The sequence below is a fragment of the Manihot esculenta genome, chromosome 6, assembly GCF_001659605.2.
Source record: "Manihot esculenta cultivar AM560-2 chromosome 6, M.esculenta_v8, whole genome shotgun sequence".
NCBI classification, from domain to species: domain Eukaryota; kingdom Viridiplantae; phylum Streptophyta; class Magnoliopsida; order Malpighiales; family Euphorbiaceae; genus Manihot; species Manihot esculenta.
Genome location: NC_035166.2, coordinates 29,648,059 through 29,720,147, shown reverse-complemented (window position 1 = coordinate 29,720,147; position 72,089 = coordinate 29,648,059). Strand labels below are relative to the sequence as shown.

The 72,089-nt window shown below is 36.9% G+C and overlaps 4 protein-coding genes across 5 annotated transcripts in view; 3 read left to right on the top strand and 1 right to left on the bottom strand.

Annotated features, from left to right (window-relative positions):
- Nucleotides 1-7,900: 7,900 nt before the first annotated feature.
- On the bottom strand, nt 7,901-21,175 carry LOC110617981. The gene is made up of 4 exons (XM_043957809.1): nt 19,883-21,175; nt 10,060-10,277; nt 9,647-9,714; nt 7,901-9,475 (listed from the first exon to the last, which is right to left on the bottom strand). Exons 2-4 carry the CDS (start codon nt 10,208-10,210, stop codon nt 7,901-7,903), a joined length of 1,794 nt encoding a protein of 597 aa, XP_043813744.1. The 5' UTR covers nt 10,211-10,277; nt 19,883-21,175.
- A 21,886-nt stretch (nt 21,176-43,061) lies between these two features.
- LOC110617318 (molybdenum cofactor sulfurase) lies at nt 43,062-53,529 on the top strand. Of its 2 annotated transcripts, none has more exons than XM_021760038.2 (22): nt 43,062-43,471; nt 43,597-43,695; nt 43,922-43,980; nt 44,188-44,348; nt 44,659-44,792; nt 45,179-45,305; nt 45,615-45,717; nt 45,807-45,852; nt 46,169-46,207; nt 46,283-46,439; nt 47,340-47,442; nt 47,955-48,071; nt 48,996-49,073; nt 49,181-49,282; nt 49,572-49,671; nt 50,362-50,469; nt 50,788-50,852; nt 50,998-51,149; nt 51,652-51,878; nt 52,641-52,777; nt 52,924-53,034; nt 53,113-53,529. In XM_021760038.2, exons 1-22 carry the CDS (start codon nt 43,354-43,356, stop codon nt 53,221-53,223), a joined length of 2,454 nt encoding a protein of 817 aa, XP_021615730.1. In that variant the 5' UTR covers nt 43,062-43,353; the 3' UTR covers nt 53,224-53,529. The 2 variants fall into 2 exon arrangements, with proteins under 2 accessions (XP_021615730.1, XP_021615731.1); XM_021760039.2 differs by having other exon boundaries at nt 43,063-43,471; nt 51,655-51,878.
- Nucleotides 53,530-58,387: 4,858 nt separating this feature from the next.
- On the top strand, nt 58,388-60,488 carry LOC110616972 (transcription factor JUNGBRUNNEN 1). Its single transcript, XM_021759519.2, has 3 exons — nt 58,388-58,740; nt 59,491-59,798; nt 59,932-60,488. The coding sequence occupies exons 1-3, from the start codon at nt 58,542-58,544 to the stop codon at nt 60,319-60,321; spliced, it is 897 nt and encodes a 298-aa protein (XP_021615211.1). The 5' UTR covers nt 58,388-58,541; the 3' UTR covers nt 60,322-60,488.
- Nucleotides 60,489-68,209: 7,721 nt separating this feature from the next.
- LOC110618170 (cytokinin dehydrogenase 3) overlaps nt 68,210-72,089 on the top strand; it is a 4,239-nt gene continuing 359 nt past the window's right edge. The window contains exons 1-5 of the mRNA XM_021761253.2: nt 68,210-69,021; nt 69,983-70,110; nt 71,343-71,618; nt 71,699-71,946; nt 72,063-72,089. The exon at nt 72,063-72,089 is cut by the window's right edge and continues 359 nt beyond it. Of these exons, the coding sequence (XP_021616945.1) occupies nt 68,421-69,021; nt 69,983-70,110; nt 71,343-71,618; nt 71,699-71,946; nt 72,063-72,089 (1,280 nt within the window). The 5' untranslated portion in view covers nt 68,210-68,420. The remainder of the gene's footprint in view (nt 69,022-69,982; nt 70,111-71,342; nt 71,619-71,698; nt 71,947-72,062) is intronic.

Here is a 72,089-nt window from a genome sequence, read left to right as displayed (position 1 = left end):
CCAAAAATGAGTTACAGCTATGGTATGGTTCTGATGTAAATCTCTTCTTTGTGTCTTTAGGTCATATAAAAGATGTCATCTGAGTCACAGAGAGCAATAGATGAAGAGGTAGATAGTCATGCTCCCTCTGAGGCAGCTGCACCTGCTGCTGCTCCTCCACCTGCTGCTGCTGGCGGACCAGGGCAGGATGCATTGTTTCAGCAAATAGCTGAGTTGATTAGGAGGGTTACACAAAATGTACCAGAGGTACCACCACCACCACCTGTTGTAGCCCAGGCACAACCTAGGCCTCCAATAGAAAAACTCAGAAAATATGGTGCCACAGAGTTTAGAGGTAAAAAGGAAGATGATCCTTCAGCTGCAGAATTCTGGTTAGAAAGTACAGAAAGGGTCTTACAGCAGCTACAGTGTTCACCAGCAGAGAGCTTGATGTGTGCAGTATCATTGCTGAAAGATGAAGCTTATAGATGGTGGACAACTTTGACACAGATGGTTAGACTAGAGCGGCAGACTTGGGAATTCTTTTTAGCAGAGTTTAAGAAGAAATATATTGGGGCCTTATATATAGAGGAGAGAAGAAGGGAATTTTTATACCTCAGACAAGGCAGGCTTACAGTAACTGAGTATGAACGAGAATTTGTTCGACTTAGTAAGTATGCCACAGAGATAGTTCCTACAGAGGAAGAGAGATGTAAACGCTTTGAGCAAGGATTGCATGCTGATATAAGGATGTACCTCACAGTTATGCATATTAGGGAACTCTCAGTTTTAGTAGAGACAGCCCACAGTCTGGAGCGAATTAAAGAAGAAGAGCAAAGTAGAAGGCAGAAAGGGCAGCAGAAGAGGAGCCAGAGCCAATATCAGGGACAATCCTCTGCATCTCAGACAAGTAGTAAGAGACAGAGGGAATTTCAGCAGACAGGGCAGAGAGGGCCACCTAGGCAGATTCAAAGACCTGGGCAAAGTTCAGTAGTGAGGTCTGGACAGCAGACAACCTCCGTATCCAGTACAGGAGGACCAGGTAGAGGGTTGCCACCTGTATGTGAGCATTGTGGCAGGCGACATGGCGGAGTATGCAGGAGATTAACTGGGGCTTGCTACTTATGTGGAAGCTCAGACCACTTTATGAGAGATTGTCCTAGAGGCCAGTCAGTGCAGCCTATGCAGACAGAGAGATCTATGCCGACAGGGTCGAGAGGCAGAGGTAGAGGTAGAGGTGAATCTAGCAGTGCTCAGAGTCACAGAGTATCAGAGACAGTAGATAGACCAGACACTAGAGCACCTGCCAGGGCATATGCCATTCGTGCAAAGGAAGACCAGGACAAACCAGATGTTATTGCTGGTAAATTTTCTATCTTTGGCAAACATATTTATGCATTAATTGATCCTGGTTCCACACATTCATACATCAGCATACCCATTAATAATGAGATGGGAATTGAAGTAGAACCTTTAGAGCATGACATAGCAGTGACCAATCCCTTAGGACATCTTGTGATTGTGAATAGAGTTTACAGAGATTGTCCTATATGTGTGCAAGGTCATACCTTTTTAGGTGACCTGATAGAGTTACCTTTTAGAGAGTTTGATGTGATTCTAGGTATGGATTGGTTGTCTAGACATCATGTCATAGTTGACTGTAAGTTAAAGCGGGTTACACTCAAAACATTAGAGGGTTCTGAGGTTATAGTTGTGGGTGAGAGGTCAGATTACCTCTCTAATGTCATATCTGCCACTACAGCTAGGAGGTTGATTAGAAAAGGCTGTACAGCTTATCTAGCTAGTGTGATTGAAACTAAGAAGGAAGGTCCTAGTGTGTCAAATCTACCCACAGTATGTCATTTTCCAGATGTATTTCCTGAAGAGTTGCCAGGGTTACCTCCAGAAAGGGAAGTGGATTTTGCTATAGAAGTTGTGCCAGGCACCGCACCTATTTCAATTGCTCCTTACAGAATGGCTCCTACAGAATTGAAAGAGTTGAAAATACAGTTGCAAGAGTTACTTGATAAGGGCTTTATTCGACCTAGTGTTTCACCATGGGGTGCACCAGTGTTGTTTGTGAAAAAGAAAGATGGATCTCTTCGATTGTGTATTGATTACAGACAGTTGAATAAGGTAACTATAAAGAATAAATATCCACTGCCCAGAATAGATGATTTGTTTGATCAGTTGAAAGGGGCCAGCATTTTCTCTAAGATAGATTTGAGATCGGGCTACCATCAGTTGAGAGTTAAAGGGACAGATGTGCCTAAAACTGCATTCAGAACACGATATGGACATTATGAGTTTCTGGTTATGCCATTTGGGTTAACAAATGCACCTGCATCATTCATGGATTTGATGAACCGTATCTTTCATCCATTTTTAGACCAGTTTGTTGTAGTATTCATTGATGATATTCTGGTATACTCTAGAACTAGAGAAGACCATGACAGACATTTGAGGATAGTATTACAGACTCTGAGGGAAAAGCAACTTTATGCTAAGTTCAGTAAATGTGATTTTTGGCTCAATGAAATAACATTTTTGGGACATGTTGTATCAGCAGAGGGAATCAGGGTAGATCCACAGAAGATTAAAGCTGTACTGGAATGGAAGCCACCAAAGAATGTTGCAGAGATCAGGAGTTTCTTGGGTCTAGCTGGGTACTACAGACGGTTTGTGAAAGGGTTTTCACTTATAGCAGCTCCATTGACTAAATTACTACATAAGAATGTTAAGTATGTTTGGGATGATAAATGTCAGGCAAGCTTTGACAGATTGAAGACTATGCTCACTGAAGCACCTATACTTACACAACATGTTTCTGGCAAGGAATTTGTGATATACAGTGATGCTTCTCACAATGGACTTGGATGTGTTTTGATGCAAGAAGGTAAAGTGATTGCCTATGCTTCTAGACAACTGAAGCCACATGAGAAGAACTATCCTACTCATGATCTAGAGTTGGCGGCCATAGTGTTTGCACTAAAGATATGGAGACATTATTTATATGGTGAGAAATGTTACATCTATACAGATCATAAAAGTCTGAAATACTTGCCCACACAGAAAGAGCTAAACCTGAGACAGAGAAGATGGCTGGAGTTACTGAAGGATTATGATTGCATTATAGATTATCACCCAGGCAAAGCTAATTTGGTAGCAGATGCACTTAGCAGGAAATCGTTATTTGCATTAAGAGCGATGAATGCGCGGTTGACTATAGCGGATGATGGAGCTATCATAGCAGAATTGAAGGTTAGACCCAACTTACTGCAACAAATTAAAGAAGCACAGAAAGAAGATACAGAGATAGCTTTATGGGCTAGACAAGTACAAGAGGGGAAGAAGCAGAAGCATGTAATAAGTGATGATGGTTACTTGTACTATGGTAACAGAGTATGTGTACCTAACATTGGAGAGCTGAAACAGAGTATTCTTATAGAGGCACACAATAGTCCATATGTTATGCATCCAGGTAGCACTAAGATGTATCAAGATCTGAGGGTGCATTATTGGTGGCCGGGTATGAAAAGAGATATAGCTGAATTTGTAACAAAATGTTTGACATGTCAACGGGTAAAAGCAGAACATCAAGTCCCATCAGGGTTGTTGCAGCCTATCGCTATACCAGAATGGAAATGGGATAGAATTACCATGGATTTTGTAACAGGATTGCCACTCACACCAAGGAAGAAAGATGCCATCTGGGTAATAGTTGACAAGTTAACTAAATCAGCGCATTTCTTGCCAATCAGAATGGATTACACATTGGAGAAGTATGCAGAATTGTACATTAATGAAATTGTGAGACTGCATGGTGTTCCTATCTCTATCATATCAGACAGAGATCCAAGATTCACATCCAGATTTTGGGAAAAACTACATGAAGCTCTAGGGACAAGATTGAATTTTAGTACAGCTTTTCATCCTCAGACAGATGGCCAGTCAGAGAGAGTAATTCAAGTTTTGGAAGATATGCTCAGAAGTTGTGTAATTGAATTTGAAGGAAGCTGGGAAAGATATCTTCCACTAGTAGAATTTGCTTACAACAACAGTTATCAGGCTAGTATTAAAATGGCTCCTTATGAAGCATTATATGGCAGAAAATGTAGAACCCCATTGTGCTGGACAGAACTCAGTGAAGCTAAACTTGTAGGTCCAGAGTTGATAAGACAGACTGAGGAGAAAGTGAAGATTATCAAAGAAAGATTGAAAGCTGCAACAGATAGGCAAAAATCATATGCAGATTTGAAAAGAAAAGATATAGAATTTGCTATTGGGGATAAAGTGTTTTTGAAAGTTTCTCCATGGAAGAAAGTGCTAAGATTTGGCAAGAAAGGTAAGCTAAGCCCTCGGTTTATTGGTCCATATGATGTAATTGAGCGTGTGGGTCCAGTAGCCTACAGGCTAGCTTTACCTCCAGAGTTAGACAGAATACATAATGTCTTCCATGTATCCATGCTAAGAAGATACAGATCTGACCCATCACATGTTATTCCAGCTGAAACCATTGATGTACAATCTGACCTGACTTATGAAGAAGAACCAGTGAAAATTTTAGCAAGGGAAATAAAAGAGTTAAGGAATAAGAAGATTCCCTTAGTGAAAGTGTTGTGGAGAAATCACAAGGCAGAAGAAGCTACATGGGAGAGTGAAGAGGTGATGAAGCAACAATATCCACAGCTATTCAAAGCAGGTAAAATTTCGAGGACGAAATTTCTTAAGAGGGGAAGAGTTGTAACATCCTCAAACCCATAGCTAGAGCAGTGACATCACTAGGTATGGGTTAGGCTATTTCACTACTAAAGTAAGTGGCATTAGGGGAGGTGCTAGCTTACCCCGAGCTACTTAGGGGAGGTACTAGCATAACTCTAATCTGCTAATAACTGAATTATAGAAAACTCAAATATAGAAACGGACATATTCAGAAATAAAGTAGACAGTGTGATTAGCGAGTCGGGAACGAGTCACTTTTGGGAGGTGCTTAGGGTTTTCTGACGTGCTTGCTTGAGGTGTTTGTTTTAAATCCGTCATGCTTGCTTAAGTGGAAAGGACTTCTAAAGGCTAAAAGCATATTTTAGTAGGTCAATCTATGATTATTGAAAGTTTAAAAACTAAATTGAAATATGGTAAAAAGTTTAGTGGGTTAAAGTATAAATATGGAAAGTTAAAATATAAAAGTCAAATTTTACTTTCCATGTGTCACCTAGCTATTGGATGAAGAAATGACCAAGCAATTTGAAAAAGGGATTGTCATCTTCTCCATTTCACTTTGCCGTAGCTCACACCATAGGAAACCAAAGAATTTCTTTTCTTTCTCCCACCAAAGCCAAGCCAAAACCTCACCAAATCAACTTCTTTCTTTAACCAAAATTCATCCTAAGATCAAGATCTAAAGGAAGAGCCATATATTGAAGGGATTGAAGAAGAAAAGTTTAGGGTTCCATATACACCAAGCTTGAAAATCAAAGGTAAGTTTAGAAATGAGTAGGAAATAGCATCATCTCATTTCTTCATGCATGGATTTGAATTATAAAGCTTTAATTTATAGTTTATTCAATCCTTTCCTAAGACATAAATTGACCTAGGTGAAGGAACATCAAAGGGAAAGGAGATAGCTAGAGATTAGAAGAGGAAAAGAAAGGAGGAATTCAAGAAAGGTTTGGTGTTTGTATGATTTTCTGTTTTCCTTGGATTCTGCCATGAATAAGTGAAATTAGGGGTTGATTTTACTTGCTGGAAATGTTGCTTTGACTGTATAAATATGTTATATGAATGTTAAAATGATGTTTGAAAGGCTTAGAGTAAAGAAATTTAACATGAGAGCTAAAAGTGCAAATCTGCCAGAATAGGTTCTAACAGGACAGTCAGTGTTGGAAGCCTTATAACTTATTGTGTATTTATTGAAATTAGTCCTAAGATATACCAAATGAAAGATAAGACAAAGAGCTAAAACTTTCATGAATTGACCAAATTCTGAATCTGTAGGTAAGATGATGAAAATTTGAAGTGAACCTAAACTGGATACAGAGTTAGTGCATCCGGAACAGTGTGTATTGATTATACTATAACTAATTATGTACTCAGTGAAATTTGTTAATACCAGTGCCAAATGAATCCTAAGAAGTATACCTAAAACTTTATAGAAGACACTTAAGCTTGAATTTGTATAGAAATGTATGAATCTGATAATTTTTGTGATACTATAAACAGGTACTAATACTGGACTGATTAAGACCTGATTGAGCAGCTGGTAAAGAAAAATTCATAACTTAAGTTAGGATGATCAGAATTGCATGAATCATACCTTGTTGGAAAGATAAGACATAAATGTACATTTCTTATGAAGAAAATGAAGTTAAATTATAACTCTAAACTACTTGAAAAGTTGATGCAATATATGGCAGAATGTAGTTTTCTACATTAAAATGCTAAGTCAATAAAGTTTTACACTATTTGCCATGAGTTTTCCATATTGTAAATCTTGGCATCTGATATATGTAACTTGGAAAATGAATTCAAATAGCTTCAAATGGCATGTATTTTACATTGATACATTGAATTAATAGTACTTGGCCCTGGTAAACGTAATAGGAGTCGAGGTTAGTATAAGGGTATGGCATGCCATATAAACATACAGAGTTCGCAGTACTGCTACCGATACATGATTTTTATTTGAGGTTACATATCAGGTACCTCATAAGCACGGTCACAGAGCCCTGCTCTCACAGTTCTGGCCTCTGAGCCTACCGTTCGGCACTCTGTGCCTACCGTTATAACTCCTTATTTACCTAGACGATCCTACTATGTGTTTATAAGGGCTAAGATCTTAATTAAGATTGATACTTGATTTTGTGAACTTATTAGTGAGTGTTAATATGTTTGCATCTCTTACATGCACTAAGCTGTGGTAATTTATTATAAATAGAAAATGTGCAATAACGGAAAAAGATGTTTTTATTCCGATTATCTGTATACGTGAACTTGTTTGCTCTATTTTGTTATTTGTTTGCTATCACCCACTGAGCATTAGCTCAGCGTGTTGGTTTTTACCTCACGCAGGTTGTAGATAAAATAGGGCAACAGAAGTTATCAGAGATCTACATCAGATATCAAGGCCATCATCATAGCTGGTTGTTTTGAGTCTCGGAGTCATAGTACAGTTTTATTTTGGCATGTACATATTAAATAGAGTGAGTTGTGAAGGTTATGTAAATCAAAGAATAGTAAGATATCAAGTGACAGTTGTTAGTGTTATTATAAGTGTGATGTTCATATGTATTACAGGTTAAAGTGCTAATGAAACAGAGAAAACTCTGCCGAAAATTTTGGTTTAAAAATCTCACGCTTATTTTAATCTTGATGAAAGTTACATGCATTACCTAAAAACTTGGTATTTACAGATAAAAGAAATTGTTTAGTCCTGATATATCTAAAAAGGTATAGTTTGTGACATTCCTTGCTCTATCTACTCTTTGATAGGGTAAGGGGTGTTACAGGGAAACTGCTGCTTACCCCAAGAATAGAATGGCTAACATTTACGTGGAGGCCAAGAAGCATCTCTCTGATATGCTTACCAGTGGCACAGGGGTTCAGAATTTTTCGAGTGGACAGGTTCCAAAATCTCTTGGGAGGATTCTCTTCTTTCCTGAGTACAACTTTTCTCCTACTGGCAGTCCTGGAAGAGAGTGGGGGCAAGGCCTTATTACTGCACAAATGAGGTTTTCTAACAATAACGACTTTCAGAAACATGAAAGTAATGGTGGCCATCGTGGTCGAATGACACTAAACTCAGAAACTGACTTGTGTGTTTCTAATGACCCTGCTTATAGTCAAGCAGTAACATCTGCAAATCCAAATTCAAGTTCTCCTTGTGAACTTGCCCAGGATAATGAAGTTGATAAAATCTTGTGCACTATTGGAGATACTGACATGTTTTTGGGTTTGCAGATGTTACTGCTTGACTATAAGCAGGGTCATTAGAAACACACAAGTCAGTTTCTGAGTTCAGTGTCATTCGACCACGATGGCCACCATTACTTTCATGTTTCTGAAACTCGTTATTGCTAGAAAACCTCATATGTGCAGTAACAAGGCCTTGCCCCCACTCTCTTCCAGGACTGCCAGTAGGAGAAAAGTTGTACTCAGGAAAGGAGAGAATCCTCCCAAGAGATTTTGGAACCTGTCCACTCGAAAAATTCTGAACCCCTGTGCCACTGGTAAGCATATCAGAGAGATGCTTCTTGGCCTCCACGTAAATGTTAGCCATTCTATTCTTGGGGTAAGCAGCAGTTTCCTGCTCCAAATCTATTTCACATTCTTTCAACATGTCAGTCTTCTCTTCCTTTCTGACAGCAGATGGAGGCCTGGCAATCTTTTCATTAAAGAAGTGGTCCTTACCAAGAGAATTTCTTCCATTATTCTCTCTATATTTTTTGTCACTATCACCCCTTGCTCGATACTTGTTAGCAAATCTCTTTGAAGCACCATAAGGAGCGATCTCTTGCTGTTCTTTGCCTATAGCTTGTTTTAATCTTCTTTTAATTTCAGTGAGAAAAAAGCAGGAACCAACTCCATTTGTCCCTTTGTTTCTTATGATACTCTGAGATTCAGGTGATGACCCAAGGGTTTTTTCCGTTCCAGTTTTTTCCACACCTATAGGTTCAGGTTTTAAAATAACAATCTTATCTAAAGCTTGAGAAGCCATAATTTCCTTTGATGGGTTCTTTTCTAGAGATTTGGCCTTCCTCCTGAAAAAATTGAGCCGTTTACCAGGGATAATCTCATTAGACTGTTTGAAGTCATCAATCACATGTTCTGACAAGTTTGATCTTACAAGTGGCTTGGAGACGTCATCTTTCTCTACATGAGCTCTCCACAAGTTCTCAAGATATTTCACCATTGCGGACTTTTGACCGTGTAAGAGTTTCAGAGATAATTCCTCATTAGAACATAGAATCCTGAGTGCATCCTTGAGCTCTTCAGAAGGATGGATTTCTCCATCTCCGGAGACATGTTTTGCATTGATGAGCCTCTGACTTATAAAAAGTTTGATTGCCTCACGCAATTTCTCTTCAAGATCAGGATTCTTCTGGTTTAGTTGGCTGTGAACTTCATCATGCTCATCATGCTCATCATGCTTTACGCAACTAATGTGATGGATCTGGCGGCAGAACTCTTCCACCATATCATCCACATCAAGAATATCAGTAGATTGCTTTTCTAAATTCTGAAGGCAAGGCTTTTCAGGTTCCAACTTCTCAGAATCATCCAGATCTTCTATGTATATCTCACAACTTTTTGAGCGACTTCTGTTTGTTCTTTTGCAGTTTTTCCTTTTATTGCCTCCATATTCTGAATTAGACTGTTTTGGTTCCGCACTGTCCATCTGCTTCTTTAAGTCTTCATCACAAAACATCTCTTCTTCAATTAGTTTCTTCACACTAGGTTTACCATCATCAACTGCTACTGTTATGCTCTCTTCACCCCCCTGATATTTTTGCAAAGAAGTAAATATTAAGTAATCTACAAAGAGAGAGCAGCCTACAAAATTTCACAGGCTTTCACTACAATTATACATCCCTTCATCAAAAGGAAAATTATCACAAGAAAAATTGTGCAAGAGAGATTCAGTTGTGGATGCAAAAGTTGACAAACTTACAATAATTCCTTGATGATTTTCATCAAGATTGGTCAGCAAGGCAGACTTATTCATTGCATTCACAGCAGCTGCAGAAGAACAACACAGTTCAACAGTTATGGAAAAGTTTTGCAAACTTAAAGTGAATAATAAAAATTCATCTGTTAGAAATTCTCAGGATATAGCTAACATGTTAACTATAACACTGTGGTTCAATAATAAGTACAAAATCATTAACAGGTTATCAATGCTTCCTGAATTTGCTTCATTCTAAGGAAGATTGGCCAGATAAAAATCATAGAAAGTGTGTTGCATGTTGCATGTGCCATCCCTTCTTGCCCAAAGATTCTACACTGCATGTGTGTGTGTCCACCTATATGCTGACAAATGTCAAATAATTGTTTAGATTATGGATGTAGAAGAGAGTTTCTCACCAACAGCACGCCTGGGCCCATGTCTCCTATCTGAAAGCAGGGTTTGAGTTGATCGACCATGGCAGAAGTCAAACATACTAACTAAACCCCACATACACCCAGATTGGTCTCTTTCCTGTCGCACAGGGCGTCTCTGAGATTTCTTTGCCATGATGAATGTTTGATACTTGCTATGCTTTGCTCATCCAACTTTCTGCGCTACTGGGGCCCACTTGAATCTGATAAACAAGGGCAATAAGTAAAGCAATAGCAATTGGAAAGACGACAATCACATATGCTTTAAATCAGAACTCCACACATATGGGCTAAGGAATGCTGAAAGTTTTTGTAATCAATAGAAGTCCTAAAGGAAAAAAATAATCATGGCATGATTACTTGCAGTACAAGAGGGAACTTGCACATCTAATAATAACACGTAATAAAATTAGATGTCAATGATCTCCCTCAACTCTCCTACATCTACAGTCCACGTGGTAATACAAATTAGTGGTCCTCCTAACATATTTAATGATCTCATCAGTATCATATCACAAAATAGGAGAAAAATTGGAAAAAATACGTAAATGTCTTGAAACAATATATTATCCAACTTCCAGTCCTCAATGACAAAAAAGAAGAATAACTTTTTCTCTAGCCATATCTCTCCATTGAAGATAATCAAACAAAGAGAATTAAATCCACAAGAACAAGTTTTCTATCCAGTCAGTTAAAAAAAACAATTCAATATCCATTCTTAAAAAAAAAAAATTAAAGAAAAGTTGAAGAAGGATAAGAGTGTGGGGAGAACATCAAGAGGTTCTGATTTCGGACTCTTCAACATTTAGCTGAATTCTCATTATTCAAACAAGAGAGTGATTCTGTGAACAGCTAGAATGAAATTCAATCAGACATATGTAATGTCAATTGTAGAAATATAATATTTTGTTGTTATATTTCATAATAAAGATTACAACCTATTTATGTATAGGAAAATCAAGTCTATGATTATACAATCCCTAATATTAAGCAACTAACCCATCTATCAATATTTACTTCTTATGTTAATATATTTACTTCCTATAATCTGTAACACTCTCCCTCAAGTTGAAATATAAATGTTAATCATACCCAACTTGTTACATATATAATCAACTCGTCCCATACAACTTAGTATATTTGTAAACCCAACTTCTTCCAATAATTGATGTACCCACAAAACTTCACAAACCGTTTTTGCCACGACTCCACATTCAGATTCAGCACTAGAACGGGAGACCACATTTTCTCAACTTGGTAAAACGCCTTACATATAGAAATTTCAAATATTCCATTAATTCTTTAACAAAATCATAATGATTAATAAGACTAATCACCTTACTGTGAATAGAATTTCGAATCCGTAAACAGTACTCGTGACTCGTGAACAGTACCCAATGAACAGTTCTTATGAGTAACTCAAATGAACAGAGTCCTAGGTCTCCAAATGTTACCCTTTATGAGTAATCCAAATGAACAGAACCTTAAGTCTCCAAATGTTTCCCTTTTATGGGTAACCCAAATAAATAGAGCCCTAAGTCTCCAAATATTACCCTTTTATAGGTAACCCAAATAAATAAATAGAGCACTAAGTCTCCAAAAGTTACTCTTTATGAGTAACCCAAATGAATGGTATCAAAAAAAGTCTCCACCCAACACCCAAACGAACCACAAATCTGACAAAGGAGCTGCAAGGTGACTTTGGCATCCTCTTTAGGTGAACGGTCAGAGACAAATATTATCCTAGATGGATAACACAAAAGAACAGGAGTCCTAAATTTTTAAAAATTTAAAACTTGACGAGAGAAAATCTCTACGAACCTGGCTCTGGCTATGATACCATGTAGAAATATAATATTTTGTTGTTATATTTCATAATAAAGATTACAAGCTATTTATATATAAAAGACAGTATCAAAACAGGAAGGAAAATAGGAAAATCAAATCTATACTTATACAATCCCTAAGATTAAACAACTAACTCATCTATCAATATTTACTTCCTATATTAATATATTTACTTCCTATATTAATATATTTACTTCCTATAATCTATAACATCAATCAACAAATTTTTATTCTGTATGCTCACAATCAAACTGAGAATAGTCAATTGATGGAGATTTAACTCAAATCACTAATGCCTCTCAAAGGAAGATCCAGTACCAGTGGCTCTAGAGTCTCAACTAGGGGTGAGCAGTATTCGGTTCAAACCGAAAAAATCGATCGAACCGAATTAATTTGAAAATTCGATTCGATTTTTTATTTATTTCAGTTCAGTTCGGTTTTTAATTTTAAAAATTTCAGTTTTTTTAGTTCGATTCGGTTTTGATCAGAAAAAATCGAAAAAATCAAACCGAACCGATTAGTGATAATAATATATTTTTTTCAATAATATTGAGAAACTAAATCATATTAATATTAAAATATTTTAATTAAATTTTAAAATATTAAAAATAAAGTTTAAAAAATAAAAAATTTATTAAAAATCAAAACCGATCAAACCGAATCGAATCAAACCGAATCAGACCGGTTCGGTTCGATTCAGTTTCTGACTAAAATCAATTCGGTTCGGTTTTTATAAATATTAAAATTTCGATTTATTCAGTTCGATTCAGTTTGATTTTGAACCGAACCGATCGAATGCTTTGTGTAAATTCCATAAAAGGAATAGGTAAATGGTTATGTGATTTTATCTGTATAATAATTCAGAATGGAGATTTTTTTTTTTCAGTAAATATGGGAGCAAGAGCCAAGAGTTGGAGATATTCTTCAAGGAGTTGATTTGCACACTAATTACTATGAAAGAGCTTGAGATGTCCGTACAAATATTAGCATGGTATTATACATTAATTAATTTATACCCATTTGCTAAAAATAATTAATACTCTATTTTATCTTTATGGAGGATATTTCTTTAAAGAAAATGACATATTTATTACTATAAATCAGCAGCAAGAATTGTAATAATACAATTGGCATTGAGTAAAATCTCACACATAAAAACCTGAATTGAATTGAATTGAACAGCTCTAACAAGATGACGAGTCGTAAAATTCACAGTGCTCCTAATCAATTCAATTCGCACATTCTGTAAAATTGACAACACATACTGATAATCTCTGCAAACATCTAAAACATTGAACTTTCAAAATTTAAAAAGTTTAACTGGTCAATTATGATTAGTGTACCTATGAAAATTATCTCATTTGAAATTTTGATTTATTTAATAAATTTAATAATTTAATTCATTTAATTTTAATTAAAATTTTTATTAAATTATTCAAATTCTTTACACATCTTATAGATGATACTTGATTCAATTTATTTTTAATTAAACATCATATTAAATTTCTAAAAAAATATCATATTAAATTAATTTTATTGAGAATTTTTAAATAACTAGTGTATCGATGTATATCTATGAAAATTACCTCATTCGAAAATTTGATTTATTTAATAAATTTAATAATTTAATTCATTTAATTCTAATTAAAATTTTTATTGAATTATTCAAATTCGTTACACATCTTATTATTAGTAAATATATTCGAAATTATAATTGATATCATTTAAAGCTTAATTTTAAATTTTTTATTTTACATGTAAATATGTGTAAAAAAGTATAAATAATATTATATAATTATATTTAATTATTTATTTATATAAATAACTCTAGATTATGGGTATTCAAATATACAAAATTCAAATTTGACATTGGTATTTTTCATAAGATATGAACCATCACAATTCCATTATTCAATATTTAATCTCCTTTTTCTTTATGTTTTTTTTCAAATTTTTTCAATAATTTTCGTATTTGAATTGTCTTATAATAAATATAGATATATGTATATATTCAAACATGTTCTTATTAGTTATAATTAATTTTGTCTCTTTATTAGGACAGTAGTATAGTACAAGCTGAAGATATTCTTTTTTAGGTTTCTTTAAAGATATAATTTCTTAATTAAATAACAAAAAATCAATAAAAAAAAAGCCTAGGCCTTAAGCCTATTGAAAACCCAATCAAACTGAAAATAGAAAGCTCTTACACAAAAACAATAAACTTATAGTCTAAAAGTAAATAGCATTCGATTTAAATTTAAAAGATTGATGAATCGAATTAATTTAAAAAATTTTATTTAATTTTTATTTTTAAAAATTTTAATTATTTTATTTTATTTTAATTTTTATTATAAAAAATTAATAAAATTAAATCGATTAGTGAATAATAGTATTTTATTTTTTATAATATAAAAAGTTTAGACAATAATTAAAATTGAGAATACTAAAAATAAAAATAAAACGTAAAAAATAAAAAATTTATTAAAAAAATTTAATCAATTAAACCGAACCAAATAAAATAAAACCAGTTTGATTCAAATTAATTTCTATTTAAAATTAGTTCGATTTTGATAATCGTGGCCTCTTCCACCTAGGGTGAGGCCGGGTCCTGAATAAGATTACAGGCTCATAAACTATTAGGCCATTTTCAAGCAAATTGACCCAATATTACAAGCCCTAATTCGGTGACGTGGAGCAGGGCACACCAGCCATGAGCGCAGATCCAACAGGAGATAATCTAGTCTGGTGATGTGACGTGGGGCAAAATAGTCGGCTCAATCACTTTGCAGCTCTACTAGCATGCGCGTCGAGAGAATTAAATAGCGTGAAATGACACTTTGATTCGTCCGTATGTACGGTCTGAGTGATAAAGACAGATGACATTATAATAAAAAGGCTATTATACATCAAGACAAAAGAAAGAGGGATAAAAGGGAAAAAAATGTGATCTTCCTTAACTAAACTTAGAAATACTTAGAAATACATTGTAAAATCCTATTATTTGAATTTCAGAACATCATATTTGATATTTATAAATAGTAAAATTTTAATTTTAATTTATTCAATTCGATTTTAAACTAAATCGATCAAATAATTACTTTAATTTAAAAAAAAAAAAGCCAAAACAAGAATGCTGTTGTCCGAAGAAAACACTGGAGCTCATAGCAGGACACCTGAAAATCCAATATGTGGCATACTAAAGCACATCGTCCTTAATTTAAAAATATTGAGATAAAAAGGATTATAATTTAGATTGTCGAAATCAACGATGGGAGTCTTTTAACTTTCATGAAAAATTAAAGAAACATCAAGCACACAAGAAAAAACTAATCAAATAAGTCAAACACAATATATCCTACAATCACATGCATGCTAGTAGTTCAAACTTAATAGACAATAAGAGCACCATTTACAAACCCTAAAGCACATACCAAAATCAAAATAAAAACAAAAAGACTCATCAATGAAGAAAGATTTATCCACATCCTCAATAAAGAAAAAGGCCTTCCTCTGTCTAATAGGAAGAGTAAAAAATTAGGCAGATTTAAATATTTTTTAGTATTTAAAATATTTTAAAAAATAATTAATGAAAAAATAAATAATTTTACATTTTAAAATTTTAGTAAAACATCTCTCTCTCTATATATATAACTTTATAAAAAAATATCTATATATAAATTTGTATATTTTATTCTTTAAATTAAAAGTAAACAATAAAAAATAAATTATTTTGTTAACAAAATATTTTCTGTATTATAATTGCATTCATTGATCCAAATAACAAAAGTATACATATAAATTACATTTTAAAAAAATTTATTAAAATTATATCTTTATTTTTATATCATATCATAATTGATATTTAATTTTTTATGCTTCAAAAAAATTAGTATGTTTTTCATGCTTTTGTTTATCTATTTATTTATTTTTATTAATTTAACCATTAATAAATATTTACAAGGCTCCTATGCAGGAAATTGGATCTAAAATTGTGCGACCGGGCAAGGCAATGAAATTTAAAGAAGAGTTCCATTCGGAACCAGTGAAGTTAGAACTTGAGAGAAAAGTAAATATGGATACCTCTCAATAGATTAGAGATTCTTCAGAACAAGCACAGTAGTAGCTATCGATGGAGCTGACCACAGGTTGATTTTGACATGATTTTGGGCTGGAATGCCGATTCATGAGTTTTATAATTCAAACTGGTTTTAGTTTGAAATGGTTTTGATTTCTTGTTCCAAAAAATGATTTTTATTCAAAACGATTACAATTCACAAAAATTATGATTTTAAAATTGTTATGATTCAAAACAATTTCCATTGAAGTTTGAATTCCGCTTTGTTTCAATTTCTTTTTCTAAAAAAATACTAATATTTAATTTTATATATAAATTTATAAAATTTAAATTTATAACACATACATTTATAAAATTTAAATTTATAACACATACATTTATTTGATTTTTATAATAAAAAATTATAAAAAATTAAATCAATCAATATAATTATTTTTTTAAAAATATATTAAAATTAAATTGATTTTGAAGTAATTTCGCTTCGGCTTTCAAATTAGATCATGGTGAGGTCTAGAGGAAGACTTCAATTTCTTGAAGTACATTTTCCTTTTGTCTTACTATTGTTTTCTTTTTTATTTTTGGATATTGGAATTATTTTTTATAGGCTATAGCAATGACTTTTGACCCCTAATTTTTTTGTCCTTTTAAGGAGACGGCCAAGTATGATTTATAGAAAATAAATAATACTAACTCGCCGGTTTGCTGTCTCTTTGACCGTTGTCCTCTTGCGTTGGAGCAGGCATCAAGCCCACACTCACTCCTTACCCACCAACGCAAAATGGCGGACGTAAAGATCCAGCTATTGACAAAATTTCCGACGAGTTTTAACTTGGTGCACATGTTATTAATATGCAACACCCAGTTCAGTTGCTTTATCTGAAATATCTAAGAGTTTCAGACTCAGATGGAGATTTTACAATAGCAAATGCTAGAAAATTTTTAATAAAAGAAGAAAAGGATTGCAAGGCTATGAAGAAAAAAAAGTTTTCATGTGTGATTAATGGGCTCCATCTCCATGGTGGTAGCTTAAGATAAGCTCCAAAATATTTGATTAAAGAACAAGCAGTAATTAATCTACTCATACAAGAAAGAAAGGAGAGAAGGAGAGGGAGAGAGAGGGAAAGAGAGTGAGACAGAGCCGCTAAGCAGGCACATCACATGTATCCCATGAATTCCCTGCATTAATTATTCATAAATCAGATCACAAAGTAATGGCTTGGTAATTGCACTCGTGCAAAATCACCCCTATGATACATCCAAATAGCCACAAACTCACAGAAACCCAACTTCATAAATAAAGAAGAGGCAAAATAAACAAAAGTTGGACTGGAGCATGAATGAAATCAGGGCAAACAAGAAATAACACAGCATTCTTAACTGACACAATGCACACCAATCACCATAATCTACAAATTCTACAATGATAACACTTCTGTTTTCAACTGAGCGTAAGGCCCTGATCTGGTCATGGTTGAAGAAATTGCCATGGAGAGCAAGTAGTCTTTGTTGATAGCAACAAACACTTGCCTGATTGGCTCCCTCTGATTCCTGTCCATGAAGTGTGCAACCTTCATTAGAGGACTTGTGCCTAGTAGAGTTCCCAAGCTCTCATGGTTTTATGTCAGAACTGTTGGATATATGCACGATCTCAATGGCAAAGTTAGAAATAAAAATCTCTGTCAAGTCTGTCCTGGACATCCCAAAAGGTCAAAGAAGCTGCCTTCTGCTGAAATGTAACTGCTCCGGCGACACAAGCAATGGCTTGGTTAGTTTCCTTCCCACCCAGTAACAATGGAAGTCAATTATTGGTATGAACAAACAGAAGTAAAATGTCATTCACAACTTGATGCTACTCTGATCCTTCAATTCATCTGCATTTGAAAAATATCCACCTTCTGAAATCCCACTTATACAGCCTAACATAATTATTCCATCAGATCTTTGAAAATGGCTTCCCCAATCTCAATGATGATAGTTTCACTATCATATCGAAGGTCCATCCATGTTCCAGTTTTAGCCATATCTTTCTCGACTATCAGCTCTATTGTACAGGGCAGTGGCAATGGGAGGAGATACCGATACACTCCTTCCCATATCTCGTGAATAGTATTTTTCATGTCTGGAGCAGGCCGGACAGTAGGTTTTGCGAATGATAACCCAAGGGAGCAACCAAAATTCTTCCCATATACCTCCATGAGAACCTCATCAACACAATCAAAGAGAAGTTTCTTGTCATAGCAAAATTGGTTCGGAAAGAACTCTACCTCATCAAATATTGATGGGTCAAAAAGTGGGTCAGAAGGATTGGACATGATATAAGATTCATCCCAGTTCTCTCCAGAGGCTTGCACTACTGCTTTCACATACTCGAATATTGATTCCTTGTATGCTATATGAGCTTTGAAATGAGTTCCTATATCCACAGAGGAAGGGGCATGCTCTTCAAACTGACTTCTTTGGGGTTGAATTGGCAGGGGAGCTGAAGCCAAATGAACTGATATTAGCTCAAACATCATTTGATATTGAAGTACCAAATAAATATTTTGTCACCAAAATTTTGTATGAGTTCCTACCAGGTTGGAGTCTGGTGCTTGCTGGGCTGACATCCTCCTCTGTGAAAAGTGGCTCAAGTACAGATACAGGACTTGGCCGCTCTGATACTTCTACAACACTTTCTAGATTGTTATCGTTCTTGGTGATTGGAGAGGTGGATGGGGATGTTAATGCAGAAGGTGGAAGTTGGTTTTCTTCATTTAAATCCTGGACAAGGAACAATAAAGATTTTAGGCTTAAAATGTTACAGATGAAGGAGGAAGAATTAGTAGGTAGCCAAGGACACAGAAATCAGCAAGAAAATTTACATGTTTTGAGCAGCGAGAAAATGTTTTTCCATCACAAGCTTCAGATACGTCACCATTTTGGTCATCTCCAGTCCTAGAAGAGTTGATTGGTTCAGAAAGAGTATCCGAGATATTGCAGTCTTCTTGTACTCCAATTTCAGCTGATTTTACAATATCCACATCACCTGCATAATTTATGGACGATGAAATATTAAGGAAAAATGCAGGAGGAAATAATTTATCCACCCATATATTGCCATAGGCAAGTGAGAAGGTAATACCTCCTGAAGTATCTCCAATAGTGCACAATATTTTATCAACTTCATTATCCTGGGCAAGTTCACAAGGAGAAAATTTGGAAAAAAGACTTAAATGTCTTGAAACAGTAAATTATCCAACTTCCACTCCTCAATGACAAAAAAGAAGAATAACTTTTTCTCTAGCCATATCTTTCCATTGAAGATAATCAAACCAAGAGAATTAAATCCATAAGAACAAGTTTTCTAGCCAGTCATTTAAAAAGAACAATTCAATATCCATTCTTTAAAAAAAAAATTCAAGAAAAGTTGAAGAGGGATAAGTGTGTGGGGAGAACATCAAGAGGTTCTGATTTCGGACTCTTCAGCATTTAGCTGAATTCTCATTATTCAAACAAGAAAGTGATTCTGTGAACAGCTAGAATGAAATGCAATCAGACATATCTAATGTCAATCAACAAGTTTTTATTCTGTATGCTCACAATCAAACTGAGAATAGTTAATTGACGGAGATTTAACTCAAATCACTAGTGCCTCTCAAAGGAAGATCCAGTACCAGTGGCTCCAGAGTCCCAACAGTAATTTGACAACTTCTGTTCAGTAATATCACATATTCCTTCGTTTTCTTATCATCCAAAAATTTCAGATACAAGAACACATGAACTATCAAATAATTTAAGTCCAGAAATATGCGTAAAAAAAGGAGAGAAAATAGTCCTAACTAGCTTATAGAATGGCACATAGATTTTGACGATAAAGAAGTAGAATGGAATGAGCAAAAGAAATACCTCAAATTCGATGAGGCCAAGAAGGACAACAGTGCAACTGTGTGTACTGGACCAAAGGAAAGTGGACAAAAATTCCAATTGCAACAATTGAAGCTTCTTCAGACGCTTCAATCTCAAGATAGCCCAAGCTTTCTATGGATTGCAAGTTATTGAAAAGCTTCTTTTTTTCTTCCACAAGCCTTAACTAGCGCCTGAAGTTCCTCACTTCCTCAAGCTTTAGATATTTTGATCTTTCATTTAACGGAAGTAACTGTAACGTTTCAAGCCCACGAGTGGGTCGCAGATGAAGAATTCAGCTTCAAAATGTCACCGATCAGCAAAATTAATCAATAGAAACTTGGCATAAAAGCTTGCTTTCTTTTACACCGTAATACCCAATATCGAAGCAGGGACTAATCGACGTTTCCAGCAGAAGGCATTATCATCTGAAAACTTGGTTTCGATGTTAATATCTGCAACTTCTAATTACAAACTTAACTTTTTCTGCAATTGGCAGTCAACACCGATGAACCGGCCTTTTTCTTCAATACCCAAATCAAATTTGCAACAGGTTCTTAGAGGAATGCATCAATCATCAAAGAAGTATAAGGGAAAAACGTGTAAAATCTGCCAGCAACAGTACAGATTGCGAAACAGAGAACGCAAATTGTCTCCCCTTCACGGATAAAAAAAAACGTAAAGCTGGCAGAAGAAAAAAAAAAAACCAGATCAATATTCAACGAGTTCTAGTATACGAGAAGGTAAAAACAAGGGATTTTGTTTTCTAAAGAGGTTAGGTGAGTGGGCATCTTTTGACAAGCAAAAAAGAACGAGGAATAGAAGACTGAAATGCTTATCTAGGCATCTAGCACCGACCCAATATTTTTTATTTTCAGGCGAAATTCTTCTTCGCGTGGGCAGGCATTAAAGACAGAAAAAAGCGGGGGAAGAGAGGCTGTGACAAGAGTGAAAGTGATAGTTGATAGCTTTACAAAGTTTTTGCTGGCAAGGCGAGGAGAAAGAGAAAGAGAAAGAGAAATAGAGAGTAGCGGCAGAAGAAGAATACGTGACAGTTGGGTTTGGGATTGAGATTGATTATGGGCCCATTTGCAAGGAGATAGAGAGAGAGAGCTTTGCATTGAAATTGAAGAAAAGGTTTTGCTGCTCTGCAGCTCCACGTTCTCTCCCTCTCTCTGTGTCTTTCGGATAGAGAACACGCACAGAATTTGCTTCTGGATTTTACTCTCCCTCCTTTTCAAGAGAGAGGGAAGGAGGGAGAAGTGATGGTTATGGACTCTGACTGTAAGCATAGTAACGATGAATACGATCAATGACAGGGGTAAAGTTGTAAATAGACAAATCTAGGGGCACATATGTAATTTGAAATTCGGAAGCGAATCAACCATTTTTAACGGTTTATTCCTTTTAGCGAAACAGTAATAATATTATGGAAAAGAAACATTTATAAATTATATATCTTTTTACAAAATAAAATAAATTATATATCTAATTATTTATTTTTTTTGAAATGTATATCTAATTATTTATATAAGTTAAATTATCTTATTTTATTTTGTAGGGAATATATTGAATAATTTGTTTTATTTATTAAAATATTAAACAAATTGCTAAATTAACTGAGATGAGTTTATTTTTATTAAAATAAATTATACAATTTCTTATGTTTTAAATATTTTTGAAAGAATTAATCTAACACATGCTGATTTTAATATTATTTTGTATTATTTGTTTGTTTTGTTTTGGAAGATTAGGGTAAATGAGATTATGGTAGGGATAATTAAAGATATGATAATATTATTATTATTAGTGGCTTGCTTATGACTAAAGCACTTTTCGTGAAATGCTATTATGGTAGTAATGATGGATGGTTCCAATTTGAATTCGAATATGAATTTTACCTTAAATTAAATTGGGTTCCTATTGTAAATTTAATTTTTTTATATAAAGTTTACTTTTTTTTCTAATTTAATATAAAAGATTCAATTTAAAATATAATATAAAGTGAAATAAACTTAGAATTTTTTTTGGTATTTATAATTAATAATTTATTTTTTTAAGAATCCACTTGTTTCCCATCTAAATGTGAAAAATGTTTTTAAAATTTTATTTTTCATAAAATAGTTATAGTGTTAATAACGTTATTTAGATCTAAAAGTGACAATTTTTTATTTTGAAAGAGAAAATAAATTCATTAAAAATGTCATTTTTTATAATAAAATACTTCTTATTGATAATTTTCTTAAGTGTTCAATGTAACAAAATTTTTTCAAAAATTAAACAGAATCTACAGATATTATACCTGTGAGATTGAAAAGTTATTATAATTAAAATATATTAAAATAAATTGGTCAATGAAATTTTAATTAATATATTTAAAATGATATATATTAATTAAAACATTTGATGTAGTCGTAAGGTTAAGACACATATTGATTTTAAAAATTAGTGTTCAATTTTTAATAAATATTATCACATTTCAAAACTTATAAATAGAAATAGAGCAACCATTAGCTTTAAATTATACCATTCCAAAGTTAGAGTAACTAGCTTCAGGGAAGGTACTAGTTTAACCTCGAGCTAATTAGGGGAGGTGCTAGCTTATCTATAGCCATTTGACACACAATTGGTTTATAGATAGAGCACTAAAAGTTGTGTTTAGAGGTCCAACTTACATTTCATATAGAGTTATAAATGCAAAGATAGAGTTAAAATAAGAATGACCATTAATAGTATTTTAATATCTTTAAGCTGTAATAACTGAATCATAGAAAGCTCAAATGAGAAAACAGACATATCTTAAAATAAAGCATCTAATGTGATAAGCAGGTCGGAATCAAGTTAATATCGGGAGATGCTTAAGGGTTTCCCGACGTGCTAGCTTGAGGTGCTTACTAAAACCGACGTGCTTGCTTAAATGAAATGAACTTATAAAGGTTAAAAATGTAAGTTTAGTAGGTCAATTTATGAATATTGAAAGTTTAAAAACTCAATTGAAACATGTGGAAAAGTTTAGTAGGTTAAAGTATGAATATGGAAAGTTTAAAAGTAAAATTCCAAGTTTAGCCTCCACCTTTTTCTACATTTACACCTAACCCACCATATGACACCTAGCCATACATGACTAAGCATGAAAGAAGAGATTTGTCTTCCATTTGTCCCATCTGTGCCGTAGCTACACCAAAAAGAAAGGATAAAATGAATTTCCTTCATTTCTTCCATTTCCATCAAATTTCTTCATAAAGACCAAGCCTTCATCCATACAAAATCTGTTCCTAAGTGTAATAACCAGCAAGGAAACCATAGAGCAGGAGGGAAGAAGGAGAGAGGTTTAGGTGCTTAAGTGGTAAGTGATAGGAATTGAAACCTAGGCTAGGTAAACATATACTACCATGTTTTCAATTAATTATATGTTGTTAAATGAATTAAAGCTCCTGTTTCTCTTATTCTTTGTAAAGAACAAGCTCAAAAGGAGGAAGGTACATCAAAGGGGAAAGGCAAGGAAAGAGAGTAACTAAGGTGTACCTAAAGCTTTTGAAAAGATTGTGCAAAAGGTTTGGTGATTGTATGAACTTCTATTTTTCCTTTGATTTTCTTATGAATATGTAACATTAGGGATTGATTTTGTTTGCTGGAAATGATCTTTTGATTGTATGGATATGTAATATGAATGTTGAAATGATGATTGGAAGGCTTAAAGCACATAGATACAACATGGGAGCCAAAAACATAAAACTGGCAGAATAGGTTCCAACAGGACAGTCTGTGTTGGAAACCTCATAACTTATTGTGTAGTCATTGAAATTAAGCCTAACATATACCAAATGAAAGCTAAGACAGAAAGCTAAAACTTTCATGAAGTAACCAAATTCTGAATCTGTAGCTAATTATATGGAAATTGCTAGTGAACCTAAGCTGGTCACAGGAAATTATGCATCCGAAATAGTATCTATCATTTAAACCATAACCAATGATTTACTTAATGAAATTAATTAAGACCAGTGCCAAATGAACCCTGAAAAGTATACCTAAAACTTTGTACAAGAAAGTTAAGCTTGAATCTGTATGCAAATGTATGCATATGATAGGTTTTGTTAGATTAAAAACAGATACCAAAACTGTACTGGTTAAAACCTGATTGAGCAGTTTACAAAGAAAAATTCATAACTTAAGTTAGGAAGGTTAGAATTAGATGTAATATATCTTGTTAGAAAGCTAAGACATAGATACACAAAGTTTATGAGAAAAGTGAGTCTAATTATGTCCATAAGACACTTAAAAATGTGATACAATCTTACACAGAAACAAAGCTAAATGTAAATGTTGACCTAAAAGGGATTTACATGCTAGGTTAGCGGCCAAATAATGCACATGCTAGCTTGACATGCCTGCTTTATACACGTGCTAGCTTAATAGACTAAAACTTTACACACATGTTCTTGATGAAATAGTAATATGTTTGTGGCTGAATAATATGCTCATGAGTGAATATGGTCTATGACACACATATGAATGCTCTTAAGGACTCTTTTTATCGATATGCTTGCTTATGAATATATAGTTCGATATATTTGCTTGTTTCAACATGTTAAGCATCTAAATGAATAATTTTAGTACCAATAAATATTTAACATGAAAATATGCATTCTTGACCCTAGTAAACCTCAGTGGGAGTCATAGATAGCATAAGGGTATGGCATGCCATATACAGTTTAGCAGTACTGCGCCCTAATGGGCTACATGATATGATATTTTCGACACATTACGTGTCATACAGTTTCTCGGCTTTTTAGCCATACAGGCACAGCATTCGGCCCCCAGGCCATACAGTTTGGCACTTTGTGCTATACAAATATGGTTTTCCCTTATCTAGCTAGTTGATCCTATGAAGAGTTTATAGGGGCTAAGATTTGATTATATGACTTGTTAATGCTTTGCTAGCATGCACACATGATGGTTACCAGAATATGAATGACTATACTGTTATAAAATTTCATGACCTGATTTGTCCACTTTTCACCCACTGATACATAAAATTTCACTTGCTTTTTATAAAATGACTTCATTATATCTGTCATGAGTATTCCTATTATACTTGAATGCATATATATATTGTTATTCACCCACTGGGCATAAACTCAGCGCATTGGACTTTCCATGCGCAGGTATTAGATAGAGGAAGTAACAGTTAGGAGTTCTGGTTCTGCATCAGCACAGAGACATCATCATAACCAGTTATTCACAATATTTGTACAGAGGTTGTTTATGTTTGGCATGTACATTAGTAGTCTATCAAGAGTCTGTAAATGAACGTTGAAAATAGTACAAATGTATACAAATGTGTTTACTATTTTAAGTTATTATGTTCTATTTATGGATTTGATAATATGAAAAGAGCAGATATTGAGATTATATGACTATTTTTCATAGGGATAATTGGTAATAAACAGGGGAGACTCTTGCAGTTTCACTATTTAAAATTGTTTGGTGAATTAACATGTATTTAAACAAACCAAATAACAATTTACAATGTAAAAGCTAACTTAAGTCCATATATGTAATTGTATATAGTATAGTATGTGGCATCCTTTACTGAGCTATTTTATAGACGGGTAAGGGGTGTTATAAATATATAATAATTTATTAATTTAAATAATAAATTATAAAAATTTATTTTTTATAATATTTAATTAATTATTATAATAATTATTATTTATTATTAAAACTGTTAATATTATCGAAAAACTCAGAAGGGATTTAATGATGTTAGGTTGAGTCGGGTCACCACCGTAGTAAAAAAGAGCGAATATTTGGAGCCAGGCCCATGTCATACAATTTAGCAGCCATGCCTGTGCTACTCTCACAGCTCTTCTTATGCATTCATAGGAAATTACATTAAGATAGTATAGATTAAATATTTTAATTACTATGCAAAATATAGATTAAATATTTAAATTGAAACAAATAAAAATAATTAATAATTTTAATTTTAAAAATATTTATAAAATAAATAGTATAGATTAAATATTTCTCTTGGTCCTCTGGGGCAACTGAAATCTGATAAAAACCTGAATAACCATCAAGACAACAATAATGAGACTTACCTGCAAGCCTTTCGAGCATCTGATCAATGAATGGAAGTGGGAAGTGGTCTTTCCTTATTGCAGAATTTAGCTTTCTGTAGTCCATGCATACCCTCCATCCATTCTGAACTCTTGTGGGAACAAGTTCTCCTTCAGCATTTGGAACAATGGTAATTCCAGTTTTCTTTGGAACTACATGTACAGGGCTCACCCATTTGCTATCAGAGATTGGGTATATGATGCCTGCATCAAGGAGTTTGACTATTTCTTTTTTCACTACCTCCATCATAGGTGGATTCAGTCTTCTTTGAGCATCTCTGACTGGCTTGCATTCATCCTCCATGTGAATTCTATGCATGCAGGTGGAGGGAGAGATACCTTTGATGTCATCAATGGTCCATCCTATGGCTTCTTTGTGTTTCTGTAGTACCTTCGAGAGGCTTGCTTCTTCTTGTTGGCTCAATTCATTGGACACTATTACTGGTAGTGTCTTGTTAGCTCCCAAGTACATGTATTTCAGATGGTCTGGGAGAGGTTTCAGATCTGAAGGTTGTTGCAAAGGAGCGCTAGAGGAGTTTGCTTGCGATGGAGGCTGCTGTGCGAGGTTCGGCTGCCGAAAAGTATCTGAGTTCGGCGGCCGAAGGTCTTCAGTTTGTGGAGTGAGCTGTGGTGATGGATTCGGCTTCTGCAAGTTAGTGGGGTTCGGTGGCCGAAAGATGTTCGGCGGCCGAAGGACGTCTTCTTTCTGCGCAATGTGTTGCAAAAGTGGCGCAACAGAATCGGGTTTCTGAGGGGCAGTAGGGTTTGGCGGCCGAAAATGGGTTGTGTTCGGCGGCCGAATGTCTTCTGTCTGCGCAACCTTTATCTGCAGAATGCTGCAGATGGTCTCTTTCAGTTTCAGGTTTTCAGTCCTGCAAAGATCATCATCTAAAATACAATCTTGATTTTCATTAAACACATCTTGGCTCAAACAATCAATAATATCAAGACCATAAACTGGGGACATATCATGTGGATATTTCATGGCATCATAGACATTGTACTTAATGATTTCCCCTTCAAATTTCATGGTAAGAGTACCATCATGCACATCGATTTTAGTTCTAGTAGTACTCAAGAAAGGACGTCCAAGAAGAATGTCAGAACTAGTATTGCAACTATCTTCCTTAGTGTCAATCACATAAAAATCAGCAGGAAAGACAGGTTCATCTACTTGGACTAACACATCTTCTAGAACACCTATAGGGTATACCACAGATCTATCAGCTAGTTGTATCATAACTCTTGTTTCTTTAAGTGCACATGCATTGAGAGATTTATAGATGGAGAGAGGCATGACATTGATAGATGCACCTAAATCACACATGGCTTTCTTGATACCAACATTCCCAATTTTGCAAGAGATAGCAAACATACCTTTGTCCTTGCATTTGGTAGGGAGTTCTCTTTTAATAACAGCAGTAACTACTTTACCTACACTTACTTTTTCTCTTTCAGCAAGCTTTCTTCTATTGGTGCAAAGCTCCTTCAGAAATTTTGCATACCTAGGAATTTGCTTGACAGCATCTAGTAGTGGTATGTTGATTTCCACCTTTCTGAAAGTCTCGAGGATCTCCTTTTCTTCCTTTTCTTTTTGTGTTCTTTCAAATCTTTTTGGAAAAGGAGGTGGGATGTGAAAACTTACCTTTGGATCAGTCTTGTGTGCAGGAGTGGTGTCAGATTGCGCTGGAGGTGTCGCAAAGGCTTGCTTCTCTTGCTCATAACAAGCATCTTGAAGCTCTTTCCCACTTCTCAAAGTAATGGCACTTACATTTTGTTTGGGATTTGCCTCAGTTTGGGATGGCAACTTTTCTTGAGCTTCCAATCTGTTTATGGAGGTGGCCATTTGTCCCATCTGTTGTTGCATCATTTGCATGGTTTTTACCACATCATTTGCATGGTTTTTACCACATCATTAAGAGTGTTATTGTCAATTGGAGGTGCTGGTTAAGCTTGACTTCTTTGGTAGTTCTGATGGTTGTTAGCTCTCCTATAGCTAAAATTGGGGTGGTCTCTCCAGCCTGGATTGCATGTGTTGGAATATGGATCATGTCTTGACTGATTGTCGTATCCTCCAATGGCATTTGCTTGATGATGGCCTTCTTGGAGGGTGGGACATTGATCAGTTGGGTGTCCCAGATATGAACAAATCCCACATGGCCTAGGTGGCTGGGGTGCTTGAATCTGTTGTACCACATCAATGACAACATTTTTTATAACAGATGTTAGCTCAGAAATAGTGGGAAAACTTACTTCATTGGCTCTTTGTAGTTGCTTCTCCTCTCCATATTGCCTAGATGAGGCTGCAAGAGTGGAGATTAACTCTCTCATCTGCTTAGGTGTCTTGTCTTCAATGGATCCTCCACAAGCTACATTTAAGAGTTTCCTTTCTGATGGGATCAATCCTCCATAGAAGAACTGCATGAGAGCTCTGTCTGACATATCATGTTGTGGACAACCTGTGCATAGTCTTTCAAACCTTTCTCAATAATCATATAAGTCCTCATTTTGCTTTTGTCTTATGCTAGTGATTTCTCTTATTATGCCAATTAATTTAGATGGTGCAATGAGGACTTCACAGTATTCTGTGATGCGTCCAGAGTAGGCTTGGGTTGTGTGTTGATGCAGAATGGTAAGGTGATCGCTTATGCTTCAAGACAGCTAAAGAGGCATGAGATGAATTACCCCACACACGATCTGGAGATGGCAGCGGTTATCTTTGCCCTCAAGATGTGGAGGCATTACCTCTATGGGGTAAAATGTGAGATCTTCACAGATCATAAGAGCCTGCAGCACATCTTGAGTCAGAGAGATTTGAACTTGAGGCAGAGGAGATGGGTAGAACTGCTCAGTGACTATGATTGTAAGATACAGTACCATCCGGGTAGGGCTAATGTAGTAGCTGATGCCTTAAGCCGGAAATCACTTGGCAGTCTATCCCACATCACGGCAGAGAGGAGACCGGTGGTGAAGGAATTTTATAAGCTCATTGAGGAGGGTCTACAGATGAAGTTGTCTGGTACAGGTGCTTTGATTGCACAGATGAAAGTAACCCCCGTGTTTCTGGAGCAGGTGGCTCAGAAACAGCACGAGGACCCAGAGTTAGTAAAGATTGCCAGGACTGTTCAGTCAGGCAAAGATAGTGAGTTCAGATTCGATGATAAGGGGATCCTCCGCTATGGGAACAGACTATGTGTACCAGATGACATCGGACTTAAAGGAGACATTATGAGAGAGGCTCATAATGCAAGATACAGCATTCACCCTGGAGCCACCAAGATGTATCAAGATCTAAAGAAGGTTTATTGGTGGCCAGCTATGAAGAGGGAAGTGGCACAATTCGTATCAGCCTGCGAAATATGTCAGAGGGTGAAGCTGGAACATCAGAAGCCGGCTGGAATGCTTAACCCGCTACCTATTCCAGAATGGAAATGGGAGAACATAGCTATGGACTTTGTAGTGGGGTTACCGGCAACATCCAACAGACTAGACTCCATATGGGTGATTGTGGACAGACTCACCAAATCTGCTCACTTCATTCCAGTTAGGAGCAACTACTCTGTGGATAAGTTAGCGCAGGTGTATGTTGAGGAGATTGTCAGACTACATGGGGTCCCGGTATCTATAGTGTCAGATAGAGGGCCCCAGTTTACCTCCAGGTTTTGGCGGAGTCTGCAGAGTGCTATGGGTACTAGGTTGGATTTTAGCACTGCCTTCCATCCACAGACAGACGGACAGTCAGAGAGGACCATCCAGACCATAGAAGATATGCTCAGAATGTGTGTGTTAGATTTTGGCGGTTCTTGGAAGCAACACCTACCTTTGGTGGAGTTTGCCTACAATAACAGCTATCATGCTAGCATAGGGATGGCTCCATATGAAGCTTTGTATGGGAGGAAGTGTAGGTCACCCGTTTGCTGGGAAGAGGTTGGAGAGAGGTCCTTAGCAGGGCCTGAGCTTGTTGAGATCACCAGCAGGGTGGTGCCCATTATCAGAGAAAGGATAAAGACTGCCACCAGCAGGCAGAAAAGTTATGCAGACATCCGCAGGAAACAGGTAGAATTTCAGGAGGGGGATCTAGTATTGCTCAAGGTGTCTCCGATGAAAGGGGTGGTTCGATTTGGTAAGAAGGGTAAGCTAGCTCCGCGGTACATTGGACCCTTTGAAGTCCTGCAAAGGATTGGGAATGTATCGTACAAGCTGGACTTGCCTGCTTCTATGGAGAGAATCCATCCGGTTTTCCATGTTTCCATGTTGAGGAAGTTCGTGTCAGATCCGGGCAAGGTTCTTAGCGAGCCTGATGTGGAGATCCAAGAGGATCTCACTTATGTTGAACAGCCAGTGCGGATTCTTGACACTCAGATCAGAAAGTTGAGGAACAAGGAAATCCCGATGGTGAAAGTCCTTTGGAACCACCACAATTTGGAAGAATGCACTTGGGAGACCCGGGAGTCCATGCTCCAGCAGTACCCCCACCTCTTCTAAGGTTAGTTGAGATGTGTTCCATGTGCTATATGTGTGTATGTTATGTTTGTTTCGCTATGCATGTACTAGTTGAGGAACATTCGGGGACGAATGTTCTTAAGGGGGGGAGAATGTAATACCCGGCTAGACTCCGGTATCGGAACTCCTACCGTCCGGTGGAATTTGGGTGTCGGAAACCTCTAGAAGGGTAAAAGCATGTTTTTATAATATGTTTTCATGTATTTTAATGTTTTAAGTATGATTTTAAATAAGTTTTTGCATGAAAATTCTTTAAGGGAAAAACCCAGGTTCGGCCGCCGAAACTCACTTTCGGCCGCCGAACATGCATGGACTTTGGGAGGCACGTTAGGCCCCCGAAAGTCTAAGTGAGGGAAGTGCAGGTTCGGCCGCCGAACCTTATGTTCGGCCGCCGAACATTGCATGGATGCGGAGGCACATTCGGCCCCCGAACGTGGCCTGGCCAGCCACTATAAAAGGGTCCCCTTGGTCTGCACGGGCGAGCTTTTTCTCTCCCATTGTCGGCCAAGGTGAGTCTCCACCGTTCCTCCCTCGATCTTGAGTGTTTCCTCTAGATCTTTCATGGTTTTAACGAGTTTTCATCTTGCTTTGAAGTTTTAAGCTTTTGAATCGAGTTTTGAGCAAGTTTTGAGCTTGGAGGCCCAAGGAGCTAGATCTCTTCCAACTCCAAGTTAGATCGCCTCTACTCTCGATCTTCAAGAGGTAAGGGTCGATCTTGAACTCTTTTTATGCTTGACACAAGTTTTATGAAGATCTTTGGGGATTAAAGGCATGTTTAGTTCATGTGTAGGTTTATGGGTTTAAGTTGTGATTTTTGAGCAATGTAGCTTGTTTGTGTGTGAATGAAGTATTGTAGATGGGGTATATGCATGTTTGAGGCCCCTAGGAACTTGTATGTGTGTTTTAGTTGAGAAATATGCATGATTTATGGTTTTGGGAGGCAGGAGGTTCATTCGAACCAAGTTTCTGCCGTTTGGCAGAAACCAGGTTCGGCAGCCGAAGGGAGTTTCGGCCGCCGAACCCCCCTTGTGGAGGCAGCTTTCGGCTGCCGAAGGTGCCCCCGAAAAGAGACTTTCGTCTCTGTCTGACACTTTCGGCCGCCGAAGGTGCCGCCGAACCTAGCTGAGTTTCGTCTCTGTCTGGGGCTTTCGGCCGCCGAAGGTGCCGCCGAAGGTGCCCTGTTCAGCCATTTCATGCATATTTTCTGTGATGTTTTCATGATGTTTTAGGGGGTTTTTGGGGGATATATTAGAGTTGTGTTTATATATGTTTGGTCCCTCATTGGAGTCCACCTGTGTAGGTTCGGACCCGAGGAACCGAGGACCCCAGCAGTGAGTGAGCTGCTTCAGTGTCTGGTCAGAGCTAGCCAGAGGTGAGTGGAAACAAGCTTAATGTTTTAAATCAAGCAATTAAATGTTTTGAGCATGTTTCATGCATCATGATGACATGTAATAGGCTGATTGCATTAGTTCACGAATATGTCGCATTGCATTTTATTTTGTGGTTGTGGGTGAATGCTGTATGATCCAATTAGTCCACGAGACTTAATATATGATATAACAGGAAGACCAGGACCCCATGCTACGGCCTGGCACGAGACTTTATGTATGTATGACAGGAAGACCAGGACCCCATGCTACGGCCTGGCACGAGGCTTTATATATGTTATGACAGGAAGACCAGGACCCCATGCTACGGCCTGGCACGAGACTTTATGTATGTTATGACAGGAAGACCAGGACCCCATGCTACGGCCTGGCACGAGACTATGTTGGGACTAATTGGTGACAGGTTCACCCTTGATGTGAATTGTTTGTGATATGATGCATTCCATGAAAGCATGAACTTTAATATAATGTTTTTAGTTTCTGCTCACTGGGCTTTTAGCTCACCCCTCTCCCCTAACCCCAGGTTTGCAGGTACGGGATTGATAGAGAAGAAAAGAAGAGAAAAGTCATATGTATGTAATAGCTAGAGTATGTGGACATGACAAATGATAAGAATGTAATGTAAAGTTTTGAACAGTTATGTTTATGTAATTATGTTGTTGAGGATAGAGTTGTGCTTGACCATAGTATATGTTAATCCCTTGGTATGTACATGATCTTGTGTTTTGATATTGATGTAAACCAACTCACCATATGATGTATAGCCCTTGAGGCTTTGATGAGATCCCACAGAGGGATTAATGTTTATGTATATGATGAATATAGTGCATGCACAGGTTGAGTTTGGTGAATGAAGAAAAAGAAAAGTTTTTAATTCTTACGTATGTTTGTTGATCATGTATGGGATTAAACAGGTAAACAGGATGTATGTAGGCTTGCTACGGGTTCCGGCGGCCTTAAGCCGACCTGAATCCTAGCGCCGGTAGCGGTCCGGATTTCCGGGGCGTTACAGTATTTGTCCAAAAAGGTTTGAACCATATCATCCCAAGAAGTTATAGATCCAGATGGCAAATAAAATAACCAGTCTTTGGCAAAGTCATCTAATGAAAAGGGGAAGGCTCTCAACTTGATTTGATCCTCGGAGATACCTTGAGGTCTCATAGATGAACAGATAATATTGAATTTCTTTAAGTGCTTATGTGGATTTTCATTTTCTCTACTTCTAAACTTAGGGAGAATGTGTATCAAACCTGTCTTGAGTTCAAAGGGAATGTCAGAGGTGGGTAGGTGATGCAAAGTGGTGCATAGTCACCTATAGGAGTTGCCAATTCTCTCATTGTTCTTTCTCTTTGTTCTTGGGGCCTAATTGCTAGATTTTCTTGGACAACTTGGTTCTGGATAGCATGTCCATCATGGTCAGCAGCTGGTGCTTGATGTTCTGCCATTGGTGCAAGATCCGGTTGCTGGAGTGCAGAACTTTCGGCGGCCGAAGGTTGATGAGGTTCGGCGGCCGAAGGTTGGGCAGAATGCTCTATGGCTTGCTTTCCTAGCCTTCTGAGAGTGCGTTCAATTTCTGGGTCAAAGGGCAGTGTGTCCCTATGCTCAGATCTGGTCATGAAAATAAAAATAAACAAGTAAAATCAATTCCCCAGCAACGGCGCCAATTTTTTACAGTGCGGTTGTCGAAGCCGGTCAAAAATAACCTTCTTGGTTATCTACAATTTACAACTGCAGATAGTGGTGAAGGATCGAATCCACCGAGAATTGATTACCTATTTATTTTTCTCAATCAAGACCAAGAGAACTAATTGAAAACACAATTGAAAGCAAGTAATTGAAAGTTGAATTAAAGTAAAGTGCAATAAAAGTAAAAATGGGGTTTTGAGATTGATTTGTCTAACAACTATTGAAAGCAATTAAAACAGCAAGTAATCAAAATAAAAGAAGAAATCAATATTGTAATACCCGGCTAGACCCCGGCATTGAAATTCCTACGTTCCGGCAGATATCTCCGTTGGAATCTGGGATTCAAGGGTGTCGGAGCCTTCCCTAAGGGTATAAGAGAGGGTTTTAACATGTTTTCATAATGTTTACATGTTTTTGAGTTGAGAAAATTGAGTTTGAAAAGAAAAGACCAAGGGGACAATTGCCAGGTTCGGCTGCCGAAGGTGAAGTTCGGCCTCCGAACATTGCATGGTTTCGCATGCAGGTTTGGCCACCGAAGGTGAGGCGGTTGGCCACCTATAAAAGCTCCTTTGACCGAAAATGGGGTGCTTTTTCACTCTCTTTTTGGTCAAAGGTAGGGTTCTTGCTCTCCTTGGGTGTTTTCATGTGATTTCTTCAACTCTTGCATGTTTTTACATGTTTTACACTTTGTTTTAGAGAAAGAAGGCAAGTTTGAGGAACTTGGAGACTTTGAATCGTTTTCCACCACCTCTCCACGTTAGGACCATCAATCCTCTCGTTCTTCAAGAGGTAAGCATGGATCCTTACCTCCCCTTATGTTTAAGGCATGTTTTAAAGGGTTTAAGTGAGTTTTATGGCTTGGTTTTGGGTGTAACCATGAGTTGAGCATATGTTGATCATATGTGATTTGATGATGTTTGAGCTTGCTTGTGGGGTTTGAGCTAGTTTTTAGGCCCCTATATGCATGAAATATGATATGTGCTAGTTGTGGAAAGTTGGCATGCATGAGATGGGTTGTTTTTAGGTTTGTGGAGGTTGTTTGCATAAAGTAGAGCAGGGTTCTGCCTTACTGGCGAACCTAGTTTCGGCCGCCGAAGGAAGGTTCGGCCACCGAACATGCTAAGGAGGCTGTTTTGGCCGCCTAACCTTGCCCTCGAAAGATTGGACTTTCGTCTCTAGAGGGAAGGTTCGGCCGCCGAACATGCCGCCGAAGGTTAGTGACTTTCGGCTCTGAAAGGTCTTTCAGCCCCCAAACCTTGCCCCCGAAAGTTTAGACTTTCGGCTCTGGAAAGGACTTTCGGCCGCCGAAGGTGCCGTCGAAAGTACCCGAGTTTCGTCTCTGGAGAGGGGATTCGGCCGCCGAACTTGCCGCCGAAAGACCCCTGTCCAGCCTTCCTTTACTCATTTTTCCATGCATGCTTATGATGTTTTAGAGGGGTTTTGGGGAGATGTTCAGAGTCATATTAGAATATATTTGGTTCTCATTTGAGTCCACTTGTGTAGGTGCAGACCCGAAGAACCAAGGAGGCCCACAGAGTTAGAGTTACAGAGACTGCTCAGCAGTTAACAGAGGTGAGTGGAACAGAACTATGTTTTTAAGTTAATGAATGTTTTAGCATGATCCATGCATCATTAATACCATGTTATATAGGATGTACTGCATTGCACTAGTACTCACGAAGTTGATGCATTGCATTGTTTGATGTTGATGTGGATTGGACCTATGCGACTTCAATAGCCCATAGAGCTGTCATATTGAAAGACCTGTGTGAGCTCCTTTGGGGCCGGGCATTAAGCTTGGATAAGTCCTGTGTGAGTCCTTTTAGGGCCGGGCACCATGAGTAGTTAGTGAAAGACCTGTGTGAGCTCTTTTGGGGGCCGGGCACCGACAAAGGGAGTTTTGAGGTCATGTCCAATCCGTGATGTGAAATGTTTGTGCTGTGACGTATTTCATGATATCATGTTTTAAATGTTTTTATTATTTCCGCTCACTGGGCTTTAGTAGCTCATCCCTCTCCCTAACCCCATGTTTCAGGGCCTCAGAGAAGAGAAAGAGAAAGAGAAAGCAAGGGTAAAAGCATATGTAATAGCATAGAGTAGTGGACATGATGTACAGTACAGAGTTATGTAATGTATAGAGATATTGTAACAGTTATGTAAGTACAGAGTTATAGTATTGTGCTCGGCCCTAGTACATGTTTATCCCTTTGTACATGATCATTGTTGAGTTTTATGTTTTATGATGTTATGATGATGAAAACTAGGCTTGGTGCATGGTAGCTTGACCCATCTAGAGTATGATGAAGGATTTCTATCTCTGTAGTTACTGTATGGTACCACAGTAGGTATCACTCTCAAAGTGCATACAGAACAGAGCATGCATAGTCCAACCTTAGTCTTTTGAAAAGAAAGTTCAAAATTTTTACAGTAAAGTATGATCATGTATGGGGTTTGTCAGGTACACTGAGTTCATAGTAGGCTACTATGAGTCCCAGCGGCCTTAAGCTGATCTGGATCCTAGTGCTGGTGGCAGTTTGGACCATTACAAAGGGGTACTGGTTCCGGGCTGTTACAAATATGAGAAAATTCTAGTTGAAGATATGGATCCACTTTGGTTGTTTGGGTTGATCATTGAAACTTAGGTTTTCTTGATTGGTTCAATAGATTAGTTATGGGGGTGGAAAACGCTTCACACCACCATGTCTCTCCTTATGATTAAATTAATTAGGGAACGTCCTCTAATCAATTACTAATTAACAAATTGCCAAGGAACGCCCTTGGGCCTTAGGCATCAAAACAATTGTCAATTGCATAAAGAATGAGAGAAATCTAAATCTAACCCTAGCTACTCAAAAGCATGAGATGTTACTAGATCATGCAATTCTTTAGTTTTTACACCAAGTGTTCTTAGATCAGAATATTTCCAGCAATTACGTACTAATAAATATCCTAATCAACAATCAATTAACTTTGCAATCAAGAATCAAGTGGCCAATTTGATCAAAACAACAAAGCAATCTTGGAATTAAGCACAATTGCATGAATATTGAATAAACCAAAAACAAACACTTTATGTTCAGATCTCACAACCTTTTAAACAACCTTAGTTTCAACCAAACTTCAACTAGAATAAGGGTTTCAGCCACTCATGGCTGAACCAAAATAGAAAATAAAAGAAAAGAAAGCAAAAAGATGAAGAACTAAGGTGGAGGAACCCTTGGAAGGGCCTTGCCGATTCCTTGGAGGAGAGGTGGATGAAATCTGCCTTTCTTGTCTTCTTGAAGCCTTTAAATAGATCTTGAGAGGCTCCTTAGGATTTGGTGGCAGTCCATGAGCCTTTTAGAAGCTGTCCAAAGTACCCTTGGTCCCATATGTGCCTTCTTTGTGCATGGGTGAAGGCAAAAACGAGATGCATGTGATGGGGGGCAAGTGGGGGCTCTTTGGTCCTTTTAATTGCTGCCCAAGGTCTTCAAGATGTTGCCTAAAGAGTTAAGAGGCTGCCCATGCACTAATAAGGAAGGTGGAGCCTTCTTTTGAATTTTGAATGTGCATGATACTAAGTGGGAAACATGTGATCTTTGGATTTGGCTTCCTTAAATAGCTTGATCTTGAAATCCAATATTTGAATGTGAATCTTGAAGATTTGGATCTCAAAATACTTCCCTTGTTTGGCTCCTCAAATATGGCAACTTGGGATATGGCTTCTTGAATGAGGAAAGAGAGTGTTGAGAGGGATTTTCGGCTGCCTAAAATGAGTTTCGGAGGCTGGACTTTCGGCTCTGGACGCAAGGTTCAGCGGCCGAAGGTGCGGCCGAAGGTGGTAGAGTTTCGTCTCTGGAGTCCTCTTTCGGCCGCCGAAAGTGCCGCCAAAGGTGACTGGTTTTTGGCTTCCGAAAGTGCTTCCGAAAGTTGCTGAATTTTGGCTTCCTTTGGCATTTTTAAGAGCATTTTCTGCAATTTGTTTCTTCACACATAATATTTGCAAAACATGATTAAAACCACAAAATTAGATAGAATAGGTGCAAATAAACATCAATAAGATCATGAAAATATGGATTAAAATATGCTCTATCACCCATAGCACCATAAAATTATATATGTAAAAACCTATGCAAAGAGCAAAAATCCAAGCTCCTTAACCTGCTGAGCGGACGGACTCTCAACAAATAAACGACCGAGCTCAATAAAGCCGAGTAAAGAAAACAACAAAAGGCCGAGCTCCCCCACCCAATGGAGCATACAGCCCGGATCGCACTGACTGACAAAGGGTCACTTCAACAAGGGACCAGATACCCGAGCTCATTACCAAGACAGAGAAGTAAAATCGTCTAAAATAAAGCAGCGCCATTCCAAATGAAGTCTAGGGATTTACCCCCTCACCACTCACATTATAAATGCTGAGGAGGTAAAAGGGGCAACTCAAGGAGAAATCCATGGGCATGAACGGATGAGACCCCTGTTTCAGCTCTTATCAAATTAAAACTAAGGACAAAAAGGCTGGCCCTGCTTATCACCTTCAAAGGTATGTGATCTGACCTATTGTTACCAAACAAAGGCTGTAGGCCCGATGTAATACCCGGCTAGACTCCGGTATCGGAATTCCTACCGTCCGGTGGAATCTCGGATGTCGGAGACCTCTAGAAGGGTAAAACCATGTTTTCATGAAATGTTTTAATGTTTTTGATGATTTTAAGTAAAGAGGAAATGAGTTTTTGAATAAAAACAACCTTGGAGGAAAGCTCAGGTTCGACCGCCGAAACTCAAAGTTCGGCCGCCGAACATGCATGCATTTCGGGAGAGCCTTAGGCCCCCGAAGGCATAAGTGAGGGGAGCCCAGGTTCGGCCGCCGAACCTCAGGTTCGGCCGCCGAACCTCAAGTTCGGCCGTCAAACATGGCATGCATGTGGAGGCACATTCGGCCCCCGAACGTGGCCTGGGCAGCCACTATAAAAGGGTCCCTTAGCCGAAAACGGGCGAGCTTTTCCCCATTTTCGGCCAAGGTGAGCTCTCCGCCGTCCCTCACCGATCTTTGATGTTTTTCCTCTAGATCTTTCAAGTTTTTCATTTGTTTTAACTTTGTTTTGAAGATTTGAGCTTTTGAGCAAAGTTTTGGAGCTTTAAGGTTCAAGAACTCAAATCTCTCCCAACTCCAAGTTTGGTCGCCTCTACTCTCGATCTTCAAGAGGTAAGAGTCGATCTCTAGCTTACATTATGTTTAAAACAAGTTTTATGCAAGTTCTTGGGGTAGAAAATGCATGAGTAAGCTTATGTTGAGTTTATGGGTTTTTGATGAGTTTTTGAGCAATGTGGCTTGTAATGTGTGTTTGATGTGTTGTAGTTGGGGTTTAAGGTAGTTTGAGACCCCTAGGAGCTTGTGTGCATGTTTTGGTTGAGCTAAATGCATGATGGTTTGAGTTTGGAGGCATTTGTGCATGTTTGAACCAAGTTTCTGCCCTTTGGGAGAAACCAGGTTCGGCAGCCGAAGGGACTTTCGGCCGCCGAACCCTCTTGTGGAGGCAGCCTTCGGCTGCCGAAGCTTGCCCTCGAAAGGAGACTTTCGTCTCTGTCTGGGAGTTTCGGCCGCCGAACCTGCCTGACTTTCGGATCTTGAGGGACTTTCGGCCGTCGAACCTGCCGCCGAAAGTGCCCTGTCCAGGCCTCCTTTGCATGTTCTTCTATGGTTATTTCATGATGTTTTAGGGGGTTTTGGGGGGATATTTTTAGAGTTATGTTCTAGTTGTTTGGTCCCTCATTTGAGTCCACCTGTGTAGGTTCGGACCCGAGGAACCGAGGACCCCAGCAGTGAATCAGTTGCTTCAGTCAGTGTCAGAGCTAGCCAGAGGTGAGTGGAATAACTCTTATGCCTTTTTAAATAACTAAATCAGTTTTGAGCATGTTCATGCATCACGGATGCCATGTGATATCTTAGGTTGTTTGCATTAGAAGTCACAAATATGTTGCATTGCATAATATGTTGATGATGCGGATGAATGTTGAATGATCCTTTAGTCCTTATAGGTTATGATATGATGATGATATGGTACGGAAGACCAGTGAGGCCCATTCTACGCCCCTGGCACCATGTAAGAGAAAGACCAGTGAGGCCCATTCTATGCCCCTGGCACAGTTGGCATGTTATGCTATGTTATGAGTATGTAAAAGAAAGACCAGTGAGGCCCATTCTACGCCCCTGGCACAGTCGGACCATGTAGAGGACTATTGGTGACAAATTCATCCTTGATGTGATTAGCTGTGATGTGATGCATTTCATGTTATCATGTGTTCCAAATGTTTTATTATTCTGCTCACTGGGCTTTTGTAGCTCACCCCTCTCCCAAATTCCCCAGGTTTGCAGGTACGGGTTAGACAGAGAAGTCAAGAAGAGTAATGAAGTCTTATCTATGTAATAGTTAGAATGTGGACATGACAGATTGTATAATGATGTATAGATATGTAATGTAACGGTATTAAGGTTAGAAGTGTGGGGGAGGCGACCTAATTTCCAAAGGGAAATTTGGGCCAAATCCACTTGGGGAAGGATGCGATGCGAGAACCCAAGGGGACAAATCCTGCCAGGAACCCATGAGGGTGAATGGATGTTAAGAGCTGTTCACGGGGCCAGTGGAAAGCCCGAGGTGGCAAGAGGCCAGGCGAGGGATAGCCCTGGGCCGTGAACGGTAACAGTGCCGGGGTTCACGTCCGGGCTGTTACACCCGATCTCACAATAACGAAGTAATAGGAGAAAAATGAGAATGTCCTTAACAAGAATCATAAGAACTTATAGGTCGAAAGTCCAATCCCATGTTATGAGTTCGAAAGAAAAAAGAGGAAAGCAAGCAAAATAAATAAAAATGAAATTTCATTCAAAGAAAGAGAAGAGTTACAGTCTAATCACCCACACTACTGAAGGAAAAACCGTCCTCAAAGGACTTGCATGCCTAGGTACATTATCATCTACATCACTATCACCTACACTATTATCTTAGCTTTCAATGAATCCTTACAGTCCGGAGGACGAGCTTCACGAGTTTGTTGGATTCCCCCTTTCTTTTTTTTAGCTCGGCAGATTTCCCACACTCCTTTAGACGCTTCTTATATTTCAACTGAACTCTGCCTAGATATTATAGGAGAACTGAACGAGTTGATACCCATGAGCATCTCTCATTGTTCCATCATATGCTGTGTGTATATCACACATGAAAAACACAAGTCTTCAAGTTAAAGTCCCAAGAAGATCAGCCTTGTCGACTGGTTACTGAATGAACAAAACATTCCACGGGAAAATTGACGAGGCATTCTGAAGAGCAATGGAACAACTGAATGTTGCAAACCTACACACATACTATGTTGGACTAATTTTAGCAGATTACCCTTGCTTCCTGATTTAAGCATAATCATTAATGCATTATCCTCACTTGCATACTTGTAAGCTAAACTTTGAATATCACGGAACACACGCCTGAAAGCATCAACAGAAGCTTGACTGAGTGCAGCAGGTCTCTGCTTCTCATAACACAAGCGCTCTATATCTAAATCGACGGCAAGTTGATCATCTTCACCATTTCCAGCAAGGAAATCCTTATACGAATCCACTGTGAACTGCTTTATGTTACATGTGCAAACTGCGTCTGGTATTCCACAATAAACTTCAGAAATCGTGTTATTCCATGAGTTTGAGTCAGGAGCAGACATCAAGGACATCACAGGAATCGTCTCCTTCTTCCCGAAAGGAAGAAAAGCAGGAATCGGTATTCTAGAAGCCCAAGACTTCTTTGGAACGCGAACTAGGACCAGCACTTCGGTGGGGATGGGACGTTTGCCCCCGACCTTCTCCTCTACACCACCACCATCTTTGAAGCTGAATCCCCTATCCTCGGCAGTCGGGCTGACCTCGGAAGGAACCCCATGGACATCCCTCACAAAGGCGATCTCAGCCCTATTTGCAAGGAACCCCATCTCAGCTATAGAGGCCCCAAGCCTCTCCTCAGAAGCGTCACCGAAAGGCGGGGCAGGCTTCACTCCCGCCAACTTGAAGCCTTCGCTCAGCCTTAAAATCTGAGGGGACCTGAGAGCTTGAACAGCCAGAGCAGCCGAGACCGACCTGTTAATACTTAGCTGCCTTGAAGATTCGGCATTGCGAAAGCTCGGCTCCGGAGCTTGGGCAGGAATAAGAGGAGGAGGCCGGCTGGACGACCTGAACGATATAACTTCAGCCACTAGTTGGGTAAACCCCCCCACCGATCGTCCTACCAGGAGGGCGTCCGAGGCTACATTCAGGCTCCCCCTGGACAGCGTAAGAATTTTAGGGGGTTCAATCTTATCCATCTTCACCCAAGAAACTGCAAAAAATTCAAAACCGGGGCAAGTCAGAACGGCTCTCAACAAAAATCACAAAAGCAAGATTAAAACGGACATCTACAAGGGACAAGGTAATAAAATTTTTGGCTCGCCTTGACCAGCCCAAATAAGGTATCAATGGGACTTTCGGAGGCAGGTTCGGCGGCCTAGTGAAGACGGTACTATGCACACAGAACAGAGGAAAGCCAGAAATGGAAAAAGACAGAGGGGACTCGAAAGTCAAAATGACAAAAAGATGAAAAGGCATTACGAAGGAAGCAGTACATAAACAGACGCGGTCATAATGATTCTTGGGATTTACCCCCTCATCAGTCGAAGCAATAACTGACGAGGAGGTAAAGGGGCAATTGATGACCGCTGGGTTTCTTCATCCCAGTCTAGGGCCAGGCCCGCTAGGGCAGTTCATAGCCTGAAGGCTACTAAGCCTCCTACAAGAGCCAGGCCAGTCCATTCAGTTTAAAGACCGGGCTCCAGTCCGTTTCTTCAAATAGGCCGGTCTAGCTCTCTCGGCCCGATGGACAGATTCCCTCCGGGCCTAGTCTTAACCTCATCCTTTGGCCCAGCCCAGAACTAGAAAGGAGTTCAGCCCCTACGCCTTATGGGACCCTCCGCATGCGCGCCCGGGGAGAATTAGGGGCCGTTATGCATGAGACAGAGATCTAATTCGCTCGTACGTCCATATCAACGTAGCAGGGATAGGTGATCCAATGATACACGTTCTGTTAACACATCACTAGCAGACAAAAGGAAACATATAAAAGGAGAAATACTCTCCTCTAGATCTAAATTTTTCCAGATTTACAGAACTCATTGTAAAACCTCATTTTTCTGGATCTCAGATCATCAGTCCTTTAAAGATTAATGTTGATAATTAGACTTAAATGAAGCCATCTTTCTTAAAATAATTTACTTACTTCAAATGATTTACTTTTTTTTTTGATATTTTATAATTGAATTCAAATATTTAATTGATTTGTTATGAAATATAATTTAATTATTTATGTAAACTCATAAAAATTAATTAATAATTGAATATGATTATGTAAAATTAAATTTGTAATAATTGCATTTTAGTTAAAAACAGATAATTTATCACATTTTTATGACCGCTCGATGTGCATTATTTTGATCACCGCCTCGGTAAACAGAGGATATAGAAAAATTTTATCTGTTGAGAATTGAGATCGAAATAGTACAAGAAGGAATTTTGCCGGGAAAATTTTGGGGTGAAAGGCTAAATAAATTAGATGCCGGTTTGAAAAACCAGTCTCGAATTGGAATCTTGATCAACTTGAGAATCGTAAGCAAGGGGATTATTGGTCGTCGCTTTAGATTCAACTCACCAACTCCGTTTACAGACTTGCGATCGTCCAATCCTCTTTGCCTTTAAGCGTACACATATCGGAGAAGAAGAATCATGGGCGTTGACAAGGAAGAGTTCCTCAAGGAGTTTGGTCACGATTATGGCTACCCAAATGGTCCCAAGAGTATCGATGAAATTCGAGCCACTGAATTCAAGCGATTAGACCAAAGTGGTCGGATTATGTTTCTCTTGTTTCTGTTAAATACTTTGCTCCTTCTGCTTCTTCTTGTTGTTTTCTCTGATTATTTATGCTTCAGCAATTCACCGCAAAAATGGACGTGCATTGGGAAATTGCAGGTCTAGTATACTTGGACCATGCTGGTGCAACTTTATACTCGGAATTGCAGTTGGAGGCAATTTTTAAAGATCTCAATTCTAGGGTTTACGGAAATCCACGTATCCTTGTTTGCATTTGATAAATAAACAACAAACGATTGTTCACTGCCTTTCTCTATGAAGCACAACAAATCATATTGAAAATTTTCATTGGTATATTGACGCAGAATTAAAACAAGTTCGTATTGTAGATTCCATGAAGAAGACTATTCAATGGTTGCACTTCTATATATATGTCGCAATTATTTGTAATTCGCTTTTGGTGAAATCTTTAATTCAAATTCAGATAGCCAAAGTGAAGCTAGTTCAGCAACTCTTGAAATAGTAAGGGAAGCACGCCAACAGGTACTGTGAATTCTTATTACTTATGCCTAATTTCAGCCCCTTCTTTTTAAGTGAACGGTAATGATTCTAATCAAATGGACTTATATGATATGCTAAAGGAGATCCCTACCTCGTTCCTGGACTTGACTATTAATATTTTTCAAGTGAATCCCAACTGCATCTCAAACTTTGCAGTTTGCACATTAACATTTGCTCTTGTGAACCCAGGTACTCGATTACTGCAATGCGTCTCCAAAGGACTACAAATGCATATTTACATCTGGTGCAACAGCAGCACTGAAGCTGATTGGGGAGGCCTTTCCTTGGAACTGGGGGAGCAATTTTATGTACACCATGGAGAATCATAATAGTGTGCTTGGGATAAGAGAGTATCCACCATTGTGAAGTCCTGGTTTTTTACTTTTCTGTTTAATTTTTATAATTTTTCTTGTAACTTTTATTTTTCCTACTATTTTTGCGTGCACTTATTTTTACAATCCTACTGGTGCCCACCTCATGAAGGTGGAGACCTAGATAAATTGCAGCAGTGGAATTAGTCATGGCATGTAGGTTTTGACCCTGATTATCTTAATAATGAATACACTGCCTTTGAGCTGAATGGTCTTAGCATGCATTTTTCTTTTGTTTCAAATGTATAAGATATAAATTCATAGCTCTGTCTACACTTAACATTGTCAGATATGCTCTCAGTCAAGGAGCTGCAGCCTTTGCAGTAGATGTTGAAAGTCCAGTGAATCATGGTGGAGTAAAGGTGTCACTACACCCAGTTCAACGGAGAAATGAAGCTGAATTTCTGGAAGGAGAGCCCATGGGTAATTTGTTGAAAAATAATTAAATTTAGCACATGAAACCTTCTAGTTAGATGCTGAAATGACATGTTTGAAATATTCTACCTCATTTTCTCCAGTTGCAGTACTCTTTATGTGAACAAGATTTTTCTTCATATGTATGACACTTTTTCTGCTTCCACTTCTGCTTGAAGCTACAGTTGTCTATTCCTCATTTTCTTAAAATACTCTGTATATGCATTTCAACCAGAGAAATAATTTCATAGTTGTTAGTTGGCATATCTTTGAGATATTATCTTCTGATTAATTCCGAAAGAGAAGGGAGAATTATTATGGTTACATATAATATATGATTATTCTGGAATTGAATAAAATCTGACTCGCTTTCTCATGTATTTTTCATTTTGCAGGTAATTCTTACAACTTGTTTGCTTTTCCTTCTGAGTGCAATTTCTCAGGCTTTAGGTTCAGCCTAGAATTGGTGAAGCTTATAAAGGATAATTCAGAAAGAATCATGGAAGGTTCACAATTTCACAAGTATGTAAATTGTAATATTTCCTTTATTGTGCATGTTGTTAACTTTCTGGTCTCTTTATTCTCTTTAGAATGTAGAAGCACTAGGATTTTAATCTACTGGATAAATTAATTAGGTCTGGTTACAAATCTGAATATAGGAGCGCTAAGTTTTCAATATTTACCTGATTTAATTTACCATGTTATTCTTTTTATTTAATTTTTTTACCATGACTTTGTTGCTTTTGTTAGTGCATAAGGGTAGTTAGAATGCTTGATCTGGTGCTGCAGTCGTTGTGGAGTCTATAATCTTGCAGTTTTCTTGTAAAATAGGGGACGCTGGTTGGTCTTGATTGACGCAGCAAAAGGATGTGCAACACAACCACCAGATTTGTCAAAGTATCCTGCAGATTTTGTTGTAATCTCATTCTACAAGGTACAGATTTGTATGGGATTGCATCCATTTAAATTTTAAAAATACTTCCCTCTGGTATTCATGTTTTATTGTCTTGTTATTTTTTGAAGTTATTTGGCTATCCAACTGGACTTGGTGCTCTCCTTGTTCGAAATGGTAAGTGATTGGTTTTGTAAAGAACTTTTAAGTAAATTATACTGGAAGTTCTTGCATGCTACCAATTATTACTTGTTTACTCTAACCACAATTATGGTTATCATTTATTTGACATACGTGGAGAGGGTGCAAGACCTTTGTTGTCATCTTGTTTCATGCTGCTCATTTTCCTTCCTTTTTTCTTGTTTTCTAATGCCTGTATTTGTAGAATTTACTTCTTTCCATATGAGTTTCGGACATTTGTAGTTATTAGGATTATTCTACATTGTTATGCAGTCATTCCCCGTAACATTTTCTTTTTATTATGATGCCACAGATGCTGCTAAGATACTAAAGCAGAATTACTTTAGTGGAGGTTCGTTCTTGGCTGTTTTAATTGGAATCAATGTGTTATTTATTTTTTGCATTGGTTAATGTAAAAGAGGTCCAGGCACTGTTGCTGCTTCATTTGCTGACATGGACTTTGTTAAAAGAAGAGAAAGTGTTGAGGAGCTTTTTGAGGATGGCACCATTTCATTTCTGAGCATTGCATCCATATGTCACGGATTTAAAATACTCAATTCTTTGACTGCACCTGGTATTTGCCGGTAAGTAAATAGCTCATAGCCTCATAATGATTTTGCAGATTGTCCCTTGTAATTATGCTGTTAGGTGGAACCAAGACACTGGCAAATAGCAGTGGTGTTACACAGAGAGAGAGGAGGAAAAAAAGAAGAGGGGTGAGGGTGAAGAGGATGAAGATGCATCATTCTGTTAGCATATCTAGTCAATAGCAAGGAACCAACTGAAGTCTTTTCAATTTTGTACCATCTCCAAGTCAACTAACAAGCTTGATTGCTGAATTTTTTGTTTCCATTTCTGATTATTAGGTCCATGAATAGATCTGATTACTTGTGTAGCTTAATTATTAGATTGGAATATAGCTTTTTAGATTTCCTTCCCACTTTATGTATAATGGAAAAATTTTGAAAATTTTTTGGTTGACAGTTAACTTCTCTAATTGATTACTGTTGACAGTGCATAAGCTCATAAAGCAAGATCAGAGTGTTGTGAGCTGGCATTTAATGTGCAAAAACAATGGGAGTGATTATTTTTGCTACTTTAGTGCACTTAATTAGTTTTTGTTGCGGACCTCAGAGTAACATACACATGCTTGGCTGCTGGTTATTTGGAATGAAAGCCCTAGAAAATTGAAAGGCCAATTTAATTCAAGCCTACTACTGAGACATTGTCTAGATTCCTGTTGGCATTTAGATGGTCCCCTTCCGCATAGAAGATTACAATTTGCTTAGACATGAATTCCCCGCATATTAATTGAAGTATTTGGCATTAACAGTCAAAACACTGATGTGGATATAGATTTGGGTGTGTTCATGTGTAACTTCTATCGTGATTGATCTGGTTAAAATATAAGGTCCTTGGTTCTATGTGCTTTCTGTAATTTGTACTGTAAACCTAGTCCATTTCTTTCATTCTGTACCTTTCAGGCATACAGCATCGCTTACAATGCATGTGGAGAAGATGCTTTTGGATTTAAGGCATGAAAATGGGGCTAAAGTTTGTACAATTTACAAAAGCCGTGCTTCAAAGGTTAGTTTATGTAACTAAAGTTAATGTGATATCATTCCAGAATAATTGTCTCACAGTACGAACAATCTGTAATCAAGGAAAATTATTCATAGCATAACCAGTGTCTAATTTTGGTTTCCAATGTTGCATAACTAAAAGGTGTTTTTTTTTTTTGTTTACCTTTTACTTCTTATTCTTGTTCATTTTCATTGGTAAAATCTCTTTAAAAGAGGATGCAGTTTATAATTATCTGAGTGTCAATGATAAGATAAAAAGGCATGGTTCAAAACTAATTATCACAGATAGGCAAAATGTTTAAGGGATTGGAGTTTTAATCCCAACAATCTATAATGTTAAGTGTTAACCCATGGTACAGATTGCATATGCATGAACAGCTGTGACTGAGTGACTTAGAGATTCTACATTTTGGAGTTCCCTAATCCCTGCACTTCTGTGTGTGTATGCTCATACATGTCAACCAATTGTTGCATATGCCTTTCATTTCTGATGTAGGATGCACTTTTTTCTTTCAGGTACTTTGTCACGAATCAGGTTCTATACTGTCATTCAACTTGAAAAGGCCGGATGGCTCTTGGTTTGGATATCGTGAGGTGGAAAAATTAGCTTCCCTAACTGGGATTCAGTTACGGGTATAATTTGAGAAATTCTTAGTTTCCGTGAATCGCCTTTTAACCTTTGGCAAATGCTTCCCCAAATTCTCTTTAGTTTCATTGTCAATGGTTCTTATAATGACTTGATTGTTGTCTCATATGTTGCTAAAGAAAACTCTTTGATAGTCAAAGCCTGTATATAAGTTGGTCTGAGCTAGCTGACTTTGATGGTTGATAGATACTTATAAGTTTATAAATGTTGCTAAAGAAAATTCTTTTGATAGTCAAATCCTGTATATAAGTTGTTCTGAGCATGCTGACTTTGGCGGTTGATAAACATGTATAAGTTGTCCATAAATCTATTGTTGCTTGACAACTTCCATAGAAATCATCTTTTGGGCTTCTCCATTATTGTCACAGTGCATAACCACCAAGTCATCTCAAGTGATTTAGGTTGGGAAATCATCACGTCACTAGAAGAAGCTGTTAAAGAGTGCAAAGGAATTTCAGTTCATAAGTTGTTTAAATTCTTCAAACTAAGCAATTTAGCTAAGGGACTGTATTATCTCACACGTGCTCACCACAGATAAAGACCGCATATTGGATCTGGCAGCAGAGATTGAATTTAACCTGACTTGATTATTTCTGAAGCAAGTCTGAAGAAGCATATTAATGTTTCCGCTCAAGGGTATCCATGTGATAAAATTCTAGATCCATGTTTGCTTACTAATGAATTGTATAAATGGAGTAGGGGCACTCTGTTGCTCTTGGGTTTTAGAGGCATATACCTGCCTGAAATTGTTTGCCATATTTTTTCCCCCTTTCTTTATGCGTGGGATGATGGGTTTGCATGCATGCATGCTTGGATGCGCAGTTGTGCACTAAGACCCTACTGTTTGATGATCTTGGAGAAAGTTTGACATCTGTAGCTCAGTCTTTGTTTGTCCTACTGTTTTTATGTAGACAGGATGCTTTTGTAATCCTGGAGCATGTGCAAAATATCTTGGGTTGTCTCATTCAGATCTTCTTTCAAACTTAGAGGTGTGTCCTTTTTGTTGGCCAGATACTTAAATAAGGGAAAAATATATATATATATAGGTGGTTTTGAAGCATTTAACATGTGCTTGTGATTTTAATGTTGAGTTCAGGCTGGGCATGTTTGCTGGGATGATAATGACATAATAAAGGGAAAACCAACTGGAGCTGTTAGGGTATCATTTGGTTACATGTCAACGTATGAAGATGCCAAGGTTAGATGTTTATGTGATTCTGTAAATTCCATTCAGTTCTTATGGTTCAAGAAGAAAAGGAAGAGGGAGCCTTCTATAGGTCCTGCATCTCCTTGTCTGTGTTCATGCTCACACTGTTATCAATGTTCCATGATCGTGTGTGGAGCTCATATCAATGCCTGTTTGCTAAGTTTTTAGTTATGTGGTGGCTGTTTTACATTTGCTAGTTGCAAGACAATTGATTGTTAAAAGAAGTCTGGTTGATTTTGTTTGGTATGATTTCTCACTCATTTTCAAACTTAATGTTCAGAAATTTATTGATTTTATAACAAGATCATTTGTATCAACACCATATAAATCTGGAAATGGGAATCTCTTGAGACCGAGGTCCATCCCCTTCTCAAGTGAAGGTTAGTTTTTTACTTTCTTTATCTTGTCAATGAAATGAAATCTAATTAGGACTGCCTTCTGTTTCCTGTGTTGTAAAACTTCTGCCCTAAGCTTCAATTGTCAATACAAATGAGTTCCTTTACATCTCTCTTTTTGTGAAAGTTATGTAGCTGATAGCATGAATAGCTACTGCTTACTTTGCCTTCATTTTTGCTTTTCTTGTTTATGAACCGTTTCATTTTAAATTTTCGTATTTATAGTCAAGATACCATAAAAGAAAATCAGCATGCCATTTTAGTTTACACATGATTTATCTTCAGTATTTTTAGTGCTTGGAGTACAGTTTGTTTTAATTGGAGGGAGTTTTGTGCCGCATAGAGCTATATCTTTAATTCAATTTGTTCTCATGCATAATTAGGTATTTTGTCCTGGGTAATTATAATTTGCCAACTGTGAATGTTCATCTCGTAACAGGTCCTGATCTTCTTTCCTTACAATGCATGTTTCCTTACATGCTTCCTTTTTGGTTCAGTTATGCATTTTAATTGGCTCTCCATCTGTGTTCCTTTTCCTTGGGATTATAATTGGTGCTATTATACTTTAATTTGCACTGGAGCTTAGTTTCCTCTCAAAGTGAATGACTATGAATCAGTATTTTTGCCAACTTCAATACGGTGCATCTAACATCTGATTCTTTACTGAAATTGCAGGACGGGGAAAAGGATACTCATCAGTCAGTTATCTAAAGTCCATTACTATTTACCCAATAAAATCATGTGGAGGATTTAGTGTAGAAAGTTGGCCTCTGACCAGTACTGGTAGCTAATTTGGATCAATCATGTGCATATATGTTTTTTTTTATATATATACTACTAACCATGAAAAGTTATGTTGCCAAAAACATCAAATTTTTGGTCTGGTGTAAAACAAACTAAACCAAATTAAAACTGATATCATGATCGAAATTGTAGTTCTTTAGGCATAAATTTCATTGCTTAAATTCTCTGTTTGAGCAGAAAAACAGCAAGAGTTTGATTTTTAAAGAATGTCATGTGTATGATGTTTTGGCTTGGAGGTACATTATCCCCTTGATGCTGATTTGATTTTTATATCTGTCCAATTGCCACATTTATTAGGTTTGCGACATGATCGGGAATGGCTTATTAAAAGTCTAACAGGGGAAATCCTTACTCAGAAAAAAGTGAGTAAACTATGCATGCGGAACAATTGTATGCGTGTCCGAGCCCTGATTGGCCTTTGTTTGTAGGTTCTGTATCTTAGCAGTTGCACTTTTGGGGCCTTAATGTACTGGATGCTTTAAATAGGATCTGAGTTTCTTTTTGCAGGTTCCTGAAATGTGCTTTATCAGCACTTCTATTGACCTAAATCGAGGGCTAATGTTTGTTGAGTCCCCTCGATGTAGAGTGAAGTTGCAGATCAATCTAAGGATAGATTCATACACTGATACAAAAGAGGAAATTGAGTTGCATGCGAAGAGGTTTGCTAGTGAATGCACATTTATGTTGTGCTTGCATTATATGTTTATCCTAGAATTAAATAATTTAGGATAAAAGCCAGATGAAAGAAGAGAGCATATTGCATCACGCAATAACCGACTCCACTAAGCATTAAATGCAAACTACTTGGAATTGGCTATATGCCTATATGGATGTTTCCTTCATTCTGCTGGTGTAGGGCTAAATCTTCAAAAAGATATAGGATCACTAAATCCTTTTCACTATTTCATAGCTGTACCCTTTTCTTTCCTATTTCCTATAACTACAATGTGCTCAACCTTTCATACAATTCACTTACTGATCTTCATTGTGTTCAAACCATTTCAGTCTGCCTTCTTCAATGTTTCTTCAATTGATGCTGCATAACATTAAGACTCTTAGTTCTTTTTCTCTTCGTATTATTTGTTTCCTCAAGCTTTGTATTTTTCAAGCATTATATACACTAATTTGAAGTTTATAATCTGATGGTTATTTGCTGATTAGCAGATTTGAAGTACAGCACTGTGCAAATGATGTCAACCTATGGTTTAGCAATGCTGTTGGTCGTCCCTGCACTCTATTACGATATTCCAGTTCTAAGGACACGTGTAAGAACAGAGCTATGAACATGTGCAGAGATGTTCAGAGCAGATTGAGTTTTGCCAATGAAGCTCAGTTTTTACTCATATCTGAGGAGAGTGTATCTGACCTCAATAACCGATTAAGCCTGAGTGCGCTCTCTTCTACTCTATTAACATAACAAGCAAATATTTCCAATTAGCATTAGTAATAGTATTTTTCATGATTAAATAAACTGTGGTTATCATGGCTTTTGTTTGGAGACAAAAACATGTTTTTTTCTTGCTGGAGGAAAACTAACAGTAAGAGTGACAGTGGAACAGTGCATTAATCAGATTTGTGATGCATAAATGGTTGACAATTTAAGTTGCAAGCGATCATAATTATGCAATTACCAAATTCTGAGCATTTCTAGTTCAAAGCATTAAAGCTTGACATGAAAATTTGTGCATTGTCTAATTTGAATCAGCATGTTTTTGGAGAGTTAATTTTAAACGGGGGGTGGAATGATGGAAAAGGATAAATATATCTAACTTCAACTAGTTTAGAATTAAGATTTAATCAAGTTGTATACTTGCATGCTGAAGCATTTGACTTGAATTATCTCTTCGCTTTCATAGATGATGGTGGCTCATTCGATGCAATTCTACTTTAGATTATACAGTAACAATACTATATAGAAATGAGAACCCAAAACAACAGAGTTTCTTGTAGTTCTGAACTGAAAAATGTGTGTGAAAGTTCTAGATATGTTTTACCCGCTTGCACAATTGCTTTATAAGATGAATGATCTTTCTTTTGTAGCCACCATTTGTGGTGTGAAATTTTGGTAGTTTTAACTTTTGGGAATTTGTTAGCTCTTTTTCATCCTTGGATTGTGGAACATACAAAAAAATCATCATTATTGATTGCAGATGTGCGAAAAGGAACTCATGAGACGCCCCTCCAAGTCAATCCAATGAGATTTCGACCCAACCTTGTCATATCTGGAGGTGAACCTTATGCTGAAGATGGGTGGAGAAGTCTCAAAATTGGGAGCAAGTCTTTTACAGTAAGTTTCTTGTGGGAATTGCCAAGAATCTGATACTGTATATAATAACACATGTAAACTTCAGGGACTTTAGAGGCAGTTACATAATGAAAATTATTCATATTAAGATCGCTCTCATTTTAATCTGCATGCTCCTATATTACCAGTCATTGGGTGGATGCAACCGTTGCCAGATGATCAATATTGTGCATGGAAGTGGACAAGTGCAGAGGTCAAATGAACCTTTGGCAACTTTAGCTACGTACAGGAGAGTGAAGGTAAGCATGATAGCGTATTCAAATCTAGCTTGCTGGTTCATTTCATTTCTAAGCAAGCCATAATTTTCTTGGAAGCAGGGGAAGATTCTGTTTGGAATATTGTTAAGATGTGAGAACACTGATAAGCCTGGGCTGCAGACAGATTCTTGGCTTCAAGTAGGACAAGAAGTAAATCCATATTCAGAATAGGGATATATGCAAGACTAAGAATACCATATTATAAAGTCCGACTCAAGAAGAAAAAGAAAGAATTGAGTTTAGAAGCTCTCAAAAGGGGCAGGAATGTACAAATATACAAGGTGAGATGTCAGTTGGAACCACACTTTGCTAAATGCATGTAATGTTTTTCTAGCAACGGTGTCATTAGCTTTTGATATTCACTGCTATAAGCCGTTGAGGTATATTTCTGCCAAGGTCTGTTGGATGTAATTAAATTTCATACATAATGTTGATCAATAACTATAACTATGAGCTGTGGGTCCGTTTTCTTTGAAATTCTGGCTTTCTGCATTTTGTTTTACATTGGCAATAGATGATGATGGATGGTTTATTGAAGTTTTCCAGTCTCCATGAGAAAAGTCCCCACCTCACCCAAGACCTGGTCACGGTCCGGTTCACCGGTTGAACTGAACTGGAATCTTATATTAAGGGGCTCCTCCTGCTATGAACTAAAATTGGAATCGTAATTGGATTCGGTTTCGATTCAATTTTATTTTTTATCTATAAATTAAATATTTTATAACATTGTGCTTTTTAAAATTGATGTATAAATAAGTTAAGTTATTAAATAATTATATTTTAATTTTTTTACTTAAAAAAAATATTATTTTCAGTTAAATATAATATTATTTTATTTTTTATATTATATAAATAGATATATTTTATACAATTTATTTATTAATATTAATAATATCTAAAACTCATTTATTTTTTTACTTTTTATTTAAATATTTTATTTTTAAATTTTTTTCAAATTAAAATTGAATTTACCATTTAAATTTAATTGAAACGGAAGTTATAAAAAATTATAATTATAACCAAATCAAAATTATTAAGAATTTAAAATTATTTTCAAATTGTTATAAATCTAGTTTGATTTGTAAATGGAATCGAACCGTCATTCTAAACTTAACTCTGCCTCACCCAACTACTAGAATTGGTAGTGGTCCACTTCAAAATTGAAATGAAACTAAGTCAATCTGAAATCGGAATCAATCAAAACTGAATTAATTAAAATCAATCTAAAATTCAAATTGGATAAATATTGACCAGTTCGATTCTAATCAAAAACTGAATTTTTCAGCTGTTGATTTTGATCAAAATTGAATCAGATGCCAACTGGCATCGGGAAGGATTCTGTGTTCCGATTCCCTTCAAGCATTGAACTGAAACCGGTAGCTTCCACCTACACACGAGGAATCTGGAGCAGGTATCACAATGCCGGGATCTATGCCGCTGGTATTACAACGTCTTGTCCTTTTTTTCGTTTTTTTGAAAAATCTTGTCCTATTTTCAAAAACAATAACGCTTATTTATATTTATATTTTTGTCTGTCTACACCGTTTTCAAAAACTTTAGCGCTTACGTCTGTGCATTACAAGATGGATCCTGTGGTCTAGCAAATTCACCATGTCCAATGATTAATATAAATATGGACTTGGCGACTCCCTCTCAAGCATTATGGAATGCACCCATATTCCATGGCAAAAGCAGGGAGCTTAGTAGGGAAGGCGTACTGTATATGGTATGGTCATTGTTTCTGCTACTTTTATTTCACTGTGTGATGACGTCAACGATCCATTGGCGATCACTTTTTAGGGTGTTATTTTATATTTTTCTTGTGAAGGTTGATAGGACTCAACTTTTCAAATGTGCATGTGTCATGTTTAGAATTGTCCTAAAAACAGAACTGCTTGAGTAGAGACGGGTCCCTGTGATTGTGAGGCTTGGAAATAACTATAATAATATTTGAGCGACAGATCCAACTGAAGGGTCGAAATTATATTTTAAATAAATTTTTAGATAAATTCAGTTCAATATAAATTTAATAAATATTAAAATAAGTTTTATTTTGACTTCAAAAAAAATAAGTTTTATTTATTTTTTAATATAATAATTCACTTATTTGTATCTTAAAATCATCTTGATTCATATTAAAATCAACTCTAAAAAAGTATTTTCCCACAGGAACTGTTTAGTAAGGAGGTTTTCAAGGACAACTACAATTCATTGCTAACTTGGAGAGTTCAACGCTGACGGAGTAGAACTAGAAAATTATTCTTGAAATTAATAGAATTACATGTCATGATTTTTTTTTTTTGAATTGATTTACTAAGCTTTGTAAGAATAAATATTTTTAAAGAATATATACATTTTTATAAAATTTTATATATGAAAAAAAAGCTATATAGTTTATTTTTTTCTAAAACTTGACTAATTTATTCATAAAATTTTACGTTTAAGATTTACATAAAATTTTTTTAGGTTAAATTCTTGTAGATAGCATATATTAAAAGAGAACGCTCCTAACTTATAATTATCAATTTTAATATTTTAATATACTAAAAAATAAATGGTAAAATTATTTTGATTATTATTTTTGTGAAATTAATTTCTTATTTACAAGTATTTTAAAATTTGATTATGGTTAAAATTATATATATAGTTAATTTTGCATAGTTTATATAAATAATCTCGTGAAATAAAATTTTTAAAATTAATATTATATATATAATTAATTTTAAAAAATAAGTATATGCATTGTTTATAGATTTTGAAAAATAATCTTATATTTCAAAAATACTGTAATAAATTAAGAATAATTAAACAAAAAATGCCAATGTTATAAACAAATAAAGAAAATCTATATTATTAATAAAATAGTTATAAAATATACATGGAAAATTATTAATATAAAATAATTAATTATTGAGGATTTTTAGGAAGGTTGGGGTGGCCCCACTTACCCCCTCCCTCCGCCCCTCGATGCTGAAATCGTCATCATTAAATTATTAGATATGAAATTTTAGTCCTAAATTTGTTTCATATAAAATATATTTTTATAAATATTTTAAATATTTAAAAATTTTATTAATAAAAAATACTTTATATAAAAAAATTGAATCATTTAAAAAAATAATTTTTTTTAAAAAAGTGATGATGTGTATGTATAGAAAAATACGTGGAATCAAAATCATTGAATAATGAGTCATACGTGGGGGCATAGTATTACTGAGGTGTGAAGAAGGATTGGGCAGCTGAGATTTTTCATTGATTAAAAGTCTTCACTCTACAAACACCAGGCTTATTGACCATTGACTTTGACTTTATCATCTCCCTTTTTTAGGCCTTCCTTCTTAGTTTGACTAGAAGCCTTTTTGGAAATCTTTCTTCCACGAGAGATTCAGATTTTACTTTATTTAAAAAAAAATGATCATATTCAATTTTTATATTTTAAAATTTCAATATTTTCTTAATTCAAATTAATTTCATTAGCAGAAAATTTATAGAAATTTCAGATTTTGAAATGTTGCTTTTATGTTAAAACAAATATACATATCTTTTGTTAAAATTATATTATTTACCATTTGTATCTTGATAAAAGGAAATTTGAAAAATATTAATATATGAAAATGGAAGAAATAGAGATTATTTATTGAGTAATGCTGAATTTGGGGTTTGACTTGGTTGATTATGGTTAATCATTTTGGACTAGGCAGTCAATTTCATTATTATATTAATTTAACTTAAATTAATTTTCAAACAAAATCAAAATGTGGGTTTATCCCAATTTCCTTTTCTTTGAATTTTTCATCTCATGCATACACTTGCTTTGAAACCTATTTCACCGTCCTACCTATTTATGATTTCCAAATCTTCTAGAGATCATACACATCATCAATATATAGAAGATAATATTAGTATTATAAAATTAAAATTATTAATTTACATAAATAAATTTTAAATAACAAATATTGTAAGACTGAGATACTAAAATCATTAATTATTGAGGCAAGAAGGGGCATGGCGTTTAAATTTGACCAAAGTGAATAAGAGAATTGTCAGCCCTAAAAGTCAGGAATCATTCTTGTCATAAATCCAAAACCACTTCACATTGGGACACACCCACTACAACCAACATTAATTCGATTTTTATTAAATCAGTAGAAAAATAAAATGCTTTTAATTACTATTTATTTTATTTATAAATATTGAATTCTCAACCATCTTCTGCAATAAGGGTATCAATTTATGATAAATGTAAATTTTATATTTTAAATTTATATGCATTCGAGAATAAATTAGAATATTTTTTCTGCTTAACCTTACTCCATGATTGAAGGATAAATCTTTGAATTCAAGTCTAATGGAAATTAAATAAATAACATAAAAGACAAAAATGGATTTGAGAGTTTCCAATTCCAGATAACCTCGTGAAGTTGAAATGCATGCAATGAGCAGAAAATTCACTCATCAACTATATGGGAAAGTCCGAAAGGTGGTAATTAATTTAAAATAAACAAATAAATATTAATATAAAGTGGGGGTGGTCACATCAAAATCAAATATATATATTATTTTTATGAACTTATAAATATTTTTATGTGGTCAAATATGTACACGCAACTTCTAGAATGCTTTTTCTTTCTTTGAATTATATAAGTTTATGTTATTTTTAAAAAAAAATGTTTTTATGTGTATATTATATTTGCTTCCCTCAACAAGAAAAAGACTTTGAATATAATTTGCCACGTAATTTATTTAATTAATCAATTACTTAGTAATCTCTTGTACGGCACAAATTTCAGCCCTATTTGAGATTATAGGTATTTCGTTTTTATTTATATATATATTGGAAGAATATATAAAAATCCTTATTACGAATTAAAGCTAGGATATATATAATATTTATTTGATTTGGAAGTTCGTATTTCGTTTCTCATGGATGGCTGTAAAAGGAAAAAAAAGAAAATAGAGCGAAGAGAGTGGAAAAATAGTAAAAAAATAAATATTTATAAATATATATGAATAAATATTCAAATTAAAACTAAGACAACTTTAAAATTTTCAAACGAAAAATATACCCATGGTATTTCAGAATTCGATATTTTAATTATAATTATATGAAAAATAAAGAAAAATGTAGAAAAGACTGTTGGGCATACATATGCATGATGTGTGGGTCTGTGGATTTATGTTACTCTGATGTCATAGTTGGTGTGTAAAAACAAAAGAAAGAAATGGGTTGCAGAGAATAAAATCCCAATTTCTCTTTATTAAAGTCTCCGGCGATGGCTACAGATGATCAGCACAAGCTGAATCAAATTTATTGGAAAGACTGTTTCCTCCTGGTTGTAGTTAATATCTATGGTCCGTATCACCACAGAGTCAAACACATGACTTGACTCTCAGCCACCGCCTCTCTGGACTTATTACTCTTATATATACAATTTTTTTCATCTTCAAAGCCCTGCCTCTCCAGCACCAGAATCATCACAAAGGGAAACATGAACACCAACAATACTAATACTCCTCCAGCTTTGGATGATGATGAAGAAGAAGTTACGCTTCCTGGGTTTCGCTTCCACCCAACTGATGAAGAACTTGTTGGGTTCTATCTTCGAAGAAAGGTTGACAAGAAACCACTCAGTATTGAGCTCATCAAACAAGTTGATATCTACAAATACGATCCATGGGATCTTCCAAGTATGTATCCTTTTTTCCTTTTCTGTTTCTCGATTGTTTCTGCATATCAAAATTAATTCGTGTTTTTCTTTTCTTTGATCTTTAGAAGAAGATGATGATGAATATACTAGGGCTTGGATAGAGAGCACCCAGTAAATTTTGATGATTGGATTATTAATTAATTTAAGTTTTTATTTTAGACAAGTTATGTGGTTTCTGTGTGAAACCTATAGAGCTAGCTGATCAGTATTTTTTGACCCATCTAGGGTTCTTTCAAACTGATAAGTCTACTATGTACGCTAATGGAACATTTTCATTAATTGATTCTGTTCACATGGCCTTTGTTTTCTGTTGGAAATTAATAAAGGCGAGCAGAAGCTCAAAGAACACTAAATAAAGCAAATACGGCTATACGCAACCACTATAGAATGATGCAGAAGCCAAGGAATGAGCCCAAGGTGGATCATGCACTCGAACTATCTAGTTGTTAGTTGTGTAATATAAAGTAGTTCAATTTTAGTGCAAGGCAAGTGCACTTTTGGGACAGCTACATCTTTACACGAGAAGATCAGATTAAGGTCCTTAACCACAATGGTAATCAAAGATTAACACATCTCCCGGAAACGTCTCATATTCGAATATCCATTGAGTAACTATTTACTATTTTGATGTAAAAAAGAAACTGTACTAAGTTCTGTATATATTACCCTCGTATGAAAATGTAACTAAAGCATAGTCTTTTTTCTTTGTTGATGATATATATATATATAGAGCCTAGCAGCGTTGGAGAGAAAGAAGGGTACTTCTTTTGCAAAAGAGGGAGGAAGTACAGGAATAGCATACGACCAAATAGAGTGACGGGGTCTGGATTCTGGAAAGCAACTGGCATTGATAAGCCTGTGTACTCGCACGGAGGAGAAGGCCGAGATTGCATTGGCCTCAAGAAAACGCTCGTCTACTACCGAGGAAGTGCAGGAAAAGGCACCAAAACCGATTGGATGATGCACGAGTTTCGCCTTCCCACCAATGACAGCAACACCACCGATCTTGTCAACGCTAAAATCTCTGCCCAAGAAGCGGTAAGCAAGATGAAGATTATAAACTAGCTTTACTAATTTCTAACTAATATTATACTAGCTAATGGGATATTTGATAGCCTTTAATTCCCTTTTGCATTTTGCTTCTTTTTGTTTTGGGTTCATGAAATTACAGGAAGTTTGGACACTGTGCCGAATTTTCAAGAGAAATGTGTCACATAGGAAGTACACACCAGATTGGAGGGAAATATCTAACAAACGTCAACCAGCTGCGATTGACAAAAGCTCTAAGACATGCAGCGTAGATTCTAACAGCAGAGAAACTTACCTTAGTTTTGGAGCTCCACACGTTGAATGTAGCGATAAGAAGCCTGTTTTTAATCACGTGAATGAGTGGAAGCAGTTTCATGCAGACCAGTTGAGCTCCATAACTACTCAGCCTTCATCATCTATGGCATCTCCCACGAATATTTCTAGCCCTTATCGGAATGAGGTCTTAGGTTATAGTGACTGGGATGAACTTAGATCAGTTGTGGAGTTTGCATTTGGTCCATCTCTTTTGTAAATATTAATTCTGTAGTAGTTGTAGTATGGCGATTTCTAGGACTATTTATAGCCTGCAGTTCGGCTTTTGTTTATGTGATCCTACAAAGACATTCACTTCTAGCATGAACTAATTCAGCTTTAGACTGAAAAGCTAATATAATCTACATGTAATGCCTTTTTTTTTTTTTTTTTTTCTGGGAACGTTCGTGGAAATTCACTTAGGCGATTTCTGATTTTATATATGTATGCAGTTGTGTACTCGAACACTATACATTTACGAATGCTGATTGAAGAATAAATTTAATAATTTCAAGAATTAGGGATAGTAATCCTTTAAATCATTATTTTTTCTCAAATTCGTTTATTTTAGTTTTCTCTATTAATTACATTCCAAATTTTATATATTAGCAATTGTATTCAAGGGGTAATTTAGAAATCTAAGAATCATGATATAAATATTTTCCTGTAATTTTATTCGATGAAAATCGAATAAAAAATAAAATCTATTAATTAAAAATAAAATTATTTTTTATATTTTTTCATCTTTCTATACTCTCTCTCTTACGCCCACACAACTAAAATCATAGTCCCCAGAGTTATAACTACAATCACAGCAAACTAATACCCTTCTCACATTCCAAAATTAAACATGTCAAACCCATAACAATCAATTTCACAAACTTTCAAAATTAAATATAAAAATTGTGAGTGATGAGAGCCGGCTCCAAAAGTTCAGCTCTTCGTGGAGCTTATATTAAAATAATTGGGCCGGAGTTCAATTAGGACCTAAATTGCGGCCCTATATTTTATGAAAGTCCAGACTCGGTTCAGATAGGCCGGACTGGGTTGAAATACATTTAAAAGGGCTTTAACTCCACATATCTGTCGGCCTATGTGGAACAATAGACCCTATAACGCTCGAGATTATATTTTCGAGATGTCACATGGAATTAAATGGCAGCCTAATAAAAGAAAAAGACACAGTACCTCAGAAAAGTACTAACTCCAGATGACGGTTATACGTCACTAAAAGATAAAAGAGAAGGGAATAAACAGATACACGAAGAAAATAGAATCCAAGTTTACCAAAATATACTCTGAACCTGACATCTTACTGGATTTTAGACATCAATGGGAACCGTCTGTGGGAACGAAAGAGATATTTTCATCACCGCAGTTCTCGTCCTCATTTCACCCACTGAGATCCACATGGCTAATCATGGTGAAAACCATACCAAAAACATTCCAAACAACATGAGCTCAATCCAGGAAGGTCCACAGTTCTCGTTCTCTAGCCTAACTGCCTCAGTAACTGCCCATATTATTTAATCCTTCACCAAGCTCAGCCGGGACCATACTCTGAACTACCCTATTCGATCAAAAATTGCAAAGCATGACTCTCCAGTTACATATCACTGCCCACAGACTAGGCTAGATGTTACAATAGAGAGGGCTCAGTAACCCGCTGAACATACCACCTGTAGCTGAAGGGCTCAACATCAATGAGTTCCGACCTATATTGAACTATCAAATCCCTCAACAGAATAGTAGAAGGACAGACAATGGAGACGAAAAAGTAAGCCGAAGAAACTAGTCGATAGCCCGAGCTAGAGGCAGGGTAGTGAGGGAGCTTATCGAGAATGATGGGGTTGAAAGCTACTCTTTCGAGCCAGTAGAAAGGTCGGAGAGTGAAGAGCTAGAAAGAAACTATCACTTGGAGAAGCGGCCCAGAAGAGAAGACACAGACATAGACCAAAAGTTAGAAAGATTGAAAGAAGAACTACTGACAGAGTTGAAAGCACGAGATAATAATAGTCCTCTATTGCCAATCTCATTGTCATTTATGAAATGGGTTTAATAAGAAACCATACCAAAGAAGTTCATGATACTAAATATGGCAGTCTATGACGGAACAGAAAACCCCTGAGAGCACGTCTTGAACTATAAGGCATTCATAGAGTTGCAGACCCATTTAGATACCATGATGTGTAAGGTCTTCCTAATCACATTAGCAGGACCATCCCGAGCATGGTTCATAGACTTAGCCAGTGTATTCATTAGCAGATTCATTGCTAGAGTTCCTGCAAAAAGAAAAATGAGCTACTTAGGAATCGTGCGCCAGAAGAGGAATGAATCCCTTAAAGAGTATGTGGCCAGATTCAACTCTAAGGCTTTGCAAATACCTAAGCTGAATGAGGGAAGGGCAATAAAAGCAATGCAAAAGGCACAACCTCCCTAGAGTTCTTTAGGTCATTGTGTAGAAAGCCCCCCACTACCCTATTAGAGCTGATGAAAAGGATGGAGAAATACATAAGGCAGGATGACCTTGACGACTAGACGATTTTCTAGGGACAACAGAGAAAGAGGTAGAGTTGGGGAGGACAAGGGATAAGATAGGAGACAAGACTAGGGACCGGAGGCTCTAAATAAGCACTGATGGGAAAGAAAGGAACACAGACCTTATCAATTCCGGCCCCCGCTGAAGTCATTCCCCTGAATGTGTCCAGAGTTGAAGTGCTCATAGCAGTCTAGGATAAAGATTTTGTGCAATGACCCGAGCCCATGAAAGTAGAGGAAAGCAGGAGGGATCCTGATAAATACTGTCAACACCACAGAACACACGACCATAACTCAAATGACTGCTACTAATTAATAAACGAGATAGCAAGGCTGATTAAGAGAGGCCATCTTCAGAATTTTATGAAGAAGCCAGAGAGCCCGAGGCAACAACAAGGTGCGGCTGGCAAAAGGCCTAGGAGACAGATTAGAGTACCCATAAACGACGGCTCTAGCGGAATAATCAATATGATTGTAGGGGCCATTGGAGGCCGTATGAGTAGGAGGAGGAAGAAGAGAGGTAGAAATGAAAGTGAAAGCGGTACAAAGGTGATGCAGGTCGCTAAGCACTCCCTAATAACCATCTCCTTTTCCCTAGAAGACATGTAGGGAGTGCAAATCGATGCTGGCTTGGTCATCGAAGCAGTCATCCATGATTTCAGAGTTTATAAAGTGCTACCACCCTTCCTGTAAGCCTCTGCTGATTTGGACATGAATCGATTGAGTGCTACCACCCTTCCTGTAAGCCTCTGCACATCCCTCGCGTAGGTTGACTCAGGCATTCTCAGTATAGCCTCTACCTTCTCTAGGTTCGGCTCTATGCTCTTTCCACTAACCATGTAGCCCATAAATTTTCTTCCTCTGATAAACAAGGCACACTTCGTTGGATTCAATCTCATCTTATACTGCTGCAGTACTCTGAATATCTCTTCTAGGTCAGCTAGGTGTTGCTGGAAGATTTGACTTTTCACAACCATGTCATCAACATAGACTTCCACATTCCTTCCTATTTTATCCTTAAAGGTCTTATTCATTAACCGCTGATATGTTGCCCCGACGTTTTTCAGTTCGAAAGGCATGGCCCTGTAATAGTATGTCTCATCTTCGGTTATGAAGGAGGTCTTTTTTTCATCCAACCAGTCCATAGGGATTTGGTGATACCCTAATATTGCATCTAGGACGGCAAGTAATCAAAACCGGACGTGGAATCGACCATTTTATTAATATCAGGGAGGGGATAATAATTTTTTTGGGCAAGTTTGATTTAGGTCAGTGAAGTCTATACACATTCTATATTTTCCGTTAGCCTTTTTTTACTAGCACAGGGTTGGTTAAATACTATGGATACATGACTTCCCTAATAAACCCGGTCTCCTCTAGCTTCTGCACTTCTTCCCTCGTGGCATGTTGCTTCTCCTTCCCAAACACTTTTTTCTTCTGCTTTATTGGTCTGGCCTTGGAGAGGATGTTTAATTTGTGGATCATTACCTCGGGATGGATCCCTAGCATGTCTGAAAGTTTCCAGGCGAAGCTTGAGGCATGTCCCCTTATCAGAGACATAGCTATCTCCTTTTGGTCCTTTTCAAGGCCCGAGTTGATGCTGACTACCTTGTTGCCTTCTTTCTCAGACAGAGAAAATGTCTCCAGCTTATCTATAGGTTCAGTCCTAGCCTCCTTCTTCTCATCTCGGAGCTCCATGACTTCAGGGTTTATCCCTTCGGATTGGGTGCTCGGCTATTCTATTGTGGCTAGATATACAGCTCGAGCTTCCTTCTATCTTCCTCAAACTACCCCCACCCCTGCTTCTATCAAAATTTCATGGTCAAATACCGGATACTGGTCACTGCTTTGAAGTCGTACAACATCGACCTTCCCAAAATGGCATTATAGTTCAGGGGCAGCTTTACCACGAGGAACACTGTATAGTGAGTTCAGGATAGGGGCAATTCTCCCAGGGTGAGGGCTACTTTTACTTTCCCCTCCACTGCCACTGGAGTCCCTCTTATTCCCTTAATTGGAGCTTAGTCTCTGACCAGCTATTCCTCTGGTATGTTCATCTGTTGGAAGACTTAGTAGAGTAGTAGGTTCACCTTACTCTCATCATCCACTAAAACTTTTTGAACCCAAAAGTTGTGAATGACAGCCTTTATGACCAGGGCATCATCATAAGTCATCGGGACTCCCTGGGCATCCTCCAGAGAGAAAGAGATAGTTACTAGGGAATGCTCCACTATCTGCATAACTTCAGTGCTACTCCCCTCCCTGTTCCTGTTTCTCTTCTTCCCCCTTCTGCTCATACGGCCCCCTGTTCCTCCCATGATCATGTTGATCGTCCCGCTAGAGCCGTCATTCACTAGTCTCTCTATTTGTCTCTGAGGCCTCTCCGCTGTGGCACTCTGTTGGGGTCTCTAGCCTTCCAACTTTTTTATAAAATTCCAGAGGTGCCCTCTCTTAATGAGCATTTCTATCTCATTTATTAATTGGTAACAATCATTGGTGTCGTGATCATGAGTCCGGTAGTACTGGTAATACTTGTCCGGGTCTCTCCTGTTTGCATCTGCTTTCATAGACTTGGGCCATTGTATAAAATCCTTGTCTTGGACAGCTACGAGCACCTCGACTCTGGACATATTCAGGAGAGTGATCACCTCAGGAATCTGGGGTTGGTATGGTCTCTGCTATTTCCTTTCCTACTGGTGCCTATTTAATGCCTCAGGCCCCCAGTTTTGCCTCTTTTCTTGCCCATCCAATCGTTTGTCCTCCATAGCTTTTCCCCTATCTCCTGCCTCTCGGGTGAATCTGCCAGTGGTTAAGGCGTCGTCTTGCCTTATGTACTTTTCTGCCCTCTTCATCAGCTCCACTAAGGTAGTAGATGGCTTTCTGCACAATGATCCAAAAAACTCTAGAGAGATGGTCCCCTTTTGCATGGCTTCTACTGTTTTGGCCTCATTGAGCTTGGGGATTTATAAAGCCACCGACTTGAACCTGGCCACGTACTCCCTTAGGGACTCGTTCCTCCTCTGTCGGATTGTCTCCAACTAGCTTCTTTTCCTTTCTGTCGAGACCCCGGTGATGAACCTGTTCATAAACACACCGGTCAGGTCTATAAAACTTTTGATACTTCCTGCTTCTAGACTATTGAACCATGCTCAGGCCAATCCAGTGAGGGTGGTGGAAAAGACTTTGCACATCAGGGCGCCTGAGTAGGTCTGAAGCTCCATGAACGTCTTGTAGTTCAAGACATGCTCTCGGAATTTCTTGTACCATTGTACACGGCCATTAGCAACATCATGAACTTTTTGGGATGGTTTCTTGTTGCACCCATCTTACAAACAGGGATGAGGTCGATAACAGGGGCTGTTGTTATCTCGTGCCCCCAGCTCTACTAAGAGCTGCTCCTTTAGCCTCTCTAGCTTCTGATCTACATCTACCTCTTCTCTCCTTAGCCTTTTCTCCAGGCGGTAGCTTCTCTCCCACTCTTCGCTTCCTGACCTTTCTGCCAGCTCAAAAGAGTAGCTCTCGGCCCCGTCATTCTCGATGAACTCCCTTACTACGGCCTCTTGCTCTGGCCACATGCTCATTTCTCTTGCTAACCTCTATGTCTCCCTCACCCGTTCTCCTGCTGCTTTATTGAGGGGTTTGATGGTTCAATATGGGTTGAGACTCATTAACATTGAATCCTTCGGTTACTAGGGGTATGCCCAATGGGGTGTTGAGTTTCCTTTGCTATAGTATTTGCCCCAGCCAATAGGCAGTATTTTGGAGTTAGAGAGCCATGTTTTGTAGCTCTTGGTCAGATAGGGTAGTTTGGGACATGGTCCCTACCGACCTTGGTGAGGAGTTAAACAACACAGGTGATTGGTTTAATGGGGTGATAGGGCTAGAAAATGAAATTTGTGGTCCCTCTTGAGTAAAGTTCAGGTCGATTGGGGTGTTTCCGGTGTGGTTTTCGCCATGATTAGTCATATGGATTTCAGTGGGTGTGATGAGGATGAGAACTCCAGTGACAAAAAAAGATCTCCTTCATCCCCATAGACAGCGCCAATTGATGATCTGAGATCCAATCAAAGATAGGACTAGGGTATGTGTGTGTAAGTTTAGTCTGAGTGGTTCAAGCTCTCTTCCTTTATTATTTTTCCCTTTTGTCCTCTAGTGACGTATAACTGCCTCTATACTACAGTACCACATGTCGTTATCATGCAGAGCCGTACGTATGGACGTGCTGCCCTTTTCTCCATCGTCAGTCAGCTATTTAATTCTCTCTGGCGCCTGTGTTGACATGATCCCAGATGTGGAAGGATCTGTTCCCCCACTGACCCATCAAGTCAGTTGAGTTGCATCCTTTTCCGTTGGACCCGAACCGTGCTCTGCTCGGCCTGCCCGATCGTGGCCTGGACTGCATGCTATAAGACAAATCTACGTATTGGATTTTGATGGGGTTACAGTCTGGCCATCTAACATGACTCGACTATAGTCTGAGTATCAGAAATCCAACAATTATCACAAAAGTACTCGTTTTATCACTTTAATTTTTTCTTTTTTAATTTTAATTCAAATCAAAATCAAATGAAAAACAGACCTACCACTTTCAATTCTTGCATTTTTACATCCTACGGTCAGGGAAACAGGCCTGCACCATAGACTAATTAATTTAGTCTCTCCAATCAGAGAACCATCAATGTTGAGCGTCAATATACCAGTTCATACTCATTCAAACTCGATTCTGCCCTAACAAACGCATGAATATTATTAAAGATCTCATCTCCTGCATTGAAACTCCCGTTGTTCTTGAAATTTTCAGCAAAGAGAATCAGGTTTCTATGTTACATATTTTCCAGCAAGCAATTCCAAAAACCACACATCAAATCATTCTCCAGCCGTAACATTCATCCTAAAGAATGATGTTCAAAGCTCCTCTTGCAGGATAAAAACCGCACACTACCTTTGCATGCATGGAAAATTCTTATTTCTATATATCGAGGTGTACAATACCAACAGATGAAAAATTCTCGGCATGTATTTTTATGTATATCTATTTATAATTTAATTTAATTAATCGAATATATTGACCGAGTGGTGGTAGAACTCATGATCACTGCACAGCAAATTAGACAAAGCTATAGTTAGACCGGCCGTAGATGACGTTTCCTTCTCTCGACGTCTGTAAGCAACTGAACGGACGAATTTTGAGAACCTTACCAGTCTATGACCAATCCAACGGCTAAACAGTTCATAATTTACCTAGAACTGATCCTCTCGTTTTCTAGTGTTTTTTTCTATTAATTTGTTAACATAAAAAAAGACCATACATAATTAACTTTTTTTAATAATTAAAAAATGAAAAGGATGAATTGAATTAGGGATTTTAAAATACTTAAAATATATATATATTAAAGTTTGACCCAACGGGATAATTTGAAGAAAAATACAAAAACAAATTTGACCAAACTCGACCAACATTAACCACACGATCAAACTTCCAAATCCATCAGATTCGGGCTTATGCAGTATAATTAGGCACAAGAAGGAAGAAATAAAATCTGTATAGCCATTGGTCGGTATCTTCATCACCAATAAAGATGACTACCAAAACAAATTGTAAAAATACGATTTCTTCTTTATGATGATTACAAGTAACTAGTCACCAATCTCATGCAAATTTCCCCTTTAAATACACATGCAATCCTCCTTTTCCCTTCATCGATCGAATCACCAACTCCCTAACCACAAACCCAACTCTCTCTTCTCTCTCATTTATCATTCTCTTACTTTAAAAAAACCATGGCCTCCAAGAATTCTCTGATCCCGAGACTTATCCTCTTTAGGCTTTTGGTAACCCTTTTCACGTACGCTCTAGTGAAATCAGAACTCTTGGGATGTCCAATGCCACCGGAACTCACAGATAGGCTTCATGTCGATCCTGCAGCCGTAGAATCAACCTCCACCGATTATGGTAACATAGTCCGCAACAAACCAGCAGCTGTTCTTTATCCATTATCCGTGCAAGATATATCCTGTCTCATTGAAGCCTCCTTCACTTGTTCAACGCCTTTTGGAATATCCGCCAGAGGCAATGGCCATAGTACTCATGGACAGGACTTGGTTAATAATGGGGTGGTGGTGGACATGAAGGCTTTAAGAGAAAAGAAGAAAGGGAATGGGATTTTTATCTCTAAAAGACCTTTGTTTGCTGATGTTGGAGGTGAGCAGCTATGGATTGATGTGCTAAATGCAACAGTGAAACGAGGAGTTGCACCTGTTTCATGGACTGATTATTTGGAGCTAACCGTTGGTGGGACTCTTTCTAATGCTGGAATTAGTGGACAAACTTTTCGATTTGGTCCTCAGATTAGAAACGTTTATGAATTGGATGTTGTTACTGGTAAGATTATCATTTCCTTCTCCATTTTTCATATTGTAATGATCATATGCAAATCATTTTTTTTATGTTTCTCTCCTGGCTTCTTTTTCTTTAAAAAAATTTTAAATAATTCTATTTATAATTATTAACCTATATTAGGCAAGGAAATATGTTATGATATTGCAGTTGGTTCAGTTGAAGATTGGAAATACTCTACCATAGAACCATAATTTAAAATCATATGGCAATATCCACCCTACCAAGGAAGATTTGGCTATACCTTATCTTTCCAACAAATGTCCATTAATGAGAGGATATAAAAGAATATTTATGTCATTATAAAGTTAATTATTATCATATTACGTATGTGATGATTTTGGAAATCATATATCAATGATCGGGTCAAAGTTCAAACGTTAAATTCTTTTTTGCAATTAAACTCAAATCCTTTTATAAGAGTATGTAAATCAATCAATACGTAATCAATAATTAATATCAAATTAATTTGTTCTTGCATGCTATTGTGGCCATGAATTGAGCTATGGTAATTACTTGTCTGATAAAGTAAAGTATTATCATGAGTTTCTTTCTTCTTTTGATTTTCATGGGATTACTTCAATGGATGGTATAAGTCATGCAATCACGTTACTCCTAATTGATTTGAGCAAAACTCAAATATGGGATTAGCACCGAATAGTCTATCACATGATTGTCTGTTTTAATCGTGTCACCTTTACTATAAATAGAACCATAATTAGTCATATCTTACAATAAGATGGATATCAGAATGACCCATATATTTACCTTCTTAATTCATAAAATGTCAGATGTGACAGGTCATATGATTTACTTGGTCGCCTCTTAATTCTTGTATTGTTCTTACTCGAGCCTGAAAATTTGGTTAAGTATTAATTCTTAAGCATGCATGAAGTTATACGTTTAGGGTATAGCTTAATGGCGATAAGTGTTTTGCTTGATCAAGGAAAAGGAGAGCTCGTGACCTGCTCCGCAAATAAGAATTCTGAGCTGTTCTATGGAGTCTTGGGCGGCTTAGGGCAATTTGGGATTATAACCAGGGCAAGGATTGCCTTAGCCCCCGCCTCCAAAAGGGTACGTACGTCTAAAGCAAATTCAACCCTTTTTTTACTATCTATCTATCTTGCATATGCGTATAGCTTCGTGAAGCAATAAAGCAGTGGTGATTTATTGAGATTTGAACCAAAATTTTATAATTGTACATATAATTTTAATAGTATTAAATTTTCTTATGTTAAGATCCCATATCTATATATCCATCATAGAAGCATATAAAGACTTTTTCTTTTCTTTTCTTTTTGTCAAGTTTCTTTTGGAGGACAGAATCGTGCAGGCAAGGCGTTCTGTTAGTTAAATGGACTACGTCCTTGAGAAAATTAAATAGAAAAGTAAAAAACGTCAAGGAAAAAAATGCTGGAAAACTATGCTAATGGAGAAGATTAGTAGGGAATAATAGAATAAAGAAAGACAACATATAAGAGATAAAATAGAAATACGATGTATCTTTTGCTTGGAAAAGACAAATTACCTAGAAAAGAAAATAAGATATACCTTCTTAGCCGCCCATTTGGCTCTTCATTAGTTTTGTTTCAAGGAACAAATTATTATAAAATGATGCTCAAAGTAAAAGTCAAACATAAATAAAATTTTAATAAGTCAACAAAACATAAAATACATAAATATATTTAATATTATAATTATAAAAATGAATGCAACTAATTACGATATTATTTATGTAATGAATTATTAATAAATGTTAATTTAATAATATTATGATATTTTTATAGTGATTATAAATCATAAAAGTCAAAAATAAATGGTCGGCTTTATTAATACCTTACCATATTTTATCTTGCCGCCAAGACTTAGACGTATCCGCTACTCGAGCACTCCACCTGTAACTTTAGCAAATTATAACATGTGAAAAATTGAAAAGTAGTGACGCGATAGTATACCATTTTCTTTAATTCGAAATATAGGGAATTTAAATTGGTTTAAAACTTAAAATAGTGCCGTTTCATTAACCATTCTAATTACTTTTATTCATACCGTCTTCCCGTCGCGGTCCAATTCGATAGTAATTAAATTATGTTATTTAAAAAAATATATGATTAATTGTTTTAATTTTAAAAATAAATTTATTTACAAATACACCGAAGGAATAAAATGAAATTCGCTTATTTATGATATATATCATCTTTTATCATAAAATTAAATCTTTATCAGATTTTTTTTTTAAAAAAAAAAAACATGTTTTAGGTTATGTTTAAAAGTATCTTAATATATTTGAATTAATATATGATCAGGTTCTGTGGGCGCAAATACTTTACAGCAATTTCTCAGGTTTTACCAGAGACCAAGAAAATTTTATTGCAAGGCATGGAAGAAAAACAGGCAATGGAATGAGTTACTTGGAAGGTGGAGTTATATTGGACAATGGTACTCCTAATGCTTGGAGAACCTTCTTTTTCCCAGAATCGTTTCTCCCAAGAATTTCATCCCTAGTAAAGAAACATGGCATCATCTACAGTCTAGAATTTGCCCTCAGCTATGATGGTGTCACCAAGAAAATTTTTGAGCAGGTTCGCTAATTAATCACCATTAACTCTTACAGTAAATCCCAACAAGAAATAAACAATTAATTATTATAGTTGTCTTGCAGGAGATGAATCAGTTTATCAAAGGGCTTGGCTCCAAGCCTGAAGTTATTTACCAAAAAGATGTCTCCTTGGTAGAATTCTTAACCAGGGTCCAAATCCAAGTTCAGAAGAATGAAACCCATCCATGGCTAAATCTCTTCATACCAAAATCTGGGATCTCAATCTTCAATTCAGGAGTTTTCAGGGACATTGTTCTTAAACGAAACATTACTACAGGACCTGTCCTTTTCTATCCCATGTTCCGACACAAGTAAGTGATTTAAAATTATAAAAAAAATCAAAGTTTAAGGACATAAATCTAAGTTTCTGGACAATATATGAGATTTATACAGTTCTTAATTATCGACGATGTAAATTAAATTGCAGATGGGATGATAGAATGTCCGCAGCCAT

Bases quoted from the DNA above. Each gene is read 5' to 3' on its own strand.
- LOC110617981 (XM_043957809.1), bottom strand. From the start codon at position 10,210: ATGGCAAAGAAATCTCAGAGACGCCCTGTGCGACAGGAAAGAGACCAA. The intron at 9,715-10,059 runs GTGAGAAACTCT...GTTCTTCTGCAG, and splicing joins TGGGCCCAGGCGTGCTGTTG to CTGCTGTGAATGCAATGAAT. The intron at 9,476-9,646 runs GTAAGTTTGTCA...CAAAAATATCAG, and splicing joins AAAATCATCAAGGAATTATT to GGGGGTGAAGAGAGCATAAC.
- LOC110617318 (XM_021760038.2), top strand. From the start codon at position 43,354: ATGGGCGTTGACAAGGAAGAGTTCCTCAAGGAGTTTGGTCACGATTAT. The intron at 43,981-44,187 runs GTACTGTGAATT...TTGTGAACCCAG, and splicing joins TAAGGGAAGCACGCCAACAG to GTACTCGATTACTGCAATGC. The intron at 44,349-44,658 runs GTATCCACCATT...TAACATTGTCAG, and splicing joins AGTGTGCTTGGGATAAGAGA to ATATGCTCTCAGTCAAGGAG.
- LOC110616972 (XM_021759519.2), top strand. From the start codon at position 58,542: ATGAACACCAACAATACTAATACTCCTCCAGCTTTGGATGATGATGAA. The intron at 58,741-59,490 runs GTATGTATCCTT...ATATATATATAG, and splicing joins CGATCCATGGGATCTTCCAA to AGCCTAGCAGCGTTGGAGAG. The intron at 59,799-59,931 runs GTAAGCAAGATG...ATGAAATTACAG, and splicing joins AAATCTCTGCCCAAGAAGCG to GAAGTTTGGACACTGTGCCG.